The sequence below is a fragment of the Malus domestica genome, chromosome 07, assembly GCF_042453785.1.
Source record: "Malus domestica chromosome 07, GDT2T_hap1".
Lineage (NCBI taxonomy): Eukaryota > Viridiplantae > Streptophyta > Magnoliopsida > Rosales > Rosaceae > Malus > Malus domestica.
In genome coordinates, this window is record NC_091667.1 from 12096185 (window position 1) to 12157132 (window position 60948).

The following is a 60948-nucleotide window of genomic DNA, read 5'->3' on the forward strand; positions in this document are numbered from 1 at the left end:
CTGCGAGAAAGTCCACTATATTACCATACACAAACAACTGACATCACGCCGCGTGTTTGTTGCGCCTTTTTTTTTTTTTTTTTTTTTTTTTGTGTATGGAAATTAGGTTGTCCTGTAGTATTGTCGGAGAAATATTCAGAACAAAGAAAAGCGCAGTAAAACAAATAAACGCAGAAAAAGAAAGGAGAAAACTTGAAATCCGGAAACGATGGATTCGCGCAGCAACAAAGAAGCAGTTCAAGCAACAAACGACGACGCTTCGGCCAGCAAACTGTGCGCTCCCTTAACCTTTCAACTTTCTGCCTTTTTCGAATTAATCCGTTCCATTTTTTTATTTATTTTGCAATTTCGCATATATTTTCGGTCAAATTTTGCGTATATTGTACTGCACGATATGATTTTTGCCTTGTTGAACTAAATATGCCTTTTTCCGTTAATTTCTGTTTGGTTGCCGAGAAAATAGAGAGGAAAATTCAATTTTGTGTCAAGTATGAGTGTGAAACTGTCGGTCCTATGTTGAAATGCACAGTGCTAATTTTGAACTGACTGTATTGCTGCGTAAAGGTCGTGCGTGAAGAAAGGGTACATGAAAGACGATTATGTCCATTTGTTTGTGAGAAGACCTGTCAGAAGATCTCCGATTATTAACCGCGGTATGATTTAGATTTAGCTGCTCCATCAAAGATTAGAGTTGAAAGTTCATGAGGATGTTAAGTACTGCTTCACATTAGTGACTTTTGATTTCTTTGCTTCCTTGTTTTTGCATTAAACCAGGGTACTTTGCTCGTTGGGCTGCTCTGCGGAAGCTTCTGAATCAGTTTCTTGATACCGAAGGAAATGCATGTGAAAAGGGTCATTTGAAGAAGCAGATATTATCACTTGGAGCTGGCTTTGATACAACATATTTTCAGCTGCAGGTACCTTTTTCTTAGGAGCCGCAACTACTATTGTCCTGTTTAGCTTTTTGGTTGTGAAATAGGATGGAACCCTTTTAAGTTAGTTTCAGGAATCAGGATAAATAAAGTGTGGTTTTTTTTTCCGTACAATAGTTTTGCGTTGTGTGATTCTTTTTGTGATCTTCTCTTTGTTTCCATTCATGAGTAAATAGCAGTGTACATATTTATGGGATTGTTCACATTTTTGTGTGGTCTTTTGGTTGACAGGATGAGGGGAAGGCACCACATTTGTATGTTGAGCTGGATTTTAAGGAGGTATGAATTGTGAAATATTCATTACTATTGCATTGATTATGTTGGCTAGACACTGATTTTCCTTTTGAGTATGCAAACATTCTTGTGTTTAATGACTGTATAGTTTGTGGACAAACTCAAGCTAGCCGACCCCTTTTCATGTCAGGCCAAGAGTTAATATTCTGCTTCGTCTACTATATAGAAATGTTGTCTTCAGTTTTTTGTTTTTACTTGCATCTTTATCACACCAAGAATTTCAAATTTTTTTTTTTGTTTGCTAGGTAACTAGTAAGAAGGCCACACTTATTGAAACGTGCAGTCATTTGAGGGACAAAATTAGTGCTACAGCATCAATCTCTCGAGGTAGATACTCCTGTGTTGCTGATGTTATTTATGACTGGTTTCCGTTTAATTGACCACGTGTGTCTTTGGTGTGCTCTCTTAGATATCTTATGTGCCTATATGATTTGAAAGTTGCAATCTTCTCTGATGCACTTGGAAAACTTTTAAGGCTGATTTCCCTTTATCTTGTGATTGGAACTTTGATTCATATCTTTAGGAATGTCATTTGTTTTTCTTGTGTACACAATTGAAATATTCAAACTGTTGTCGGGACACAATTATAGCATTTTTACTTTGCAGAGAGTGGAGAAGTGCTCAGTGACCACTACAAGCTGCTTCCTGTTGATTTGCGTGACATACCAAAATTAGACGATGTTATAACTTTAGCTGGTATGGATCCAAGGTATGTTCTTACAGTCACTACAATACGTTGTTAATGCTTTCAATCAGTCTTTGCCTTTAGTCTTTCTGGATTATTGACATCCTGTGGTTTAAGTTTCTCTTGAGTTAGCGATTAAATGGTTTATTCTAATATTATTATCAGCCTTCCAACTTTTATAATTGCAGAATGTGTTTTGATATACCTGGATCCAGATTCAAGTCGTTCCATAGTTAGATGGACATCAAAAACATTTTCAACGGCGATATTTTTCTTGTATGAGCAGATTCATCCAGATGATGCTTTTGGGCAGCAGATGATCCGAAATTTGGAGGTCTGTTTTACTTTCTTCCAGTTCCGGTTGTTTGTCCTTATTTATTTAGTAATTCAGTCTATTCTTTTAACTTCAACTCACTATGCAGCTTTTCACTTTGTGTCTTTTTATTGCCTTTTCCGTTTCTTTCTAAATAAATAAAATTAATTAAAAAAAATTGAACCCTTACATATCTTCACCATTTTATTACTTCACTTTTTAATTAATTAGTGATAGATAAAAACTGTAATGTTTAAAAGAATTATCGGAAGCACAGGTGTTGGAAGAGTACTCATACGAAAGATCTCCTGATCAAATTGCCATTAAATGTGCCAAAACCACATTTCAAAACTCAGGTTCTCTAATATGCATGACAATTTTATCTCAGCATTTGCCCGAGAACAGGGCAGAATAGATAAGTTCAGTTATTGATTGGGAATATGTTTTGGGGCGTTGCTCATGTAACTGAAATATGTTTTGTAAGTTCCAAGTTCTTTCAATTATAAAGGCCCCGTTAAACAAAGGAAGATTCAGTGTGATAAACCACAATCTACAATCAGCATGCTATGATGATTTTGTGCTTACCTCCTCAACTTTTATGCTTGTTGTGTTCTTTTAGAGTCTGCTGAGTCTTGTATTTTAATACTCTGTAAATATTAGAAGAGGTGAAGCTGTTTTACTAGGCACCTGAACAACACTATTATTTGGGAGGCAATGTCATTGTGCCTCACGTTGTGTTTATGGCCAGGGAGGAATAATAGGACATATGAGGTTATGTTTTGTTTCACAGCTGACGTCTATTTCCTTTCTTCTCTCTTTCAGTTGCGGTGCCTTTTAATTGTTTTTCTTTGTATTCCTTGTAGGATTTTATGTTTTGTCTACAGTCTAGATTAGGTAGACTAGCTTGTTGATTTGGTTATCCTGTGTGTACCGCACATAGAGTGGGACTGAATTTTAAATAAAATCTCTTGTTTTGAAAAGAAAAAAATAAATAAATCAATTCAAATTTCAAACACATATTTATCAACTTTGAAGATTGTCTAGGATACACACGCCTACACCTTTTTGGTCTGGAATTGTCACTATTTCTCTTTCATGCTTATTTGATCTCTCTATTCCTTTAGGTTAAACTATGTTGCTCAGCACCATCTCATGTTATCTGGAATAAATTTAATGTACAAATAGTATTGTTATTGTGTTTATATTTTCAGAGTCGAGGCTGTTCACTCTTGGGCATACATGATACACCAACATTACAGGCAAAGGAAAACCTTTTTGTTGAACAAGGATGGCAGGTAGATGTTGTAAATTATATTTAGTGCCTTTTGGCATTAAGCTATCATATTTTGGATATATTGCCTGAGATGTATATGATGATGCACCAGAAATTCTTTATTCTCTTGGGTATGGGCACATCACAGAATTTACACTGGTGATTGACTCCTTTAAATTATGGTTGAGCAGTCATCTAGCGTGAATTAGATCCTTGGAAAGGAGGAAATAGATTTGAACAAATAATAACAGAACAACTTTATGGTTCTGAAGATTTTATTCACATGCACAAAAAAAATGAAGTTGAACATCGTAGTAACCTTCCAAATTCAAGTTTAATGTTTTAGGTTGCTTTTATTTGCATCCTGTCCATCGTTGTTTCTATTTCACTTTATTAATCTTCATCCTATATTTATCTTACATTTTTGTAATGTGATTTTTTTTTAATGTGAGGTTTCAGAGGGCTGTTGCCTGGGACATGCTTAAAGTATACAGTGATTTTGTTGAAGCTCAAGAAAGACGCAGGTATGTCTATATATGTATCTTGGAAAACTGTTAGTTGTTTGCTTGTCTTTGCAATGAGATGCTTTACTTTTTATCTTTCTTGTTTCCTTTTTGTTGCATATGAAGAACAATCATTCTGTAATTGAAAAAGAATCCCAATTAAAGAACCAGTGAACCAGGCGTCCACTGAGGGTTAATAAAATACTACAGAGGCAATGAACCCAAAATACAACCAAAGATCAGAATAACTATCAAATACAGCGACACAGCCAGTTCCTACATGAGAGGAAAATATTCACCTTGCCAATTACCAAGACACGTTTCTTTGTCATTCCCACCACATAACTATTACCAGAAAACTTGGATTAGTATTTATCAAATTCTTCCCCTTATATTAATGTCTTTGAGTTCTGCAAACCTGTAAAACTGTCTGGCTTTCAGAATTGTTTGATAGCCATTTTATCGTGCTTCAATTTCAAGAAAACCGGTTAAGGGACCTGCTTGAAACAAATTTATATAGTCCAAGCTAACCATGAAGTTTTAGTACTCAAATTTGGGGTTCACTTTCTAACTAATTGATTTTTTACCGGCTTAGAAAGCCATATCCTAGTTTAATTTTTACCAGCTTAGGAAAGGGTCGAATAACTGCCTTATCAGAATCTTACTTTACAGAAAATTAGATTCCACTGGACTTTTCTCTGGAAGTCTTTTCCCTGATTTTAAGCTTTTTCTTGTTCTTGTTGGTTTTGGTATTTCTATTCCTATTATCTGTTTTAAAGTTCCCTTGATTTATCTGGTTGTACTACTAGTGATATTGTGGTACCACCTCTGCTTTTCGAGGTTCTAAAGCTTCTAGTTTCTAGGATATAAAGCGCCTCAGCTTTGGTTTTTGTTTCTGTTTCTCTGTCCATGCATTTGTTCTTTTTATCTGCTCTTTGTCAGCTAACTTGCTATTGTTTCTGAATTATTCTTGGGGTATGTGTTGTCTTGTTGATTAGGATTGAACGATTGGAATTGTTTGATGAATTTGAAGAATGGCATATGATGCAGGCAAGTCACCCCATCATTTACTTTTGTTAAAGGAAACAGAATTGTTAGAACTCGCTTTTGGTAAAAGTAATTTGACAGAGGTTACTTAAGTTGGTCGCCTCCCTGTATTTGTGTATGTGCTTGCTTGCGCACGTGTGAGTTTCCACGTTCAGGCACATGATTCATGGGACCGCTGTTAGTCCAGTGACCCGAGTTATGTAGGGCCAGAAGCACCCACTGGTCCTTCTGGTAGGTTGGATCGTCTCACCTGTACTACCCTATTAGAAAATGCCGATGTGATATGCGATCATCTCCGTCTCTCTCCTCTATTCAGGGGACAGTGAAGGATTTTTTGTCAAATGTTCATTGATATTTTCATTAATGATTCGCTTAGTATTGTCCCAATCTTCTGATTTTCAGGAGCACTACTGCGTGGCTTATGCAATCAATGATGCACTGGTATGTCCATATGCGACCGAAATCCTGCACATTTTTTTCGTAGTTATATATTGTCATGCGAGACCGACCCAAATAACTCGAATAATATTTTGGAATATGGACAAATATAAGAGCAAAATTCTTATTTAACCTACTTGATGGTGAACAAGAACTTAGCTGTGGTCAAAATTATAACGTTTTCACTTCTCTTTCCTCATATGTTTCAGGGTCTGTTTGGTGACTTCGGTTTTCTTAACCACCGCCACCAGCAGCCGCAGCCACACGTGATCAACCCCTCCTCATCAGCATCACCATGAAAACACGAGACTAGACCACACCACCATGCCGTTGCTGTTACCAAGTTTGCTTAAACAATGCATCAGACAATCACATCCGACTGCGCGTGCCGGCCCTTCTCCGTGGTGGGTCTGTCAGGTCCAACAAAGGGTCTCTCAAGGCTCTGGAATCTCAACTATCAGTTACTCTCTCAGCTACAATATCCAAAACGATGATCAGCCATCCATTTCTCAGCGTGTGTATTGTTTTGACTCAAAGAAAATAGATCCTTTTCTGCTCCTCTTTTTTTGGTCAATTTTTTGTTCCTCTTTGTGCTAGCTGTTTGGCAAAGAAACTTGGTGGGGTCCACCGTAACACCTAAAAGTATGTAATCTGATTGGCCTGTGGGGCAAAAGGCGCATGTGAGGGGAATAGGATCCTGTCCGTATCCTCTTTGTGATATATCGGAAATTATTTTATCGTGTTCGTTCATTTGTCATTTTGTGGATAGAAATTTTTTTAATTTTTTTTAATTAAAATTGACACAAACATTATTTAACGAAAACTAGCCGTATAATGTATAATGAACAAACAAAATGAAATGATTCCTAGAATTCTTACAAAAAAACATCCGGAGAGGATCCTCATATCCTCATCCCATGTGAGGGGGGAGAAAAGCATAAGGATTTGGATTGGTTGGTTCTTTTTTCCCATTGCATATCTCTTTTTTCTTCGCTTATCCTCTTCCTTTTTGCCCTTTTTATTTTCTTGTTTTCTTGCTCCTGATATGACCAATATGTTCATTGGCTTGGAAGGTAGTGAAAATTCGATGTCTCATTTTCGTGTGGTCTTTTATGTAATTTTCATTTTAAAAAAAATAGAGAAGAAAGGTAAAACGTGAGATATTATAAGCTATGATATTTTGAGCTCGTTTAGTACATATGATTGAATTGAAATGGTTAAACTACTAAACTAAAGCTAGTTTGACGGGGAAATTATAAAGTTATGATCTCCTAGAGGATAGAAGGTAGATTACTTGTGAAGAAAACTTGTACATTCTCATCCTCTTTAAAATGGTCGGATTATAGGGAAAGAATTTCCTTCATAGCCAGTCATCTTCTAATCCTCTCCAAATGAAGAATCATTCACTTCTGCTTTTAGTATAGTTTTGAAATTAAGGAGTTTTCAATTCCAATTCAATCATGTGTACCAAACGGGCCATAGTTTTAAACGTAATGCAATTAGTTTATGGTACATGGAAGAAGAGAAACTCCCATGTCCGGTACTTAGGGCGTGTTTACTTACTTCTTTGGGTATGTAAATAATATGGTAATGATACAAGGTAGTTTTTCAGGTACGGGATAAACAATTTTCCTTTAGTAATGATGCACAGTTGAAATTGGGTATAGCATACCTAATTTCAACGTCAGATCCACTTATTTTCTTTATTCCTGATGTTTTAAAAAACACAGGATGTGTTAGGAATGAGAAGGATAGACACTTTGCATACTCTTCTTGGTCAGTATACATGTCGTTGGTCTTCTCCCTTACTCTTTATCTCTTTCCTCACTCAATATGTCGCATCATGTTTGGTGTTTGAATAGTGGATCATTTCTTGATTTACGTGCGCTCACTTGGAGTATGGTGTTTTTTACATGATAACTGATAGGATCATTTCTGCTCTTTTTTTTTTTCGTTTGGTTTTAGTTATTGACATGATTGATTGTTTTAAGGTGTATAATCACCATATAAAGCTTAAACAATAGGATTCCAATCCCGTGTTGATCAATTTTAGGTTCTAAGTCTCAGAACCTGCTCTAAAAGATGATTTATATCCTAGATAATCAACCATGTCAATACATGGAATCATAGTTGAACAAAATATGACCGAAGTGTTCATCATACTTATTTTAGTTTCGTCTTTACAAAGAAAGAAAAAATAGTGTAATGATTTTTGCACATTCTTTATCTTTTGTCGTTGAATTGAACAGAGTAAACAATAAATAGATGTTGGAATTAAAGGAGCCGTCCATAAGGTGAAAAGAAGTGTAGAAATTACTTCCCGACAAAGATTAAGTGTTTTAGAATTGTAAATTATACTTTCTATCCAACAAGAGAAAACTCCATTTTCCTTGGTTCATCGTGATTTTGGTCCCACTGCCTTAAAAAGTTGGAAATAAAAATTGAAATGCTTTTGATAATCCAGTGCAATGTGGAAATGTCACAGGACTACAGAGAGGATCCCACTTTCTTCAGCAACACGGCAACAGTTGCTATTTTCCTTTCAGGTTTTAGCACCCATCTTAGAATATTTTATGAATTGTCACACCCAAATTTAGGAAGAAATCCTTTTTATGTCCTTTTAACCAAACAAAGGGACCAATTATTTATTTATTATTTTTATTTTTCAATCTTTGAAAGTCCTGCTCTGGCCTTTGTTTATTGTGTTCGGGGGATTTGGATCCCTCTGGATCCTCATTGTAGCCCTCTCCAATCGAATGTTGGTCAGAGAACTCGTTTTAGTTTTCTGGTCTTCCAAAAAATTAATATTTTAATGAACAATACAGGTCATATTTGCTTCCATCTCCAACCGAGGGCCAAAGGACCATAGAGCTCGTTTTAGTCCTGTCACAAAAAAATTGTCTCCAACCGAGGGCAAAAGAGCCATAAGGCCAAACATAATTTATTATTTAAATTTAAAAACTACAACAACTTAAATTTAAAAACTACAACTTATATTTAAAAACTACAACTTAAATTTAATATCCATAATCAACATCATCTTCATCATCAGCCATTATAGGAGTATAGTCAAAGGTAAACAACTGTCGTCGGGTCATAATTTCTTTTCTTTTTTCCTATCAAAATAGGCATTACTCATTGGAGTGTAATTCAAAGTGTTCATTTCCATATTCTTATCATCCATCCCTTCTTGTATTTGTTTGGCCCGTTCTTCATGCCTATTCCTTTCTTCCACCTCAAGGGCAGTTTGCTCCGCCATTAATCGCAATGAGGCCGCCACTTCCTATTGAGCGGCGTAATCATCATTTGCCTTGCCATTTTCCTTCAACCTTCGTTCCTTGTGTTGTCTCATAGCCCTAGGTATGGAATCTTCACCTGAAGACGAATTTTCTACATTTGTTTGTTAAATGGTAGGAGATCCATCTTCATCCATATTTGCAGCTGAGGATGCAGTTCCGAACACCGGCGTAGGACCTATTCTATGTTGAGGTGGATCTTCAAATAACACCCACCCTTTACAAATTTCCCAACAACTGTGAAACTAAAAGGGTTTCGAGCTGCCATCCATATACAATTCCTCCGCTTGGCGTACCTAAAAAATATAATTACAAAAATTAAAGGAAATTAATTTATGAAATTAAATGTAATATAATTAAATGTATTTACAAAAATTAAGGGAAAGTAATTCATGAAATTAAATGTAATATAATTAAATATTTAAAATAAATTATGAAAACACTTACTTCGTCGTAGTAGTTAGCGCCGCTTTCATGTATACATGCGGCTGCTAACAGTGCTTGATGCCATTTGTTCAAATTTGGGTGAAGATGTTTCTTCCATCTTGAAGAACAAATCTCGTGGTTTCAGACATACTCTAAGTATTTTTTGGACACAAAAGTCCAAACACCTTCACTTGTTTGAGAACTCCCCCTCACACTATCTTTCGACACCCATCTATAAGCCCTGCAAAGAGCTTCATCTTCTTTTTGGGTCCAAGCCCTACCTTTTATTGCATACGAGGCCATTTGAAAATTATTGAAATAATTGAAGGAAATATTTTTGAAAGAGGTAAGAAAATATGAGAATTGAAATGGTGTAGGAATGGTGAAAATTTTGTGAGGAATAGTGAATGAATGGTTTAGGTATTTATAGGAACTGACATCAGCTAGCCGTTGGATTAAAAAATTTGTTTAAGAATTCCTATCATTCAACAGCAATTCTTAAATTCCTGGCCTAGCCCAGGGCTGGTCGGTTGGCCCCATGACCCTTTCAAATTTCGTGGGGCCCACGAGCCCTCTAGCCTAGCCCTCGGTTTTTGAGCTATTTTCGGCCCAACCAATCTAGCCAGAGGGTAAAAAATAGCCCAACCGATCTGGCCAGAGGGGATGGCCCAACCAATCTGGCCAGAGGGTAAAAAATACCCCGAAATGACACGAAAACCGTCTCCAACCGAGGGCTAAATCAAATGGCTCGTGGACTCCACCGGGCCAAAAAAGGAGAAAAGGACAAACCGGGTGGCCCAACCCAGCGAGCCCCGGGCCGAGCCAAATTTTTGAATCCCAACGGCTAGCTGACGTCAGCTAGCCGTTATATTTGATTTTTTTTTTTACAAATTTAAAAAAAAAAATTAAAATTCTATTTTTTATTCCTATAACTTTCTAAGCCATTAAACAATACTAAATAACATTAAACAATATTAAACAACATTAAACAACATAAATAAAAAATATTTAACAACATGAAATTATTGAGGTAGTTTAATTTAAGTAACCGTATTAATTCAATTAAAATAATAAATTATGTTTGGCCCTATGACCCTTTAGACCCCTAGGTTGGAGATGGTTTTTTATCACAAGGCTATGTTTGGCCTATGACGCTTTGGCCCCTCAGTTGGAGATGGTAAGAAAAATAGTCCAACATTGTTCATTAAAATATTAATTTCTTAGAAGGTTATAGGGCTAAAGAGAGCGTCTGGCCCTCCTTCTATTGGAGATGGCCTTAGGAATCAAATGTTCGCAACCGCTCACTACATCTCTTGCGACCACAAATTATTTGAATTTTCAATTATATCTACATGACATAATGATTTGTAACAGCAAAATGTGTGATGAGCAGCTACAATGACTTATCCTTATAATCCTCACCGTGAGAATTCAGAAAGGATTCAGCCACCAACCAACTGTTTTCAAAAAGGTATGAGAAGATCTTGAAAGTACTTGTTTTCTATTTATAATATAAAAGCATGACTGTTTGGAATTGGATTCTCTACACGCTTACACCATCTGTCTCTCCAAGCTTATATGTTGTGTGTTTTTTTATGCATGGGAGGAAAGTGAACATGAATAACCAACTGTATGTATTTTTACAATTAATGAGAAAGACGGTTTAAATTTAGGATATTTTTTAACATTGAAAAGAGCAAACAAAAATGATATAGTATTACAGTATAGTGATATTATTTTTCATTTGTAAGTGAGAGGTTTTATATTCGATTATCGTCAAAGACAAATTTGAACCACATTATTACGAGTTCATTATAAGACTTAGCCCACTCCCTCATCCCCTTATTGTAGATAATATCATTTGTTACAAATAAACACACTATAAGTAGTAGGATTGGGTTAGTTTAATCTAAACCCTATATTGGTACTAAATGGTCATGGCCGATTGGTTAAGAATCTCACTATAATCCAACCATATGTAATTTTATGGGACAACTAATCCTACCAAAACAACTAGATGATCAAAACATTGCGACCAAGACTCCCGCATGAGAACCTTGAAGCCAGGGGCTTGGGTTGGGGACTCTGGTGAGTAGGATATACTCGATTTGCGAGTCCCGATGCCCAAACACTGACTAGGGCATCCTAGATCGTGCTGGTGGATCAGACCCGACCCAAACTCCTAGCAATCATGACACGACCTAGGAATGTTAACCATAAGTTGCGCCAAACTAATTGGGTTTAGAAATTAGAGTTATCATCTCAATCCAATTCAACCCTAACTCTAATCCTATTCAATCTTGTCCAATCCTACCTGTCAAACGTGGTCAAAATCTCGAATATGAGGAAATAAAAAGAGTCAAGGTGCCTGGGGTTAAGTTCCTTAAATACCTCGTCAAGTCCTTAACATATGGATCGTAATGGGGGACAACTTTATTTATAGGAATTTTCGCTCTCAGCCTTTTTTTAATTTGAAAAATAGTGTACGAGACTAACTAACATTGCATTCTATTAATATAAATAATGATGACGATACATGGCTAATGATTGACTCATTACGTGACATTGTCCAATTCTCCCTTATCTTCAAATATGTATATAAAGGGAACTTTAATGAAAATCATCTGTTACTGTTCACTTTAACGAAAAATCATATTTTTACACTAAAAAGTTAATCTTGGTACTATTCACTTTACCCTTTATTTTGTCCTTATCATTAAAACTCAAAGTTTTCAAGTCTTTGTTATTAATTTTCCTTAAAAAAAATGTATGAGAAAAGGAAAGTGGAAAGATCACCTCTCCTATTAGAAAGAAATACGAACTTGGGGAAATAAGCTTTTTCGAACAGACTATTTGACCAATTAATTTACTCTACAAAATATAACTCCTGTTTTTTTTTCCTTTTTTTTTCTGAAAATTTAGTGTCAGACCAAATTACAATATAATTTGAACTGTTTAGATTTAAAATAAAAATAAAAATACATGAAATAAAGATGAAGAATATCTTGAAAGGATACCTCTGTAAATTTTTTTGAAGAATCAGATACTCGAACTTCAGGCCGAAAAAATATACTCTCATTCACCAAAATAACCCAGCAGAGTGAGAGAGTATCCAGTGACAGAGTGACTGGGTTCACCCTTTCAACCTCTCTGAGCTTATCTTTTCTTCTCTCTTCTTCTTTTTTGTTTAAAAAAAATTTATAATAATTGTTTTTTTTGTTATACAAATAATAATAATAATTGCTATTTAATACTACAGTCTAGTTATATTCTTTTACACTGATAACTGAGAGATTTTAGCTTCGATTCTCGTTAAAGACAAGTTTGAACGATACTATTGCTAGTCCATTGTGATGTTTAGCTCACTCCCCCACTCTTTTAATGTAGATACTACTGTTTTTTTTTATTTTTTTTTTAAGAAAATTGCTAGAACCCCTTTCACAATGAGGGGTACCCAAGAAGAAAAGAGAACCTTTCACACCTTTAAGTTTAAAATTTACCAGCAAAGGTCTTAAATCCAAATACACTTTCCTCCTAAAAAATTGTTCTCAAAGAAAAAGAAGGCATATGTGCATGCAGTTGCATGTGGTGTTGATGGATGGTTGGGTCCAGTGACGGAAGCCATGAGATACACAAAGTTATACGCAAGAAATCTCTCTCTCTCTCATCTTTATCCTTCTCTTTTGTGTAAAAGGTTCCCCTTATTGGGGTAATAGTATGTATTCTTCTCTGCCATTTAAATACTTTGCTAAAGAGTATGAGGTAATTGAGTGTGTAACCACCATAGTGATTAGGAAAAAAATCATGATGAAATGAATGGCCAAAATTTGAAAAAAAAGAAAAAAAAAGAAAAGAGAGAGAGAGTAAAACCCAAGATTTGAAAAAAATCATGATGAAATGAATGGCCAAAATAGAGGGAAAGAATGAGATGATGATTGTGTGGTTGATTTGTGTACATGTTGTTGCAAGTGCACTTAACAATTAATTGGGTAAATCATCTACTACTCATGGTAGCTTCTTCCTTCTATGTTAATAATATTCAACACTCTCTAAGCCCTTTTGCAATTAGGTGGTGTGATGATTAGGGCATTCAATTATCCCTTAAGATTGTATGGTTAGAATACGAAAAACCTAACCTGATGAAGATCCAGCAGCTATGGTAGTCGTGGAACCGAGAAGAAGAAGTCTTTTGTAAACTCCTAGCCTTATGACAATGCTCTATGTGAAGCCTCAGAGCTCGTTTGAATGTGTTTTTAGAATGACTGAAAGCGCTTTTAGAGAAAATGTTTTTTGATTCCAAAAGCACTAGTTATGTGCTTCTTATAGGAAGCACTTTAAGTGCTTTTCTAGAATTTACTTGCATTTTAACTAATGATTGGTTCAAAAAACATTTTAACCAAAAATGCTTTCAGTCATTTTAAAAGCACATCCAAACGAACTCTTAATTGTCGTATATTCTATGGTTTACATCGGCCGGTATTTATACAAGCTATAGGCTAGGGTTTCCATCCATAAAGGAAACCTAAACTCACTTTCTTAGCCTTCAAGTAAAGTATCATAATCACATTCAATTAAGGAAATCCATCAATCCTACTTACATTATAAGACACTCTAATTAGGATTGATTTTTTAAGAGATCAAATCACAATCGACTTATTATCTAATTATTCATTCTTATTACATGTAGTAGACCATATAAAAGTTTATTTATATTGGATAAATCCAACACATTCATCTAATGTTTTTCTTTATCGTATTAATTGACTTCTATTATTGCAAGATTTAATCAGAGTTAGGCTTATTGTCATTCCGTCATAACCGTTACATTTATTAGTAAGTTCTTCCTTTTACTGTCGAGGTTTTATCATGTGAGGATCACATATGCATAAACATATCAAATCAAAAAATAAATTACATAAAAGTGGGATTAGTACTACGGTCTGGTAATATTCCTTTTCACTTATAAGTGAGAGGTCTTTGGTTCAAATCTCATGGATTGTGAATTCGATACCAAATTAGGTTGCCCATTGTGTGGCTTAGCCGAACTCTCCCCTCTCCTTAGTGTAAAATATATTGTTGTACTAAAAAAATGTGTGAAAAAATGTGGCCAACTACATTTTAAACAATTTGGAGGTATTTTTAAAATAGCTAGAAAGTCATTTCATTCTAAGGTGTTTTAATTGTAACAGTTTATATTTACGTGAAATTGATGAAGTAACACATGTGAGACCTATTTCCAGGTTGATGTATTAACCACACTTTCATAATTTAGACCAAAATGCGTTATCTGTTGTCATTTTTGTTTTATACAAAGAACAATTTAGGAGAAGTCGAAGCTCCATAACGAGTTGTTTTTTGTCTATGTCGTGTACATGTGGCTCACATTATAGGAGAAGTCAAATCTCCACCACAATAAAAATGTTTCAATTATAAACTGAAATAGTTAAATCATTATTAAAGGGGGAGTTCGATAAAGCCACATTATAGGCAGTCTAATTTGGTGTCGAATTCACCATCCACAAGATTCAAATTTAAGATCTCTCACTTCCAAGTGAATAAGAATACCACCACACTTACTCTAACTTAGAAGAAAAGAAAAGACTTGGTGGTAAATATGTAAAAACACAATAATGCCCATTAGTATTGTTTTAAGCAAGGTTCTAAAAGACGTTAGGCACTAGTCGGGCAACGTGTTGGGTCCTAGTGGCTAGACGGACTAAACGGATTTAAGTAAATATATTATATTTTGTGTATACAAGTGTCTTTTTATACTTAAAATATGTACAATTTCATCATAAATTACAAAGTAGGATGATATATATATATTATGAAATATTGGAACATAATGAAAACATGAGAAACAAACATATAATGTGTGTTCATTTAAGTATACAACAAGTCCCTAATAATTTATTGTAAAAAATAAAATGCAAAATGAAAGTTATCTATTTTCTGTCTAAGTGAGTCGCAACCTAGCTGAGTGCATAGGCGAGTCTGGGCGGGCGCCTCAGCAGGTCTAAGCGCCATTTCTTAATTTTCAAATGTCTAGGCATTAATCGGGACTGTGATCAGTATCCTAGTACCTAGGCAGGACCTAGATGGCATTAGGCGGAAATTTTTAGAACAATAATTTTAAGCCACAAATTATTTTCGATATTAGGATTGGGTCAACCAATATCTTGTGCATTGAAGGAGAGTTCAATAAATAGAAAATTAGAAAGGGGTATTGACTTTGGTTGGAGAAGAAATTTGTTTTATTTGAAGAGAAAAATTGTCTAAGCCTATGCTACAAAATAAAATGACTATTAACTTATGCCGAGTTATAAAATTAGGATAGTGCTATTCATATACACATTTTTATTTTTCACACATTTTTTTTAATTTTTGACAGTCAGATCTAATAAATTGAAGAAGACTAGTAATCAAACATTAATAAAAATGTGTAAAAAATAAAAATAAATGCGTAAATAATACTCTTTCAAATTATTATTTAACGTAAACCAAATTGAATACAAATAAATAGAATTTGTTTCTTAAGACTATCTCCAATCTTTGGGCTAAAAGCCAAATTTTTTAGCCCGGAAAATTTGGCTTTTAGTCTAGAAACATCTTTTCTACTCCAACCCTTCTAGACTAAAATTTTAGCCCGGAATTATTAAAGAATGAACTTAGGCTAATTTAAAAAAAAAAAAATATGTAGATTATTGTAAATTAATTTTATGAACATTTTAATCTAAAAAAATTTAAATTCCGATAAACATTTGGCATTTCGCCCGGGGGGAAAGCTGGGGAGGGTATTTGGTCCAGAAATAACATTTGGCATTTAGCCTAAAATTTTAACATGGGTTGAAAAGTGTTTGGGGGCTAATTTAGCTTTTAGCACAAGTTTGGAGATGGTCTAATATAATTACGTACGAAAATCCAACACCTAGCCAGCTGAGCGCGCGCACAGATACACACTACTGACACTATGACTCAATTGGACTCATTAGTCAATCAAAAGGGGCCCACATAATTCGGTGAAGGTCCACCCCCGTCTTTCGTCTTCCAACCCCCGAAGACTCCACCAACAGCCGACCTTTTTCAACACTCCCATTAAATTAACTCCACAATTGAAAATTTGAAAGCATGAAATTAAATTAACTATTTAACTGGGCTTCTCATTTTATTATGTGACCGATTTATGCATCGTGGTTAGAATTGTTAATATAATAAATCATTCTATAAAAAATTTATCTCTGCATTAATAAAATATGAAATTATTTAGTTATCAAATTATATAAAAGCAAATAGACTGATTCAGTATAAATATTTTGAATCATCTATCTACTATCTACTGTTGATTGACTAAACGATTTTAATTTTGTTTGATTCTTTTTAAAAATGATATGTACAAAGTGATTATAATATAAACTATTCTGATTATAAACATGGAATACAGTTAATCAAACACAAAATTAATTAAGGAGGAACTCCTCAATTTTAAGGAACCAAGCTCCACTCTCAAATTAATCAACTAAACCAAACAAACATTACCATAACTAAAATTAAAACCAGATTAATTAACTCGAAACAAAAATAAAATCTTCTACTGTATTGCAACTAAAATTTTAAATTTTACTATATATGCTAGACATAAAAATCAGATTTTTTTTTAACATTAAAGAAGGTCTAGTTAATTAATTTTTCTTGTAAGCACATTAAGTTGTAAATTGTCTTGGTGATTAAGATCTTCCTCTTCAACCGGATATGTTTTGGGTTAAAAAAAATTAGTTTCTTGCAACAACAAAATCATTAGATACAAGTTAGTGTGCAGTCCTAATTTAGTTAAGAATGTGATTGTGTAAATCATATAAGGATCATATAACATCTTTCAGATAGTGTCCTAGTTCAGTTGTAATACTTAAAAGGTAAGAAGTTTACCTTCCCTAAAAATAAAAGCAGAATAGGATAATTCTCTCTTTTCTCTCTTGCCGCCCCAAAAAAGAAAACAAAATCGCGTGTTATAACTGAACCCTTAATTTAATTTAATTCGTTAAAAGAGACGCACTTTCCAATATTATTTTCTTACCTTAAATAGAACTGGAGGCCTTAATTTTGATCAATGGATTAAACAATGTCATTGGTATTTATGGTACTATAGACTAAAATTTGAGGGCATATAAATTTAAATGTTGTGCGAAAAATAACATATATTATAAGTGCAAAGTTTATATAGTACGGCTTTCTTAGAGATGAAGAATATGATAAATATAGAAGGAAAATTTGGTTGCTTGATGTCGAAAGATTTTTTCATCGAGGCCAAACTTAACTCCTTGATCTCAATATCATGTCAACCCTTTAATATTTAAACAAAAATTTACATAAACAGAATGATTCAAATTTACAGTTTAACAACATTTATAAATAAAGTTACCAAAGAATATTTGTCATTAGTTATCTTCCAACCTAGTTAACGTTACAACGTTACATTACTTATACCACTTACTCTTTTGTTATTTTCTTCAAAAAGGGGACCAGTTGGTGGCTTTACCACAATAGTACACCCTTCCGAGGATTGGGAAGACTCACAAAGACATTTCAACTTCCTTTGACCACTATCTTATGATTCACCAGCATTAAAAATCGAACCTAGACATGCAGGGTATACACATAAATAAAAGATAAAACAAACTCCAAATAAGTCCGACACAGAAACATTTTTTGGTTAGATTTATTTCCCAACCCTTTTCAATACATTTTACTCTTTTGCAATAAAAGAACAAGAACAAAAACAATACTTTTTGTTTTGTAAAAATAGAATTAAGAAAATACCCACTTTACTCTTTCCATAGAAAAGTAAACAAATAAAAAAGTAATGTGTTAAATAAAAAATAATAAGAAAAAGAAAAAGAAAACTACCCCAACAGGCAACAGTTCAAAGCCTATAACTTGTCATCCCCCTTCCTCTCAGCTCGAACCAGGCTTCATCACTCCCGCTTCGGTTTGATTTTCTTCTCTAAATATTTATTAAATTATTATTACTATTATTCTTAGCTTTATGGGGTGTACGGCGTCGAAATTGGACAACGAGGACACTGTGAGGCGGTGCAAGGAGCGGCGCCGCCTCATGAAAGACGCCGTCTACGCTCGCCACCACTTGGCCGCTGCCCACGCCGACTACTGCCGTTCCCTCCGCCTTACCGGCTCTGCCCTCGTCTCCTTCGCCGCCTTCGAGCCTCTCTCTATCTCCCAACAAACCCCTGCCGTCTTCCTCCACCAAGTCCCCCCTCCCACCACCAACCACATCCCTCCACGTGCCCCCTCCCCCGCTCCCTCCTCCCTCCACCCGCCACCACCTCCTCCGCCTCTCTCTCCCACCATCAACAGCTCCAACCTCCCCCACATCCTTTCCTCCTCCTCCGCCCACTCCTCTCGCCAACATCGCCGCCGCCGCCAGCCGCCGCCGAAGCTTCCTCACATACTGTCGGAATCGAGTCTTCCTTCTTCCCCTGGAAGTCAGAAGTCAAATTGCAGCAACCCTTTTGGGTTTCCGTCGGCTTTCCAGGCGGAGTCGAACTACTCAAGGACGCCGTCGCAGGCCTCCTCCATGTGGAACTGGGAAAATTTCTACCCTCCATCGCCGCCGGACTCTGAGTTCTTCGAGCAACGCCAAAAAAGCCAAACGCAATCCCGCCAGCACCAAAAATCGCCCCACCACCTCGACCCGGAACATTCCGACGAGAACGATTCAGAGACGGAAGCGATAGAGCCGGAGCCGCTCGAGACCGAAACCGAAAGATCGGAGTACGATTTCTTCCTCAACCATCGAAACCCAAAAGCCCAGAATGCCCATCATCAAAATAGGCACGAGTACGCTCAGTCGGAGAAGTACGCGCCGTCGCAGAAGTACGCCCATTCCGAGAAATACGCTCAGTCGGAGAAGTACGCGCCGTCGCAGAAGTACGCCCATTCCGAGAAATACGCTCAATCGGAGAGGGAGGAGGTGCAGTGCAGTGAGTGGGACGACCACGACCACGACCACTACAGCACGACGAGCTCCTCTGACGAAGGGGACGACGAGAGGGAGTCGAGATCCGAGATGGGTACCCGGTCGACTTTCGAGCCGGAATCGGTTCGGGCCGAGTCGGTGGCCGGTTCGGGCCGGGTTCCGGTGGCTCAGGCGATGCCACGGTATGCACCAAGCACGAGCAAGTCGGAGAGGTCGGAGGGGTCGGAGGGCGGGAGCACTTACCGGAGCAGTGAGATCTCCAATATGAAGATGGTGGTGAGGCACAAGGATTTGAAGGAGATTGTGGAGGCGATTAAGGAGAATTTCGACAGGGCCGCAACCGCCGGCGACCAAGTTTCCGAGATGCTCGAGACCAGCCGGGCCCAGCTCGACCGGAGCTTCCGGCAGCTAAAGAGTATGTCCTCCTTTTAACTTTGAATTGGGGGTGTTTGGTTCCCGGGAAAATGTGTGGGAAAATAAATCGAATCTTTGGGAATGTGATCAAAACGCAAACGATTTATTCAAATTTCATGGAAATTTTTAAATTTTAAGGGGCATTAAATTTCGGATTCAATTGGAATTAACACTGATTTCGTTCCAATTATTTCTTGCAGAGACAGTGTACCACTCCAGTAGTGTGCTGAGCAGTTTGAGCTCTACTTGGAGTTCAAAACCGCCGCTGGCGGTCAAGTACCGCCTGGATGCTGGCTCGCTCAACAGCGAGCCCGGCGGTTCAAAGAGCCTCTGCTCCACCTTCGAACGGCTCTTGGCCTGGGAGAAGAAGCTCTATGAGGAAGTCAAGGTATTCATTAACTTTTACTCAATTTTTTTACCCAATTGTAATTTTTGTTGGTTAATTAAGATTAATTTAGAGTAATTAAGCAAATCTGGTTGGGTTTAATCTTAAGACTAAAGGGTGGGTAGCCATCAGTGACAGTGGGTTGTACTGCTGGATTGATGCTCTGACCCACCACAGTTTTTATTATGGACCCGGCTTCTCTTACCTCCCATTTCTCATTCACTTTCTATCACTTTTTATTTGGTGTGTTCATAGTTAAATCATGTTAATATTTTATATTAATTTTTTTTATAAAAATAATAAGATAAAAAATAATAATAATATAAAATATTAACGTGGTTTAATTGTGACCGTACAAATAAGTGGGAGGGGATGAGAGTCTATGGGAAAGGGAAGAGCAGAGAAAGCCAGGTCGTTTTAGTATAACGTCTAAAAAAACCTGCATTGACGAAAATGCCCATGGTCGGTGCTTGGGCACAAAGTTCAGGCCTTTTTCCGGTGCATCTTTTCATGATTTGGATTTTGGACGGTTGTTTTTCCCCCCAATAGTAGCTTTTCCTTTAAAATGCTGGTGAAAATGACTGATGATATGCCCTTGACAGCCTGTAAAAATAATATGGACAACCCCGCATTTGTCCTGTAAAGTGTAATCCGTATTTGTAGGCTACTAGCTAGACTCCTCTGATATTTTTGGTCGGCAAATGTTGACACCTTAACGAATGTGGCTTCATATTCTTAGGAAGCGCTTTCGATGTTTGTGTATAATATATATCTACTACATTCCTCGTCGTTTATAAAGTTTTTGCTCCGAATCCACTTTCCGCCTTTCCTTTTTTATTAAACAAGGCCTTGCACGGGAAAATTTATGCATTTTTTGTTCTTCTCTTTTCGACATTGGTTAAACTTTAGTTCGTATGGATTTACTTTTTCTTTTTGGTACACTTGAATGGTTTCGATAATTCATGCATTTTATTTCAAATATAACGGAATCTTGCCGTAGTTGTAATACTGTGGAAACGTAGTACATTCCAGAGTTGAGTGCCAAAATCGGAGTTGCAGAGATGATTGGCTTGACGGTCATGTGCCTAAAGTTGGCTTTATTGGGAAATAAGTTTCTATTGTTGTATTTATGTGGAAGCCATGTGGTTTCAAATTGGAAAGTGCTGATGCAGGCAACTTATTGTTATTGAATATCAGGCCAGAGAAGGTGTCAAGATTGAGCACGAGAAGAAGCTGTCCGCACTGCAACATCAAGAGTACAAGGGGGAGGACGAAACCAAAGTAGACAAGACCAAGGCGTCGATAAAGAGGCTGCAATCACTAATCATTGTCACATCTCAGGCCGTCTCTACCACCTCCACCGCCATCATTGATCTTAGAGACTCCGATCTCGTGCCTCAACTTGTTGAACTGTGCCACGGGTAAGTCTCATCTTTTTTTTTTTCTTTTTTTTCTTTTTTGATTAAATGAATAAGAAAAATCTTTTTTTCTTGTGGAAAAATATATTTGGGGTACTTTTCTGTTCGTTATAAATTTCTGTTGGTGAAGTTAAATTTAGCACATGTGAAAAATGCAAGGCCTTTTAACTTGGTAGCTGGAGGTGTGTTATGAGCGACTCCTCTGCTGTGCCACTTGCTTCTTTCCCCCTCTGGAACCACATGTTCCATGTTGTCCTGGATTGTCCAATCCAATCTAATCCGGTCTCTGGCCACCTCTTAAAACTAGGCAGTGGCCCCAAAATTTCTTCTCCGGTGGCTACTTTTCCTCTTGTCTGTAAACCCTTTTGGTAACAGTTATTGTAGATGGAGGGTTTGGTGGATTGGACTTTAACTATGACATGTCCCACCATTGTCTGTTTCTGGATCCACTTCCCGATCTGATTAGCTAACAAGGTCACTAACATCGTTAAGTTTTCAAATTCTTATTGCTTATAAATCGGTGTCATTATTGAGAAGCGATACTCTCTCATCACCAATTCACCGTGTGGCAAGCTCTTACCGGACATGCGGTTCACTTTTTGAACACGTGTCAAGTGCCACTGGGGCTATGATTTGGTTGCAATAGAGCATTTCTCATCGTTATGAGAAGTGACAGTTGAATAATCATCATGTTTGTGGGATCAATTTTGAAGATAATAATTACCAACATAAATTACCAAAAGGTCCTACACCAATTTACCTTTCTTGCTTGAGGTGGACATACTTTGTCCGAAAGGAGTGAATGAGATGGAGGGTAGGTAAGACTTGTGTGTTATCTTCTCTGCTACTGCTCAGACTTGTATAGATTTTTGTTTCCAGTAATAATATTGATCAAAAAATCGGATTAGCGTATTATATTCCGTCATATACATGGAACTGTAGAACAATAGTTAAATTCTTCTGATGGCCCTGCTTTATCGAATAATCTGTAGATCCACTTATCATATGAGTAGGGTTTATCTGAACGGTGATTTGAATTTGAAATGTCTATATATATGCGTGATATACCGAATGCAGGTTCATGTACATGTGGAGATCAATGCACCAGTACCATGAAGTCCAGAACGACATTGTACAACAGGTCAGGGGACTTGTGAACCGATCAGCGAAGGGTGACTCAACTTCGGAACTACATCGGCAGGCAACACGTGACCTTGAATCAGCTGTCTCTGCCTGGCACTCCAGTTTCTGCCGTTTAATAAAGTTCAAACGGGACTTTATCCGGTCTGTTCATGGTTGGTTCAAGCTCACCCTTCTTCCTGTAAACAACGACATGACTTTCAATGTGCACAATGAATCTTCTGATGTATATTCCTTCTGTGATGAGTGGAAGCTTGCACTTGAGCGCGTCCCTGACACAGTAGCTTCTGAGGCTATCAATAGCTTTATCAATGTTGTCCACGTAATCTCTGTGAAACAGAGTGAAGAGCTCAAGATCAAAAAACGCACTGAAACTGCGTCAAAGGAGCTTGAGAAAAAGGCTTCTTCTCTCCGAAACATTGAAAAGAAATTCTACCACTCCTACTCCATGGTTGGTATTGGGCTTCCTGACTCAGGGCCTGAAAATGGGCAGGTTTTGGATGCGCGAGATCCTCTTGCTGAGAAGAAATCTGAACTTACAACCTGCCAGAGGCGGGTTGAAGATGAGATGATGAGGCATACAAAGGCGGTGGAGGTGACAAGAGCCATGACTCTAAACAATCTTCAAACAGGCTTGCCAGGAGTATTTCAGGCACTGACCAGCTTTGCTGGCCTATTCACAGAGGCACTTGAGTCGGTTTGTACACGTTCCTACGCCATCAAATAGACGGAAAACGTAGTTTCGGTGCCCGTGATTTTGCGGTAATTAAGTCGGAGTTTATCAGAGCTTGGAATTTTTTGTCAGGGTGCTCATATTGTTGGTAGTATTCTTTTGGGGGGTTTACAACATGTAAATATGTGGAATTTTGTGGTTTGCAAATCCTTTTGTTTTGGAGGAAGGAAAAGTATCTATGTACAGGGAAGTGCTTAAGATTGTTGTTAACCTTTCTATTCGAGCTGAGCTGAGCTTCTTTGCAGTTTTCGGCATACAAATAAATATTCGTGCTTTGCTTCTTTTGTTTACCTTTCTACATCATTAACCGAGAAATTCGCATTTACCTTTTTTTGAGTTCTAAACTAACTAGCTATTAGTCTAGTAGTACGACACCGTCTTGAGGATTATGGTAACTATATGCAACCTTGAGCCTCTAGTTGCTACTATCATATCACATACACTGACTAAAATAAAAACAAAAAATGGACTAGTATGTAGCATTATATTTCCTCAAATAAATAAATAAATAAATGAATTTCTTCTCAAACCTAATATGGCATTGGTCATCCCTTCTCCATTACTTTTATTATTATTTTTCTTTTTGATACAACAATATTGGGCTAAGCCTCATAATGTTTCGTCAGTAATTAAGTGTCGAAATCGCCATTGCAGAAGTTGAACATAAAACCTCCGACTTACATGTGTAGAAGAATATCACTAGACCATGGACTACTGGTTACTTTCATATTGACCAACAGCAGTTCTTGGTTATAAACTGTGTAAAGATTCAATCAGTTGCCAATTCAGACGGTTGACTAACCTGACTGCAAATTAGGATCTACTAAAATTTTAAATTTTATTTCACATTTTCCACTTGAGCAATAACCAACAACGCCGGTGAGATTCTCCTCCGACGACCATCACCGGGGCCAAACTCTGGCCAACCACCACCAAAAATAGAATAATGTGATATGAGTGGAATTTAAATCTTCAACAACTCCGGTGAGATCTTCCCAACAGTTTTTCGAATCCTGCATTTAAGTAACGATTCAGTGTGAATATGCATGTCAACCTTGCATGTGACATCTAGAGGAGGGTTTGCAGATACTGATACTCACCATGTTGGAGGCATTGATACTGATACTGCTGGCTTAATATCGCATACGTTTGTTGGTTTATGGAGTATGGTATAGAATTAGATACTAGGCAGCCCTTTAAGCATCGGTTTCGAATGAGTTCAGTTCAGGGATTATTCTTATTCTTCTTAATGATTGATGTGTTAGCAGCTGTAAGTTTTGTTTAATAAATGAGTCCTTTTTGAGAGGTCTGGGATTCTGGTGTAGTACTATAGGTTTGTTTTTAGTTGGCGGATATCATATCCAACTTTCATAGATCTTTCAGTTGTTATAAAAGTTTTTTTCTTGTGAAAAAAAGTTGAGCATAAGGTTTGCATTGTAAGAATATTGGACAGTTGGACTTTGCTAAAAGCTAAATTTTATATTGAAAAAGCCCAATATGTCAGCCCAATAGCCTAAAAGTCCTAAATTATTTTAGGATTCCCGATTTGTTCCGAAATCCTGAAACTATTTCGGGATTTCTGAAAATTTAGTTTGAGATCGATCTTGAAATTAGGATTCCTGTAAACTTCGGTTTAGAAATCGAAACAAGGATTTTGGTTCGGTATCCCATACCGAACCAGCCCTACTTTCACCTTGGAAACTCAACGAGGGAGTAGTTTGGACGGAGAACATCTATATTGTACCGCAGCAGCATGGGAAAATCAGCAATCATCTCACCTAAAAACTCCGTGATGTATGGCAAGTGATCGAAAATATTTCATACTAACCTCGAGCTTTTTCACAATGTTGCATCCTAGGAGCTCTGGTCGCAAAGCTATAACCTTTCCAATATCCGTCTCACTAACTCAACCTTTGGTCATCAAGAATATGACCTGCGTTATATTCCACTAACATGTTAAAAGGTGAATATTAGATGTTAATCCTTCGATTAAAAACTGAAACTGGATATTAAGAGCCCGTTTGATACCTAGTTTTTTTTATTAAATCCCAACCTTGTAAAAATGAAGTTGAGTTTAGAAATGTCCCAAAGTGTGATTTGACTAAAGATCTCAACGAGGGAGCAAAGTGAATTAAGAAGTGACATAAAGCTATCAAGTAAATGATGTACTCGAATTCAGTTCCATAGAGTTTACAAGTTTAATTAATTGGTCATGTTTACTTTTATTTTAATATGGGTAGTTATAAAAGGCTTATTATATTAACATCCCGCAAATTGTTAAATAAACCTCACATACTTAATACATCCCACATTTGCTTTTTCACTTAAAAATTATCTCAATATACATCTTATATTTTCTACATACACCCCACATTTCTCAAATCTTATAACACTCATTTTTAATTTTCATGGACTGAATCTAAACATTTGAACGTTTCGTTTGCCGAATGATTTCAAATCATCTGAGAGCCATTGATATTTAATATTATATGAACATATGCAACTCAATTTCATGAGTGTGGCTGTCTAACATTCAATTGAAATAGATTCCTATAGTTGCTACCCATTTTCTCAAGGGTGGCCGCATAAAATGTTGCCTTTCTTAATCGCTAAACTTTTCTCTTGGGGATGATAAGGTGGGTTTTCCCAGACATATGTTGTCATTCATATATTGAAGAACTAGGTCTCCATCTTTTTTTTTTTTTTTTTTTTTTTATCAAAAAGAACTAAGTCTCCATCTTTCTAATACAAATAACATAAAAGAAGCAACAAATTTGATGGGGATTGGCACCAAATGATTCCATTAGACCTTCAAAATTACCTTCTCTCAATACATGTGGAAGGTATATCGATTTCGTGTTCCATTAATCAAAAATAATGTTTCTCAGTCAACATGTCTATAATTTTATTAGTTAGGGTTTTGTTCAACAATGGAGGGTGAGAGGGGTTTTGATAGTTGAAGAAAAGAAATAATACGCTAAAGGTGATTTGTGGTGTATTTAAAATTTAAAAAAAAAAATTTACTAGTTTTGTGTGAAATATAATTACGGGCGGTCCTCTTGTGAATCGCCTTCAGCATTCGTTGGCCCATTACCCAACTAACCCAACCCTAAACCCTAAACCATTTCTTCAGTCTCCCCTCACGCATCGTTCGTGGCGTCTCAAGCTCACCCAGAGGAAGCTTTAGCTCCACACTCCAGAAAAATCAGGTTTGCCTTCTCACTCAATAATATTAATAAATAATAAAGCCTTAAATCTTCTTCTGATATTTTTCAATTTTAATATGTTTTGGTTTCTGGGTATTGCTCTTTTATTTATTTAACTATTTCCTGTTGGGAATTCATGATCGCTGACTGGTGTTTATGTGGTAATTAGATTATATGAATCTCCATTTCTTGACTGTTTGTAACTGGGTTTCTGTTGTCGAAGTTTCAATTTCACTCTTGAAATAGTTCCCCAATTTTTGTTGGAATTTAAGGCGATCTGAAGCCTTTTCGTAGAAGAAATGGCACAAAACCGAGTGCAATGACGTTCTAGGATTCATATAGCCGACCCCACATAGTGGGATAAGGTTTTGTTGTTGTTGTGGTGTTATTTTTTGAGCGTATGCAAACCCAATTTTTGGAAAAATTACTCTTCGATATGCAACTTACGTATAAACAGATATAAGGTGAGGGTTCTCATTGATGTCAGTGAACTGAAATGATTTGGTTTCAAAGCTCGAGTATTCTGTGGTGATTTTCTTTCAGGGTTTTGCCCATCTTTCCGGAAAAGAAGACGATGAATTTTGCAACATCAATATGCAGTAGGTTGGGTCTGAAGAACATTGTTACGAATGCTCCCGTATACAGCAGTGCTTCTGGTACGAGTTCAGTATCACTGAATGAGTTGTGCTAGAATGTAGCATGATTATGTTGTGTTTCTGCTTCTAAGTCCTGATGTTTTGCTTGATGTGACTAATCTTAGATCTCACGGCAGAAGGATTGAGTTTGACCTTTAGGCGCTGGGCTACTAAAAAATCTGCTGGATCCACCAAAAATGGTCGAGATTCAAATCCCAAATTTCTTGGAGTGAAGAAATTTGGCGGAGAGGTGAGAGGCTGTTGTGTGTAAAAAAACATAATGGACAGTTCGTTATTGCTTGTCTAATTCTTTGGGTTGGAATGACTGTAATGTTGTTATTCTGTTTATGTTGCAGAGAGTGATACCTGGAAACATCATAGTTCGCCAAAGAGGCACCCGTTTTCATCCTGGAAATTATGTTGGTTTAGGGAAGGATCACACCCTTTTTGCTCTGAAAGAAGGCTCTGTTAAGTTTGAACACCACAAGCTCAGCGGACGCAAGTGGGTGCATATTGTGCCAAAGGAAGGTCACGTGCTTCACCCCGTCTATGCAAATGGTGCGACTGCGCCATCGACAGCGTAGTTGAAGACGGTTTCAGATCCTTGTGAGCTTGTTATTAGATCATTTTAGGTTCAAACCTTTCCCCGGGTTGGTTAGAATAAGAAAAGCGATACCCCAAAACATATGAAATACATCATTTTTGACAGTCGAACGAGACAGAATTGTTTCCAATGAATGCTGTACCCGCCTTTAAACCAATATATTCAACCAGACGTAAGCACACATCAACGAGCCTTCCGATCGCAATCAACGACCTTTTCTGATCGCAGTTGTTAGCGCCGAACATCGCTACTCAATCATTCAGTAAAGAATCAACATCGGTCACAATGTTTCATCTTTCGGATTAAATTCCGGTTCAGATGAACTTGTATACTTATAATGTGCATAGTACTTACACTGCGATATAAACACGTAACACAGACTGTCCCTTCCAACACTTGTACTTGCATTTCCTGCAACTCGAAAAAACAACGTGCAACAGAAACAGAATGACAGAGTCTCAATACATAGCAATTGTATTAGCAAATAATGAGATCCCTGTGCAAAACACTAAAACTGGTAGCATTCCGATAACTTTTGAAAGGGGGCCGTCAACGAACCAGCTCAAGTCTATCGCTGTATAAGTTTACTAAACAGTTTTCCCCATTAAAACAGGGATTTTCTTTCTATAGAACACAGTGAATGCGGCATACTCTTTCGGGATTTAAATGATGGGTACGAATACAAGATAGCACAATAACCCTGCGATCCAAACTAAAAGAACTCAAAGTCTAGATATTGACCCCCGGACTTCACGTCTGCCCCAACCATTCTTTTACTGTTGCTTCCGACACCAACAGGCTCAACTGCGCTATATTTCACTGGCACTTCAGTTTCCATCGGTCTTGGTACTTCTGGTGGTGTGCTGCATCGTATTAGAGCCCAATTTACACCTTCGAAGAAGGGATGCTGTTTGATCTCAGTTGCACCCCTTTTCACCCCAAGCCGGTGCTGTGGCTCTTTCACCAGCAAACCCCGAATTAGGTCGCGGCTTGCATAACTAGTTGCGGGGGAATCTGGGAATTTAAGTTGCTGCCCCACCACATTGAACAGTGTAGCACGGTTTCCTGAACCTTTAAAAGGGGTTTTGCCATACAGTAATTCATGCAAGAATATACCAAACGTCCACCAATCAACTGCACTACCATGGCCTTCTCCCTTAATAATTTCAGGGGCTAGGTATTCATGGGTTCCAACAAAAGACATGGACCGAGCTTGAGTAGGCTCGGCAACAAGCTCTGGAAGTGCATTGGTGGCAAACCCTGGCTCAGCTCGAGGCTTTCGGCTCTTCTTGCTTTTCTGAGGGAAGAACCTTGGGATAAAACAAGAAGGCTGAATGCATACTGATGACGGCTCGATACATGCAGGCTGGACGCAGAACGCACCTGCTCCTCGTTTGGAGGGATCCGAATCATATGAAGTTCTTATCAGGGTCGGTGAAACAGAGCATCTCAGTGAAAGATCAAAGTCAGAGAGCATTATGTGGCCATCGTCACGAACAAGCACATTTTCAGGTTTTAAGTCCCTGTAGACAACTCCAAGCATGTGTAGATACTCTAGTGCCAACAGAACCTCCGCAGCATAGAATCTACAAGAACAAAGATAGACTAGTACATTACTGCCTGTCTACTATCTATAATACATATAAAAACAGAACAACATTCTCAAATATGATAAATTATACTGCATCCAATCTGCGTATTATTGAACTGCGTAATCCATGTTTCATTTAAAGATGGTAGATGAAGTAACTGTAGGCCATATATGGAATGAGAATTTTGATTTGTGATTGCATTTCAAATATATGGACTTGCGATCGCATATTGGGGATCCTATGCATTTAAAAGTCCCCGCTAGGAAAGGGGGGCAAAAGGTAACGTTTGGTTGAATGCTCCAACTTCCAAATCATTGAGTCGAGTATTTCTAGATTGGATGGATCAAGGTTGTACAAAAACATGTCAATGAGGGCATAGGGTATTTTCTTATACATTGACAAAAGGTCCAAGCCAATCATGAAGAGCAATACGTTCAATGATGTTGTGTTCATTTCTTGTTTACGTTATAATTGTTTATACTTCATTCATTATTCTACATACTCTTTAGATTCAAAAAGGCTTCCAATCCAAGCATAAACAGCCAAACCTACAATGATTTCAATATGTTATTCAGCCTTTTAGTCAATTATATTTTATAGTAGAAAATTTGTTAACTTTTACACAGTATTTGGATTCAAACACGAAGTAAATGAGGAGTATGACCTTGTTAGTTATAGGAAACAAAAATGTCAGTAACAAGAGAGACAAGTAAAAGACAGTGGACAAGATGTCCTAGAGTTCCAATAACCCCCACCATGTCGCAACTCTGTGGTATAGAAGTTTACTATTTTTCATTTCTTATTTACTGTCGGTGAGAATGGAGATTGATGATTTCATGCAAAATACAGAAAAGCACTGTTAAAAGCATGATAACCATCAAAGATATGAAACTATCTCTAAATCTAAATCTCCATTGAACAAACATTTACAAGCCATTAAGAAGCATAACAAAAAGACATTTGTGCCAGAAAAAACTAGATCAATTGCAATTAACAATTTCCATGTTGGAAAACTCCAAAAGAGGCAACATCATAAACACAAAAAGATAGAGATCTCCACAAAAAAAAAAGAAATATTAACAATGATATAGATAGGAGGCTACCTTCTTGATGAAAATAAGGAACAGTAAAGTATAAAAAAAATGCATCAAAAATTAAAGCCATACCTCGCAGCATACTCAGAGAAGTGTTTTCCAGGTTGTCGTTGCCTCAGAGTGTGCAGATCACCACCTGGACAATATTCCATGACCAAACAGCAGAACCTGTCGGTCTCAAAATGTGTATATAAAGTTGGAAGGAATGGATGGTCCAGCAGTTGCAAAATCTCCCGTTCTGTCTGAGCCCTAGTCAACTTCTTCCTGCTTGCAAGGGATGCCTTGTCCATTACTTTCATTGCGAAATAACAGCGGGTTCCACTTAGTTCTGAAAGATAGACACTACCAATATCACCACAACCAAGCCGTTTGAGTAATCTAAAATGGCTCATACCCAAAATCCCATCCCGAACTCGAATAGCAAGAATCGCCTTCCACCTAGGATCATTTCCTTTATGGGGCTTATTAGCACTCCCAGTAAGGTTGCTCCAGTTGCTGTCATCACTAACGCCACTACTATCACTTGCTCGACTAACACTAGTTTTTGCACTCTCAAGTGAATCCCCTCTAACACTCCCTTTGGTACTTTCACCATTTCTCTCAAAACTAAGCATGCCATCACTAGTGATTGCGTCACTCCTATATGTACTAGCGCAGCTATTGGCAATACTCATAGCAGTGACAACACAAGCACTACCGATGCTACTAAGTGGACTTACATTACCACTCGGAGGCAAAGAAGCATCCCAAACACACTCCTTCTCCTCGGAATCTGGAGGAATGAGTGAATTATCTGTATTCTGTGATGCACGCTGAACCGCAAATGGTGGAGACAGTGCACCTATGTCGTTGGGTTCTTCAAGCAAGCTTTCAGAAGGGGAAAGAACAGTTGGACTTGGTTTCTTAGCAGGAACCCATGGGGAAAGATCTTCTAGAAAAGGGCCTTTCATAGATAAGCTCTTCATCAAGCATCCAGCGTCGGACTTATTCTGACCAATCGGTACATACACTGGTTTCATTAGATCCATATCAACAGGTTCTGGAGGGTGACTAACCCCGGCGAAAAAACTAGGACCACCTTCATCAAATGAATCTATACTTCCCTTGAATGTGAGAGAGCCAGACAAAAGTTCTTCCTCTTCTGGCAAAGAGACCTTTCCTTTCCTTGTTCTTAAAGGTATAGGCAAGTCAGAATCTTGAGACTCCCGTGCATTAAATCTCCCATCTTTTACCATAACAGAATGCACATTTGACAACTCAGCCATTTGCCTTGCCAATGCAATTTCTTCTCTCACCAAGCCTAAGCGCCCATTGGATAACTGACCCCTGTCTCTAGTAGAAGCAACATCTTCTCTTGCCAAACCAGAGCGCACGTTTGACAAGTGATCCACTCCTCTTGTTGAGGCTGAACGTGAATAAATCACCTCAACTCCCACGGGAAACTTTTTAGGAAGCACCTTTGATTCCGAAACCCTCTCCATGCCTGGTCCATTGGATAACTGACCCCTGTCTCTAGTAGAAGCAACATCTTCTCTTGCCAAACCAGAGTGCACGTTTGACAAGTGATCCACTCCTCTTGTTGAGGCAGAACGTGAATAAATCACCTCAACTCCCACGGGAAACGTTTTAGGAAGCACCTTTGATTCCGAAACCCTCTCCATGCCTGGTCCATCGGATAACTGACCCCTGTCTCTAGTAGAAGCAACATCTTCTCTTGCCAAACCAGAGTGCACGTTTGACAAGTGATCCACTCCTCTTGTTGAGGCCGAACGTGAATAAATCACCTCAACTCCCAGGGGAAACTTTTTAGGAAGCACCTTTGATTCCGAAACCCTCTCCATGCCTGATAACCACGTATCTCATAGAAAATTCTTGGAACGAATAATCTGCAAAGTAAATCTAGATTTAGCTTACACGAATTCTTCGCATATACAGTCAGATCTTAATGTGTAAGCAGTCCAAAAACAATACTTCCATTCCATTCCATTCCATCTTTATCAGAAATTGCAATGAAAAGCATGCGAACTTCTTTTACTTCTTTTACGAAAGAGCTAATACAAAGAATATTCAATGAAAAAATAAGGATCCATTTACAATGCCAGATGCTGGTGTTTGATTTCTTCTTCTATATATTCAATAAAACGGAAATAAGATATTAACTAGCCCAAATTTGAACACAAAACTAATACAAGTTGAATTTGAATAAAGCAGACAAGTTGGGAATGTGAATTAAAAAAGCCATTCAATCATGAAACCCCAATTGCCAAAATTTTCCATAACCCCCACCTCCTCAAATTCCTAACTTCACTCCCACTCAACCACAATTACACCAAAAGTACACCTTTACATATATCAAGTTAAACACAAATTACACACAAAGTGTATAGAAGCAACAAAATTTATACCAAAAAAAAAAAAAACCCCCACAAGCTCAACACAGCAAACCTTCATTTCCAATAAACCAAACAAATATTTTTGGAAAGAAAAAGGGAGACAGAGAATGTGGAATCCGTAGATAGTGAGAGCAGAGAGAGGAGCAGAATTACATTCAAAATTCCAAATGCAGAAGAATCGCAATGGCAAACGCACCAGAGCAAAACGAAGTCGAACATTTACACCTGCGGATGCCGGAAGGCCCTGTGACCAACAACAACGAAAATTGCAAGGGTTAAGCTATTATTCAAATGCCGAGGTTTTTCTCTTCCTTCACTTTTTCTCCTTTATTTTTGCAATTTCGGGGAGCCAAAGCGAGACCAGAGATCTCTCTCTCTCTAACTTTTCTCTCTCTAGAGATGTTTCTCTCTCTCTCTCTCTCTCTCTCTCTCTCTCTCTGGTCTCTGTGATCTATGTGATTATGGTGATTGTAATTAAACAGCTTTTGCTTTTTTGTAGGTGGGCTGCGCGCACTTTAGTTGTAAGCTGCTGACTGAGGAGCGAGAGAGTCTAGAGTGCTAGAGAGAGAGTGTGGGGTGGGGCCGGCCTCGCAGAGGAGAGTGGGACCCGCGCGTGTTCCTTCTTTAAACTACACTTCTTTTTCAGAGATGGACCAGATGGCGACTCTTGCTCTCTCTCTCTCCCCGTCTTCTCGCGCCTCTCACATCGCATCGCACTGCCAGAATCCTCGCTCGTCAGTCTCTTTGGCTCTGAAAATGACCACACGCTTTTTCCTGCGCGTGCATTGTTGGGGTTTCGTATTTGGATAAATGTATATATATATATATATATATATATATATATATATATATTTTTTTTTTTTTAAATAATACTAAGAAGACTGAATTTTTAGGTGTAAATGTTAAAGATACCAAATTTGTATACAAAATTTGCAAACTAAATGATATGTCACTAATATGAATGAGCACGTTTATCAACACTTAATTAATAATCCAATCACGTACTTTCATGTAATTTAGTTTACAAAATTTTGTCTACACGTTTAGTTTTTCTAGCATTATCCAATTTGTAAAATAAATTTTATAAACCAAATAATGTGGTTGTTGATGATTGGATTATTACTCACGTGTTGATGAACGTGCTTATTTTTTATTGGTCACATAATTTGGTTTAAAATTTTGGACTCTCTAACATTATCATTTTTTTTCAATCAAAATGGTCCCTTAGGTTGGGGAAACTCCTCAATTTGATCACTGAGATTTGAAATTGATAGAATTGGTTCCTAAGTTTGTCCATCATCAATTATTTTAATCATTCTGTGATAAATCTCTATTAAATAGGAATATAATTGATCCTTATTTAATAGAACTTTTATGGAATGACCAAAATGATTTATGGTGAACAAACTTATGGACCACTACTATTGATTTCAAATTCCAAAGACCAGAGTGAAAAATTATACCAATCTCAAGGAACATTTTGACTAAAAAATCGTTTTCTTTTTTTGATGAATTTGGGAGTGGTGCAAATACAATCATGCTATGATTTCTCTCTTCTTATTATTTGGATTATTTGCATGGTGAAATGGTTTTGGATGATTTGTATGGTGATATGGCTTTATGCGTGTACCAAATCCAATCATACTTGAGTGATTAAGGAGACAACAGCTTCATGGAAAACTATATTACATTAAAAATGGAAAAATAATACAAATATATTGGGTAATCAATTAAAAAACGCTAGCCGTCGAAAAAGGAAAGAGAAGATTGCGTGATCATCGATATTTTTACACTATAGGGGAGGGGAAGTTCAACTAAGCCACACAATAAGCATTGTAATTTGGTATCAAATTCGCCATCTACGATATTCGAACCTAAGACCTCTCACTTCTAAGCGAAAATGAATATCACTGACCGTAATTGTTAGATTAAAAAAGAAAACAAGGAATTTTTGCTCCAAAATGTCATGGATTACCTTTTTTAAAAATATTATTTATTGACTTATTTATCTTCAATAAATGTTGTATTTCTGAAATAGGATTCTTTGGGCATCAAGTATTTTATTTTTTCTATATTTTTGTACTCACTGACAATTATATATTTTTGTACTCGCTGACAATTTTAACTATGTAGAGACGTGTTTTATTATGATGAAATCAAGAAAAATTATAACTTATTACAATACAAAGTTAATTCTAATACATAACTGGTCCCAAGTTGGGACCAGAATCTTTTATAACTTTTTTAATAACTTTTTATAACTATTATTATGTGTATTTCAAATATATAATGTCAGGTAGTTTTTGAATAAAAGTTTTCATATGTAATGAGGTTATGCGAGTTACCGTGCTTGGATTTGGTTAGGATAGAAGATGCCAAGATGGTGAGTCCAAAGTAGAAAAAGGGCAAACGACAACGTTTGGAAAAAAAACAGAAGTAAGATACAAAACCCATCTTCATTTTGACTTGACCGTTCTATTTACCACCACAAAATATTTTACCCCGGCGAATAATTAAACCTAGCTAATAGTGGCTCTTATACCTAATAATTATTATTTTTCACCATAGTTTAGCTCGTCTAGTTAGGGCTGTGTTCGGTTTAAAACGGTTCGGTTTTTTGCCAAAATCAAAACCGAACCGAAATTTCAGTTCGGTTCGGTTCAATTTTTTTTTGGTTTTTTTCGTTTCGATTTTTTTTTCGGTTTTGTTTTGACCCGGTTCGGCTTTTATTTTTTATTTTTTATTCAATAGCAAAAAAATCCCTGAGATTTCAGAGCTCCATGATGAAATAGAAAGTGCTCAGGACTGGATAGGCAACCCATCTGTCTAAAAGAGTTCTACCAATGATTCACACCACTAAGATTTCACTACCAATCAAGCACACTCATACACACCAAGTCGCATGTTTTCAATGCCGAGTCGGATTCCTTACTCAAATAATTCCCAGAGCTTCAAGCTAGTACAGTACCATTCCTAATTCCTAAAGCTCAGTTATTCAATACAAACTACAACAATTCTATTCCGAATCCGAATGCATTACTATCCAAAACGAAATTGAAACCGATGAAATCCAGTACCCCTAACCAAACAAACCTTAAATTCTCCCAATAACAAAAAAAAAAAGCTCACCTTAAACGAAGCCTTAAGCCTCCCAAACGAATCATCCCGATTCTTATTCTCCACCATCACCATCCTCTCATACTCCTCCTCCTCGACCGTACCGCTCTGCTTCTTCTTCACCTCATCCGATTTTTTCTCCAACGCTGCCTGCTCCTCCTTTTAGAGCTCATTCTCCTCCAGTTCCGCCAATCGGCGGGCCTCGGCCTTCCGCATGGCAGCCTCTGCCAGCTTCTCGGCTTCTTCCTCGCGTATCTTGGCCACGCGGGATTTGCTGCCCTCCACCTCATGCCAGTACTACTCGTCCTTCTCGCGAGCCTCGCGCTCCTTGCGCTCGACTTCGGTGGAGCTCTTTATAGAGATACTCTTCGGGGTAGAACGATGCCATTTTAGAATAGGATTATTAATTAATAAAATAATTACAAAACGACGTCGTTTTGAATAACTTCGATTCGGTTTGGTTCGATTTTTTCAATTTGGTTTAGTTTTTTCTTTTGGTTCGGTTTTTTTGGTTTGGTTTTCAGTTTTTTTCGGTTTTCGATTTTTTGAACCCACCCCTACGTCTAGTTCTCCAAAGAGCTCCGTCTAGGGTTTAGAGTGGTACTCCGATGTCCTTCACAGTCGTTTCTCCCGATCTTCAGAAGGTCTCGAAACGACCCCGGTTCGTATATAGATCCACCCCTCTACGTATGCATATAAAAACAATGTACTCATGATTCATTCATAATACACAATGTACGCATAATACTTTAAAAAACAATGCAATTCTACTTAAGCAAACAATGAAATCAAGCACGGGTACATACAAAAAAAAATTACAAGAAAATGGGCATATACCAAAAAACATAAATAAATATAATGGGAGAAAATTCAAGGGTACATTATAAACACAAAGACAAATAAAGAATTTTCAATAAAACTTTTGGGTTCGTGGCAAATGATATCCAAGAACTCCTCTCTAGTTTTCAGGATAGTTCACTCGAGTATATTCAATGGAATTGCAATGTAGTGGCTCATCACCCAGTTAAGTCCAGTTTAATTTTCAATGAGCCAAAAGTTTGGCTTGAGGAACCCCTTAAAATTATATGAGGTGTCCTCTATCAAGATTTGTATCCTATTTGAGTTTTATTCGAAATAAATATCGTTTCTATTAAAAAAAATATATTCAAATAAAAATAGTGACGTGGACAAAAGTCAAGACTTTGATTAAAAACTGAAAATTAATAAAATTTCAGTCAATAAATTTTGGTGGTTAGCTAGTAATGGATTTTAATTTTTTTTTTTTTTTATTATTTAGAAAAATATTTTGAGTTGTCGGGTTAACTTGATGGTTTGTTCCTCCCACAAGAATTAACTGGCTTCCTACAATTTTTCTATTATGTACATTCGAAGGCACATATTTACATATTATAAGTCATTTTCTGTCATATATGCTTATCAGTTTATGTCCAACGTGATGCAGCCGCTACCATGATATGTCACATTCATATGATTCATGCAGAATTGAAGGACTTCATTTCTATGTTTTTATCTGTGTCAAATGAAAAAGACATTTCAGACACGCCAAGAGAGTTTCTCTTTTTATGCCAACGACAATCTTAATCTCGAATATATAATAATACATTTTTTAACTTCCATTTAGTACTATGGTTTACTGTTATTCATGTTCACTTGTAAACAATAGTGTAAATATTCATCCATAGTGTAAACATAGTGTAAATATTCATTCTTAATGTAGATACTATAGTTTGTTAAAAAAAAAAAATTATATATATATATACACACAGATTGCTTAAGGGAAGGGATCCCCATTTTTTTGAAAAAAATGGGGATTAGGTGTGGGGCCCACTCCACATCGAATTTTAACGATCTGAACCGTCTATTTTGTTAGTCTCGATTCATAGATCATCCTTGCAAAAATTCAATTCAATCCGAAACCCATGTGGCATGCCTAGCGAAAGCGAATTAATTGAGCCATTTTCCATGAAATTGTTTTGGTGAAAACAAAAAATAAATAAATAAATAAACATTTTGAAATGTATGATGATATTTTTGAAGTGATTGAAACAAGTAATTAACATCATATTAACTAATAAATCACTTAAATGTTGAGTGAACTACCAATATAATGATGGTTTATTTTAGACTAGATGAAATCGTGATTTATTTTGGTTAATAATTGACGTGATGTATTATTACTGAAGAAAAGGATCAAATTCATCACAAAGACATGAAGTGCGGCGCCATTGTGAACTCCAATAGTCATACTATGGCCTCACTAGTCACTACAACTTTTGTACAAGTTTGACCACATTTTACGAAGATGTATTGATTAAGAATATTCTTTCCAAATCTCCATCTAGTTGATTAAGAATATTCTTTCTTGCATCCGAAGTCACAGCTTCAAATTCACCCGCTCGTATACAGTTTTTTTTTTTTTTTTTAATTCAATGCAAGTCGAATATATAGTAGTGAGTAAATTGTAGCTATAATATCTTAATTTTAACTCAATTTGAGCAATGGTTCCTCAACTTAAAATCCATTACCATTGGTCATCAACTCATCAAAACGTGTAGCTATGGTCCCTCAATTAAAAATTCATTACCATTGGTCTCTCAACTTTAATTCAACTAGAGAAATGATCCCTTAATTTTAACACAATTGTAGCAATGATCCTTCCAACATAACTCATTTTGACAAAAATTTTTATGTAGTTGACGAAAATGATCATAATTACACACTTTAATGAGTTAAGGGATCCTAATTATATAAATGGTAATTCCAACATAACTTATTTTGACAAAATTTTGATGAAATTGATGAAAATGACTATAGCTACACATTTTGATAAGTTGATGGATTAATGGTAATGGATTTTTAGTTGAGGGACCATTGCTTCAATTTGATTAAAGTTGAGGGACCATTGCTACAATTTACTCTATATTAGTATAGCTGAAGAATTCTTACTAGAACATAGCGTTTTCATTAATTGTTTTTAGTGAGTATTAGCCTAGTTTCCCCGCTCGTTTTACTTTTTCTTTTTTTCTTAGTATTATTAATAAAATCTAGTAGAGGAGGGATGTGTGAGGGGTTTCTGGGTGCAACAGTCATTTCTCCTTCGGAAGAGGGTTGGTGTCTCGTATACAACTGTTAACGAAGAGTTAATCTCACATAATCCGTCTCTATAAAATAAATAAATTAAACATTCACCTACCAAATCTTACGAACATAAGGTAAAATGTGAATGCATGATGTGGATCATACATTAGAAAAATGATGTAAACAAATTTTTTATTAGAAAATGATGTAGCAAAAATATGAATGGATGATGTGTATCATGATTGGAAAGCTTTTTTGTGGTTTGGTGGTGACGATGAATTGATTGAGCTTGGCAAGTTGTCATGTGGAGCACCAATCCCATAAATTTCATACATTAGTGATCTAAATGATTAGCTCTCAATCCTTTACTACTTAAATTAAACAAATGCTAAAGTTTCATACAAAACAAAACACTAATCCAAAAAGAAGTGTATTGTAATCTTATGTGGGGCTTACATTTGTTCCTTGCTTTTTGAAAAGTTGGGAAATTAGAGGTTTGAAAGTGTGGTTTTGGGCATTGGTATTAGGAAAAGGGGAAGGGAGGCATTCAAAGTGGGTTCTTTCATGATTCCCCATTCTCTCTCGGTCTTTGGTGGACCAAACACTTTTTCTCACTTGAGCCAATTTTCTTCGGTGTTTTATTTTTCATTTAAAAGGAGGACAATCGGTGGAAAACTACGATTATTTATCTTTTCTGAGAGCTAGGAATACCTAGTAAGTGATTAAGTTAAGATAATATTAGTAATATTGGTAGTGGACTTGCATGGACCTATAAAGTTTTTTATGGTATCAGAGCAGACTATTCCTTCAATATGTCATGAGCCCGATGTACTAGGCTCAAATTTGCCTCCTTAAGTTAAATTTTCAAAATGTTGGGTTGGCTTCAGCTTAGGGATATTGAATGAGTAGGCTTTAAGAAGTTGCATTGGTCCTGAATGATGACCGAGCTCCCAAAAAGTTATGTTAGCTCCGGAATAATGAATTGGTCAGTTCCTACTTCCTAATGTCAAAATGGGTTTCCCTGGCCTGTGTGAGGCCACTGGTGAGGGGCCGTGTTGGATAATAATTTCTCACATCGGTCGTATGATAAAAGAATACATAATTAATATATGAGATTTTCCACCCCTAATATCACCTAGTCATTTTGTGATAGAACCCAACACCTAGTAATAGGTAGTTAAGTTGGAGAATATTGGTGATATTGGTTGTAAACCTGCATGAGCCTATAATGTTTATCATTATATTGGACAACCTTCGAAATCTGTCGGAGTTGGGAGAATTGGTCGAAAAATTGGCTATTTCGCACAAAGTGCTCCCATATCCACCCTGTAGTCCTATCTTTTCACCCACATTTTAATAAAAAAATCAATGATCATTTTATCCTCTTATAAAATGACATATAAAGATAGAGGAGAATAAAAAGCCTTCTCTGTCCACTGATTCCAACCACCGTGCAATATATCTCAATTACTAAAAATATCTTTTCTTCATTTTCAATTTTTTCAGTCGTTCTATTTTTTAATTCAATTGTATATTCACACGTGAATAATCAAATTAAGCTGAATCAAGATAATTGAATACATCACGAGACTACGAGCTACGACCCGGTGCCCCATGGTTATGAAGAAATGGATTTGGAATCACAAAGCTTTACGTATTCGTCGAGTTGTCATAATCCACATCCCACATGCATCCAATGCCTTCTGCCACAACATTCGTTGGACGTAGCCGCTTTCTCCACCGAATTTAGCTTGGCTTCGATGCTATGATTGGTTGAGCATTGTTGCTGCTGCTGCTGCATCGCCTCCATGGTTGGCTGTGGAGATGGTTTGAATGGTGGTGGTACTTCAGAAAGGGTGGTCGCAGCAAGTGGAAGCCATGCTAATGAGGGGTGTCAAGCGTAAGGGTGATGCGATGGGTGGGAAGAGAGTATAGTTTTCTTTTGGATAACAGGTTTGAGGTCTATTACAACCTCATACAACATCTTTAAAACATTTCACTTTCATACCTCACGTACTATTTTATTTCAAAATAATATCTCCGTTAGATTTTTCATCCATTGGTCTGCTAAATGCTAACGTGACTGCCACATTTGTGCTGATGTGGCGAATTTTTTTTTATACATTAAAAATATTATAATATTAACCCCATTAAAAAATAAAAAACCCAAACTCAGAAATCCTTTCTTGAGTCTCTCTCATATCTCTCACTCTTTCACTCTCTATCTCTCTCTCCCCAACAGGACACCCACACACGCACCCATCTACACACTCACACCACCACCACCATGGACTCTCTCTCTACTCTCCCTCGTCTTTGTGGAGCTAGGTGAAGCCCAGAAACCGAGAACTAGCTCCGGCGAACCCGGTGAGTTTCGAGCTAGATCCTAGCCGACTCTGGCCATCCCATGACCAATCTAAGGTACAAAACCCTTCCCCTTGACTCTATGCTCTTTTTCGCATGTAGATCGTAGGGAAAAGCCGACAGAATGAGGGAGAAGAGTGACATGAAAGAGTGAGAGAGTCCACAGTGGTAGTGGTGTGTCATCGGTGGTGTGGGTGTGTCGATGGGTGTGTGCGTGGGTGTACTGTTGGGGAGAGAGTCTGAGAGAGAGATAGAGAGTGAAAGAGTGAGAGATCCGAGAGAGACTCGAGAAAGGATTTCTAGTTTTTTTTAATAGGTTAATATTATAATACTTTTAATGTATAAAAAATTATTTTTTTTGCCACGTGGCAGCCATAGCAGCACAAATATGGCAGCCACGTCAGCATTTAACAGACTAATGGATGGAAAATCTAACGGAAGTATTATTTTGAAATAAAATAGTAAGTGAGGTGTGAAAGTGAAATGTTTTAAAGATGTTGTATAGAGTTATAATACCTCAAATCTAAAAAGGTAATTATGTAATTTACCATTTTCTTTTTCACTTTTAAAGAGGGCGAATTATAGGGTGAGTCACTTGAGTGGAGAGATATGACAATAGAATGGCATGTAACAGTTTTTGCAAAAGACAAATAAAAAATGGTGATTTGCTGGAAAGACAAAAACGCCCGTATGGACTTGCGCTCAAATCCATCGTCCTTCTCGCTGAGGAAGCAGGAAAAGCATGGTGATCTTCAATCCGTGTCAATGGTCTAGGTGGAGCTATGGCATCTTGCCCTACTGCTGACCTAATCGAAAACCACGATGAATGGACCAAGTGGGAAGAGTGACGGCGGGCTTTTGCCGTAGGGTCTGTGGAGATGGGTCGTGTTGGATAATGATCAACAATTAATTACAAAGTTATATATATATATATATATATATATACAGGGAGCTTAAGGGGAGGGATCCCCATTTTTTTTTTTCAAAAAAAATGGGGACACGCTCCCTACCGTTAGATTGACTTTAATGAAATTGTGTGGTTGAGATTAAAACACAGGCCATAGAATCTCAACCACATGATTTCATTTAAGTCAAATCCAACGGTCGGGAGCGTGTCCCCATTTTTTTTTAAAAATGGGGATCCCTCCCCTTAAGCAATTCCTATATATATATATATATATTTATTTATATGCTAATAAAGAATAAATTCAACTCAATAATTTGACAGATTTTGAATAAAGGATATTAATATCAAACAAATAAAAATAGTGATCAAGGCTTGTGTACCACAATGTCTTTGAAACATAATTTTGTCCATACTCGGTGCTTGTAGTTCGATAGACGTTTGCTTCATTGGGATCCAATAATCAAACTTGAACTCCAGCACTAGAAAACTTGGTTTCTGGCGAATATGTTTGTTGTACTCTCAGCAAGAATATTTTGGTATTTCAGAAGAAAACTGTTTTTTTCTATGTGTCATGCAGATGAATGTATATATAATGCATATATGCCTATTCGCAACAAGTACGAATATAAGATGCATCTTTGGGAGGCATCATCTCAGATGAGCCCACTAGCCCAATAACAAAATATTAAACTGGGTATGCTGCCATCTTACTCCATAAAGAATGCTAATAATTTGATTACTCTTTCTCAAACACATACAGGAAAATTTGGAATTACTATTCGGTTTAGTGACATCTAATTTTTACTTTATATAAAAAAATACTGGCTTAGAAAGTTGAATACTTCAATGAATCACATTTTTTATATAACGATATTGGAGTAAGCAATTGTTAGTATTGAGCTCGATATTTATAAGAGTCGAATATAAAATATCATAAAATGGAAAAGAATATCACTAAACGCTAATGATAATCATAAACTCTAATTATTGATTAAAAATATCATAATGGTTTTTTGTCCGACCTTAAGCCCTATATGCTAAAGCCCAAAGGACCCAAAACCTTGTTGCCCATAGATCGAATATACCACTTTCAATGGACCCATATGCCCATTCTATAGCGTGAGATCGTCGAAGTCCTGAACCAAATGGGTACCAACCAACTCCAATGGACACCTACTAGTAGGGATGTGTATCACGTGCACTGCACGTGACACAGTCTTTTTCAAACCCAACAGAATTATTCAATTGCTCATTCATTGCGAAAGTTTTTTAATGTGGCCATCACGTACGTAGTGTCATCAAGTAATATATTATAATTGCATATCACTTTTACAACAGTGAGGGGAAGGAAAAATACTTATTTATTTTGATGCGGATTAGATTTTCACCGATTTTATTCCTTTGTCACAGCCTGTCCCGAACTTTTAATGTCGGGGACGTAAAACGACGGATTTACCCTTAGCGGGTATTAAGGTATGTGTGTGACATTATTTGGTTTAACCTTATATTAGTTTTGGAGAAAAATAATTAAAAGGAGTTGGATTATAATTTTGGTTTTTGTTAATTTTGGTTAGGGATTTAGATGATGGATGGTGAGGATTGAATGTGGACCATCTAAACCCCTTACCCTCTCTCTTTCCCGTAACTCTCTCTCTTTCTCCTCCCTCACGACACTCTCTCTCTCTCTCTCTCTCTCACACCCATATCGTACGGCCACACCCAAAACCATTCAAAACTTCACGGATCGAAGCTATTGAGGTAAGATTCTTCATCCTTTCGTCGTCCTGAGTTGAATGGTACTAATTTTAGAGGGTGAAACCTTCGATATCACGTGAAACCCGAACCCTCATTTTTTGTCACTGTTCATGCACAAGTGAAATGTTGTGTTTCAGGGAATTCTAAGCTTATAGTGAGCTTAGTGAGGTCCCAAGGAAGCTCGGAGTGCTTCGTTTGAAGGATTTGGACGTCGGGATCACGAGGTTTGATTTTGGCCGGTTTTGCTTGGATTTTTCCGGTGAGATTTAGTTGTTTTTGGAGCTTAAAAGTAGTGTATCGTGATTCTACATGTTTAGGGCTTCATTTTGGTATAAAATACGAAGAAAATGGTTGAGAAACGAAGGAGAACAAGACATTTGAAGTTTGGCCGGAAACCGGCCACCGGAAAAACCAGTCCGCGCGAGCTGAGGTTAGGGATGATGCGCGTGGGGGCGCGTGTCCCCATGCCTGTCCCGGCGCGTGCGGCCTCCAAAAATTTATCTAAAAATTTCTCAACGTCCGTGACGTCGAGTAGGTCGATGTGGTATATTCATATACCCAAATTGAGCATCGTATGAAAAGTTATTTCGAATTGTTGGTTATGTGTTTAAATTAACGTTTTTATAGTTGTTTCGCATATAGGTGACACCTATCCCGAGGACGAGCGCATCCAGGGACGTCACAGGGGTTACGACCCATCGGCTTATCAGTTAGTGGGCAGTTTTGTTTTCGTATTACCTATATACTATTGTTTTTCCCAGAAAATGCGTTTATTTGAAATTTATGATTTAAATTGCCATGCATGCAATTGTTGAGATATTTGGGTTGATAATTGATGCATATATACGTAAATTGACGCGGTGGATGGACATGTGAGTTTTTATATTATTCAGACGATGTACTTATGTGAATGGCATTGAAAGCTCATAAACTGCACCTTTGGTATTAGTGCTTATAGTATTCACCACACCGCACGCTCGCCTTGGATCCAAGTAGGTGGATGTCGTACAGACCACTAGAGGTGGTTCCGACATGCCAGTCGTACAAACCATTAGAGGGGTTCCGACTGGTGAGTGACCTTAGATTATGCGCGCAGATGATTGATGAGAGAATCACTAGAGCGTATTATATTCACCATTTTAGTCGTACAGACTACTATACGTAGTTCCGACTTATGTGCAGTGTAGTGCCGTACAGGTCACAGTTGGTGACTCCGGCAGGGCCGTACAGGTCACAGTTGGTGACTCCGGCTGGATGGGATATTGAGCTATAGAATCAGCCGTACAGGACCACTATAGGGTCTCCGGTTGATTTATTATTTCACCTGATTTATATTGATGCATTCTTATTATATTTTGGCACGGCATGGCATATTCTTTCTGAGATGTTATATTGTTAGATGATGAGCTGAGTTTTGATGATATGTGTATATATATATGTTTATATTCTATTTTCTGGGAAAGTATACAGGTTTTACGGAGAGAGGTTAGAAATGTTTTAAATGAAATGTTTTGGAAAATCTTTGGTTTTACTGACCCACTCACCTTTGTTTTGCGCCCCTCCAGGTTCTAGTTAGCAGTTGGTGGCTCTCGAGGTCTTTTTCGGCATTATGACAGACGTTCTGCATATAGGACTTACCTGCGGGTGTTGTATTTTTATTTTGGTCCTACTTGACTGCACTTAAACCTATGCTCTGAATTTGTGTGTTTTACTTTATAACTCCCTTTTCATGCTAGTAGGTTGTTCTGCTAGTGATTGCTTTAAATTCCTTCATATTTCTGTTGTATCTTGCTTCCGTGTCGCACTTTTGGCTACGTCACGCTCACGTAATGGCTAGCACGCCTTGATCATCTGGGTCGGGGTGTGTTAGTTTGGTATTAGAGCCTAGGTTGCAGTCTTGTATAATTGTTAACGCTTTAATGATCTTTTGATGTTTTCTGTCAGAATTATGCCGCCTCGTAGAGAGCGTAAGGAGTCTCGCCGTGCTCCTGAATCTAATTTCCCGGATATCACTCAGATAGGGGAAGCAATGGCCCAGGCTTTTCAGAATGTAATTCGTCCTCCTCCCCCACCTCAGGGGACACCCCTAGAGACCATGTACAATTTGAAACTGGATCGTTTTATGGGTAATGAAGGTCACGATGGGGCAGAGAAATGGCTAGATCATATTGAAAAGACATTTCAGGTGATGCAAAGTCAGGGGAACTTTCCGGCTGATAGGTGGGTTGAGACCACTACCTGGTTTTTGGGTCGAGAGCCAACAACTTGGTGGGAAAATCAGACTAGGTTCTTGTCACCTGAGACGGCTGCTGACTGGAAAGTATTCAAGGAGAACTTTATGAAGAGATTTGTCCCCCCAGAGTATATTGATCGCAAGAAACAGGAATTTACTCGATTGAAACAGAAGAATATGTCAGCTCATGAGTACTATAGAAAGTTTACTGATTTGTCTCGCTATGACCCTGATACAGCTGGTAATCAGGGAGAGATGCTTCGACGTTTCAAGTTGGGATCTAAAAAAAATGTGGCGAACTTTTGCCAGTGCACTTCCCTGCGCCGATTATCATGAGTTTTTCGAGATTTTGGTTAGGATGGAGGACTCCGATAATCTCCCCAGTGACAGTGAGGATGACGAGGACAAGAATGATGGTCAGAAGAAAGATGATAAAGGTAAATGTATCTCTATTCCGGGACCTCGCAAGACGCAGAATTTTAAGAAGAGTGGGGCGAGTTCGAGTTCTTATAGTGGTGGATATAGTATTACTGGCTCGATGAGAGGTGGTGGAAGATTTTCTGGTGGGCCCAGATTTCAGAAGCAAAGGGATTCTGGTGGTGCTGGTGGTTCTGGCGCTCCGTGGTGCCATCGTTGTAATTTTCGTCATCATGGTGAGTGCAGGAGATGTGGTGGTGCTTGTTATACTTGTGGGCAAATGGGACATCAGGCTTCTCACTGTCCCCAGGGTCAGCAGAGACCTCAGCAGACCACTATGCCACATTCAGCGCCGATTCAGCAGAGTTTTGGACCAGGCAGTTATGGCCAGTCGAGTCGTGGTGGTGCTTACCACTACCAGGGGGATGCTGCACCATATGCTTCCGGACCTTATCAGTATCCCTAGGAGCCTTATTCTCAGACAGGGTATTCTTAGGACTTTGTGGGTTATTCTTCTTATTCATCCATGCCAGCTGAAGGATCTCAGTGGCATCAAGAAGGTCAACCCCGTCAGGGGGAAGTTGCTACTGGTGGTGCAGGATCATCTAGGCAGCCTAGTCAGTCAGGCCAGGGACGTACTCCCCAGGGGCGAGGTAATCAAGGCAATAGAGGTTGTGGTGGACGACAGCAAGCTCAGGGGCGTGTTAATCACATCTCACTGCAAGAGGCTCAGAACCATCCAGACTTGATCATGGGTACGTTAAATGTTCTTGGTCATTTTGCTAGGGTTTTGATTGATTGTGGTGCTACGCATTCTGTGATTTCTCATACGTTTTCTCAAATGACTCAACCTCACCCTTCACTTCTAGGATTTGATTTAGAGTTTGCCATGCCTAGAGGAGATAAATGTTATGTTGATAGTGTGTACCTTGGGTGTCCAGTGATGGTAGAGGGCGTAGTTATGCCAGCTGATTTTATTCCGTTAGATATTGTGGATTTTGATGTGATTCTAGGGGCTGATTGGTTGCATTATAATCGTGCCCATATTGATTGTTATGGGAAATCAGTTACTTTTTATCGCCCTGGACTACCCGATGTTACTTTTGTGGGCGAAAGAGGTGGGGTGAGACATGGTGTTATCTCTGCCATAAGAGCAAGGAAATTATTATCGAAGGGTTGTCAGGGATATTTAGCACATGTGGTGTTAAATGATGTTGTTCCTACCAGTATAGAAGAAGTTGGTGTGGTCAGGCATTATCCTGATGTATTTCCTGATGATTTGCCAGGGTTGCCGCCAGACAGAGATGTGGAATTCTCTATTGATTTGCTTCTAGGTACGGACCCTATATCTCTAACTCCTTATAGAATGGCTCCTGCTGAGTTGAGAGAATTAAAGATTCAGTTGCAAGAATTACTTGATAAAGGTTTCATTCAACCTAGTTCGTCACCTTGGGGAGCTCCAGTATTATTTGTGAGGAAGAAAGATGGAACTCTGAGATTGTGTATTGATTATAGGCAATTGAACCGGGTAACGATTAAAAACCGTTATCCATTGCCTCGCATCGATGATTTGTTTGATCAGCTGAAAGGTGCGTGTGTATTCTCTAAGATTGATTTGAGATCTGGTTATTATCAGTTGAAGATTAAAGATGAAGATGTACCTAAGACGACTTTCCGAACCCGTTACGGACATTATGAATTTCTGGTTATGCCATTTGGGTTAACCAATGCACCTGCAGCTTTCATGAGGTTGATGAACGAGGTATTCCAACAATATCTTAATAAATTTGTTATTGTTTTTATTGATGATATTCTGGTATACTCTAAGTCTCAAACATATCATATCCGACATCTTAACCTGGTATTAAAGAAATTGAGGGAACATCAGTTGTATGCCAAGTTCAGTAAATGTCAGTTTTGGTTTACTGAAATGGCATTTTTGGGGCATGTTGAATCGGCTCAAGGAATTCAGGTAGACCCTCAAAAGATAGCAGTAGTGGAAAATTGGGAACAACCTCGAACCGTCACTGAGGTACGGAGTTTTCTTGGTTTGGCAGGTTATTACCGACGGTTTGTTCAGGATTTTTCTATGATTGCTTTGCCGTTAACGAAGTTGACCAAGAAGGATGTTAAATTTGAGTAGGATGAGAATTGTGAGCAGAGTTTCCAGCAATTGAAATATTGCCTCACTCATGCTCCATTATTGGTACTTCCTGATGATAGCGGTAATTTTGAGATTTATAGTGATGCTTCCTTGAATGGTTTGGGATGTGTTTTGATGCAGCATAATAGAGTGATTGCCTATGCTTCTCGGCAGTCGAAAAATCATGAAAGGAACTATCCTACTCACGATCTTGAATTGGCAGCCATTGTCTTTGCCTTGAAGATTTGGAGGCATTATCTATATGGTGAGAAGTGTAAGATCTTCACTGATCACAAGAGTCTCCAGTATCTATTTACTCAGCATGATCTTAACCTTCGTCAGCAAAGATGGATGGAATTATTAAGTGATTATGACTGTACTATTGAGTATCATCCGGGTCGTGCTAATGTGGTAGCTGATACACTAAGTAGGAAACCTCAGGGTAGACTCAATGCTTTATATGCTTGCCGTGTTCCTCTTCTTGCTGAATTGAGGGCAACTGGAGTAAGGTTGGAGTTGGAAGATCGGAGTGGAGCTTTTCTTGCCAGTTTTCAAGTCAGGCCAGTTTTGGTGGATTGTATACTCGAAGCTCAGATGGTGGATGAGGAAATTCAAGAAATGGTTCAATTAAGAAATGAAGGGAAAAAGAAAGACCTCAGGATTCGAGAATCAGATGGCATGCTTATGTAGGAAAGCAGAATGTATGTACCGAATAATGAGGAATTAAAGAAGGAAATTTTGGATGAAGCGCATTGTTCAGCTTATGCGATGCACCCAGGAGGAACTAAAATGTACCATACCATTCGACCATTTTATTATTGGCCGGGTATGAAGAGGGAAATTGCTGAGTATGTGAGTAGATGTATTATTTTCCAGCAAGTTAAAGCAGAAAGAAAGAAGCCTTTTGGGCGAATGCAGCCACTTCCCGTTCCCCAGTGGAAATGGGAAAATATAACCATGGATTTCGTGTATAAGCTTCCTCGTACCCGAAATGGATTCGATGGTATTTGGGTGATTGTGGATCGACTTACCAAGTCAGTGCATTTCATTCTTGTGAGGGAGAAATATCCACTGAATAAATTGGCTAAGTTATTCATCACGAAGATAGTGAAGTATCATGGAGTTCCAGTGAATATTATTTCTGATCGAGACCAAAGATTTACTTCTAAATTTTGGGTGGCTTTTCAGGAAGCTCTTGGTACGCAATTGCTTTATAACACTGCTTATCATCCTCAAACTGATGGGCAATCAGAGAGGACGATTCAGACGTTGGAGGATATGTTGAGATCTTCAGTGTTACAATTTGGTGATTCTTGGCATGATCGTCTGGACTTGATGGAATTTGCCTACAATAATAGTTTTCACTCGAGCATTGGTATGTCACCATTTGAGGCACTTTATGGTAGGGCGTGTCGTACGCCATTGTGTTGGTCTGAGGTTGGTGAAAGAGCGTTAGAAGGCCCAGAGATTGTGGATGAGACTACTCAAAATATTCAGGTGATTAAGTCTAACCTGAAAGCAGCCCAGGATCGACAGAAGAGTTTAGTAGATCGACATGCCACTGATCGAGTGTATAATGTGGGCGATTGGGTATTTTTGAAATTGTCACCTTGGAGAGGTGTGGTACGATTTGGAAAAAGAGGAAAGCTAAGTCCGAGATATATTGGACCCTATGTGATCACTGAAAGAATTGGTGAAGTTGCCTACCGGTTGGAGTTGCCTCCGGAGTTATCTAAGGTCCATAATGTGTTCCACGTGTCTATGCTTCGACATTATATTTCTGATCCTTCGCATGTGATCCCTCCCCAACCGCTAGAGATTAATCCGGATTTGACATATGATGAGGAACCTGTCACTATCTTGGATTGGAAGGATAAGGTTCTAAGGAACAAGACGGTGAGTTTGGTGAAGGTGTTGTGGAGGAACCATTCCGTAGAAGAAGCTACCTGGGAGACAGAAGATCGAATGAGAGAGATGTACCCAAGGTTGTTCTATGGGTATTAAGTGGTTTATTTAGTTATGGGAATTTCGGGGACGAAATTCTATAAGGAGGGGAGATTGTCACAGCCCGTCCCGAACTTTTAATGTCGGCGACGTAAAACGACGGATTTACTCTTAGCGGGTATTAAGGTATGTGTGTGACATTATTTGGTTTAACCTTATATTAGTTTTGGAGAAAAATAATTAAGAGGAGTTGGATTATAATTTTGGTTTTTGTTAATTTTGGTTAGGGATTTAGATGATGGATGGTGAGGATTGAATGTGGACCATCTAAACCCCTTACCCTCTCTCTTTCCCGTTACTCTCTCTCTCTCTCTCTCACACCCATATCGTACGGCCACATCCAAAACCATTCAAAACTTCACGGATCGAAGCTATTGAGGTAAGATTTTTCATCCTTTCGTCGTCCTGAGTTGAATGGTACTAATTTTAGAGGGTGAAACCTTCGATATCACGTGAAACCCAAACCCTCATTTTTTGTCACTGTTCATGCACACGTGAAATGTTGTGTTTAAGGGAATTCTAAGCTTATAGTGAGCTTAGTGAGGTCCCAAGGAAGCTCGGAGTGCTTCGTTTGAAGGATTTGGACGTCGGGATCACGAGGTTTGATTTTGGCCGGTTTTTCTTGGATTTTTCCGGTGAGATTTAGTTGTTTTTGGAGCTTAAAAGTAGTGTATCGTGATTCTACATGTTTGGGGCTTCATTTTGGTATAAAATACGAAGAAAATGGTTGAGAAACGAAGGAGAACAAGACATTTGAAGTTTGGCCAGAAACCGGCCGTCGGAAAAACCAATCCGGCGAGCCGAGGTTAGGGATGATGCGCGTGGGGGCGCGTGTCCCCGTGCCTGTCCCGGCGCGTGCGGCCTCCAAAAATTTATCTAAAAATTTCTCGACGTCCGTGACGTCGAGTAGATCGATGTGGTATATTCATATACCCAAATTGAGCATCGTATGAAAAGTTATTTCGAATTGTTGGTTATGTGTTTAAATTAACATTTTTATAGTTGTTTCGCATATAGGTGACACCTATCCCGAGGACGAGCGCATCCAGGGACGTCACGGGGGTTACGACCCATCGGCTTATCAGTGAGTGGGCAGTTTTGTTTTCGTATTACCTATATACTATTGTTTTTCCCAGAAAATGCGTTTATTTGAAATTTATGATTTAAATTGCCATGCATGCAATTGTTGAGATATTTGGGTTGATAATTGATGCATATATACGTAAATTGATGTGGTGGATGCACATGTGAGTTTTTATATTATTCAGACGATGTACGTATGTGAATGGCATTGAAAGCTCATAAACTGCACCTTTGGTATTAGTGCTTATAGTATTCACCACACCGCACGCTCGCTTTGGATCCAAGTAGGTGGATGTCGTACAGACCACTAGAGGTGGTTCCGACATGCCAGTCGTACATACCATTAGAGGGGTTCCGACTGGTGGGTGACCTTAGATTATGCGCGCAGATGATTGATGAGAGAAGCACTAGAGCGTATTATATTCACCATTTTAGTCGTACAGACTACTATACGTAGTTCCAACTTATGTGCAGTGTAGTGCCGTACAGGTCACAGTTGGTGACTCCGGCAGGGCCGTACAGGTCACAGTTGGTGGCTCCGGCTGGATGAGATATTGAGCTATAGAATCAGCCGTACAGGACCACTATAGGGTCTCCGATTGATTTATTATTTCACCTGATTTATATTGATGCATTCTTATTATATTTTGGCATGGCATGACATATTCTTTCTGAGATGTTATATTGTTAGATGATGAGCTGAGTTTTGATGATATGTGTATATATATATGTTTATATTCTATTTTCTGGGAAAGTATACAGGTTTTACGAAGAGGGGTTAGAAATGTTTTAAATGAAATGTTTTAGAAAATCTTTGGTTTTACTGACCCACTCACCTTTGTTTTGCGCCCCTCCAGGTTCTAGTTAGTAGTTGGTGGCTCTCGAGGTCTTTTTCGGCATTCTGACAGACGTTCTGCATGTAGAACTCACCTGCGGGTGTTGTATTTTTATTTTGGTCCTACTTGACTGCACTTAAACCTATGCTCTGAATTTGTGTGTTTTACTTTATAACTCCCTTTTCATGCTAGTAGGTTGTTCTGCTAGTGATTGCTTTAAATTCCTTCATATTTCTGTTGTATCTTGCTTCCGTGTCGCACTTTTGGCTACGTCACGCTCACGTGACGGCCAGCACGCCTTGATCCTCTGGGTCGGGGTGTGTCATCCTTACTAATACTATCGTTTGTCTAAAAAAAAAAAGTAATGTGTTATAATATAAGTAAGCGATTCATTTGATAGGTTATATAACTAGAGAGTTAATAAATTAATTCATGTGTTATAATATAAATAAATTGATAAGATTACATGACGATATGACAATCACACTGAAAAATTCTCATCTTCACATTTGCAATACCTTCTAGTCTTTTGGCCTTTGAATTAACTATTGTGACATACATTTAAGAATTCCAATGCTTCACGAGAATTACCAAATAGTCTACGATGAATCATGATTAAGTAACACCAGTACATCACTTAAGCTCTATTTTCACATGAATTATAAGGCATGAAACCTGCCCAACTTGAATTAGGGATCAGTTTTAAAGGAGTTAAACACCTAAAATGCAGAATTAGTCCAAAAAACAAGAAAATCATGAACAAAGCATAATGCATAACTGCATATATTATCCTTAATTACTATTTTCCCCTAACCCACATTTTTAAGAAAAAAACCAAAATTTGATAAATGCATAAAATGCATAGGAAGTGGTTAATATTTAGTCACATTACCCTCACTTATTATCTCACTCTTTTTATTGGTCGTCTTCTTCAATCTTCAAGTAATTAAGACCATCTCCAACCGAAGGCTGACCAGATGACTCGTTTTAGCTATCTGGCCCTCCAAGAAATTAATATGTTAATAAACAGTACAGAGCCATATTCCTTACCATTTCCAACTGAGGGCCAAATGACTTATTTTAGCCATGTCAAAAAATCGTCTCCAACCGAGAACCAAAGAGTTATAGTATGGAATGTGAAGAATTGAAATAAAATGAGGTAATATAGTATAAAATAGTGAAAAATATATAAGAAATGGTGTAGGAAAAATTTAGAAATTAAAAAAAAAAAGGCTGATGGGCATAAAAACAAAAAGTGGGCTGGGACCATAAAAAAAAAAAAAAAAAACTAAGCCCTAAACCCTAAATGGGTTGGGCAAAGGAAAAGAACAAATAAAAAGGGTTGGGTTAATGGAAAAGAACAAAAAAAATGGAAATTGGGCTAGTTAGCAGGCTCGCTGGCTGGCTGAAAGTGGCCAATTGGTTGGCCTTTTGGCCCTTTCAGATTATGTGGGTCCCACGAGCCTTCTAGCCTAGCCCTCGGTTAAAAATGGTTTTCGGGCATTTTTCAGCCCTCTAGCCCTCTGGACCCTTCGGTTGGAGATGACCTAAATCCCCGTCAATCCTTTCATCCCAAACCACCATCGTCCAAAACTAGGGATGGGCAACAGTTATGGCAGGTTGGTAACCGCGGTTATTTATTCATAACCGTTTATTCTCATACCCGTATAACCGTTTATCCGTTGGGTAATTACCTAAATGGTTATACTCATACCCATAACCGTTTATAAATGGTTAACCATACCCATAAACGCGTACCCATTTAACCATAACCGTTTAGTACCCGTTTACTCATTTATCATTTTTTAACCCGTTTATTTTTTCTTTTTTACCATTTACATTTTTTTCACCCGTCTACGTGTTTTTTTTTAACAACTTGAAAATTAAAAAAGAAAAATTTGTCATAATTTTTTTTTCTGACAATTAAACACCGTTATAGGTACATTCATAATACATTTCCGTATTTTAATTTTTTAAGTCTTTATATCATTCTAATAATTGAAATAATACTTTACAAACAATATTTTTAACTGTTATCAATGAAGGTAATATAAAATTTGCTAAGTATTATTGGGTTACAAAAATTGTTAAAAGACAATACTCTTGGGTTATTTAACTCAGAATGTAAAGTATTAACATAATATATATAATGAACCATAAAATTTAAAGTCGTTAAGGAAAACTATCTTATATTAGCTACAGAAACCATGCACTATAGTCAAAAGCATTGATCTAAGTTTTGTCCGATAGGGAACATGGTTTGTGTTAATTTTACATATATAAAATAAACGGGTAAACGGTTACCCATAACCGCCCATTTAAATTTTGCGGGTAAACGGTTATACCCATAACCGTTTATTTATCTAAACGGTTACTCATAATCGTAACCGTGAAATTTAAATGAGTAGGTAACCGTGGTTATCCATAACCGATGGGTATTTGCCCATCCCTACCCAAACCCAATTTAGCCTCTTGCTCGGGATTTTAACCCTCCCGACAGCTTCGACCGCCACTACTTCCTTCCTCTTGTCTATGGCATCCAGTCCTCTCCCATTGCGAAAATAGACGTCAAGTTCATCTTCTGCAACCTCACCAAACTCGAGGAACGAATATTTATCGCTCTAGAAACCCAACGATTCAACGACATCATCATCCTCAATTGTACCAAAAACAACAACAGTGGCAAAGCCTACACCAACTTCTCTTCACTCTCACACATCCTCCCGCACAAATACAACTACGTCATGAGGGCAGATGACGATGTTTTCATTAGGCTCGAGCCACTTGCCTTGTTGCGCAAGCCATTGCTAGGTTAGACCTGTACTACAAATTCGTAATTCCATGTGCTAGCATGAACCCGTTTGTGAACTACATGTTCGGGATAGGATTTGTGCTGCCCTGGGATTTGGTTGAATGGATTGGAGCTTGTCACACTCCGAGTATAAGTTGGTAGGAAAGTGGTTGAAGGTGGGAATACGAGCAAAAAATCAGTTCTCGAATAAGCCGGCAATGTACAACTATCCGGGAATCGATGGGAGGTATTTTCGTGAGTTTATTCCAGAAACTGTGGCCGTTCACCGGCTCAAGAGGTGGGATCAATGGTTGTGTGTGCATGAAACTTTTAATACCAAAGTAGCGCTCTAATTGTCACTACCGTACATGATGCAATTACTAATTAGGGAAGTAAGCGGAATTACTTTTAACTTTTAATAATTTTTTTACATGAACTTTGATAGCTACATTAAAATTGTTATGGACAAATTGCAAATTTTAAACGATTGCATGGGAGACCAAAACATAGGAATATGAATATCCAACTTTCCAATGCATTTGATCTACAGTAAGAACTTGTTTGACATTTTTTTTTACATAATTTACACCAGAGGGAATACGTTGGTATCAAACTCACTGTTCGCGCCCAAACATTTTACGGAAAGCTCTAGTGGATTGAAGGCCCATTGCTCTGTATGTTTGTACCACCTCATGCCAATCCCAATTATAATATATGTATTTATCTGAAAAAATAGTAGTTGGTTTTAAACAAGCTTTAATTAATAATCATGTCACGCCAAACAAGAAAATATAACTTACCAATTATTTTAAGGTTTTAAACAAGCTTTAATTAATCCCAATTATTTTAATTCATGAAATATCCCTCATACTCATTATAATGGTCAAAATAATTGGAGAACATTGTAAGTGAAATTCCTAAATTTCAGTCACCCAATTCAAGCTATTTCGTTTCTGTTTATCATTTGTAGCCAAGACAGAGTTGATGAACCATAAAGTCTGAATAAAAACGCCATTGAACAAGTCCTCTGTATCTTCACTACAAACACAAACTCACTTCAAAGTCTGCCATTGAAAAGCTGATTCTAAAGTCACCACTAACAAAAAAATGTACCCACGGTATACATGGCCTTCCTAAGTCCCATAGACTGCAAAGCTCTTCTGGTATTATGTTTGCATTCAAATGCATCAATATTTGTTGGAGTAGGTACTCTTCCTTCCTCTCACAGATTGTTTTTTTGTCTTCTTCTAGCTATTAAAAAATTAACACAAACGTTGATGTCGCTTAATCGTAATCGTTCAAATAGAAGGGGAGGGGAGATGAGGAAGACTAGGAGGAGATGGTTACCTGATTAGCTACTTTGTACCCAAACTGAAAAGTTGGTTTTCCAGTCCCCATATATGCGAACAACAAAATGTACCCAATGCAATAAGATTGTACCCACACTGGCATTTTAAGCCCCATAAAGGGGAAAAAACTTATTCAAGCATTTTTACAAACACATGTTGTACATACCAAAAATTTTCATAAACAAAAATTATATATATACTAAACGCCTAACTTTGTGGTTAATTCCCTTTGTGTCCTTTATACTGTTCATTCGCCAGTGTTCTTCCGTTTTTGCCCTTCTTTGTTTATGTGATCACTGTTTATTATACAGTGTGATTCCGTCTTTAGCCCTGCTTTAGTCTTTGGTATTTTACTTCATTTTTGGATTCTTCCTTCCCACACCGTTTCAGTCTCTCGACCCTCCTTTTCTCTGGATGCTTCCCACCGTTTCAGACCATCGACCCGTTTTTTCTCTGCCTGCCTCCTACTCTCCCCATCTCCCTCTTAGCCTTATCTCCCAATCTCCCAACTTATTTTCATTTTAAACTTAAATCTCATATGAATCTCCTTGGTCTCAAAGATCTTCTCTCCTCTGAACCCAGAAAAGCTTTAGCCATCCGACAACACCGGCAACCATAATCTAAGCGGTTCAGCAGTTAATAGGTATGCCTAATTTCGCATTTCATTATTGTTTGGTAGAATTCAAAGGAACCCAGATGGAGAGTTTTAATTTTTATTTGAATTGCATGTTATCCAGATGAAAATTTGAATTTGCGAGTTAGGGTTTTTCGATTTTTTTAATTTGGGATTTCAATTTTATTGCTTTTTCGCATATATGATAATGGCTATGGTTTTTCTAGCGAATTCTGATTATTTTACGATCTGGGTTTAATGATTTTAGATGGGGATCAAGTATAATGCGTGTGTAGAGGTTCTTCTTTTAATTGCTATGTGTGTAACAGCTTTGTTCAATTAGTTATCTAATTGTTGATTATCAGTTAGGGTTTTGAGGATCCAAATATCAATTCTTTGTAGGTTTGATTTGTCAAGAGTTTTGTTTTTGTTTTTTAAATGAAAGAAAAAGAATTTACTTTGTTTTGATGCTTCCTGTGTTTATTGCTTAGTTTGCAGTTATTTTTTCTTTGGTTTTCATCTACTGATCGGTTTTAGGGATCGGTGATTGGGCTAGCACTCTTCTCCACAGGTAGTTTTTAACTTTTTATATGTTTAAGTTTTTTTAATATAAATTTTGAGTGATGTTTCATTCTTAAGCCGTGGTTTTCTTTGCTTTGCAGTTTCAAGTTTCTATTTGCACAAAGAACTTTCAGACAGGGTATAACTTCTTCAGGTGTGTGCTCTGTATATTTCTCAAATTTAGATTTCTCAAATCGCTATTGTTTATTAGATTTTCTTTCGATCTGATTCCAATTGAGTTCGATTTCGAACTTAAATTTATATTCGATTTTGATTTACATATGTCCTAATTTCTTTGAAGAAATTTAGAAATGAAGGTATTCAAGTTGGAAACTTTGAGTTCAGATTTCTTCAAATTCAGTAGACCCATTTGTTGCCCCTCTCTCTCCTCTCTTTCTCTCTCTTAATCTCAATACTATTTCTCTCTCTTAAATTCAATATTATTTATTAATTGAAGTTGACGCATCTTTTGTACCTCTCGAATGCTGAGATTCAGATTAATGCCGGAAGGATTCCAATCTGGCAAAAGTCTAAACTACCTTTTATATTTTGACAGCAAGATCCCTTTGCTTATCAGCATTGTCAAACATGTTTATGATCCTTTCATTTATGTCTTAGACATATTTCTATACAATGAGTCCGTCTGTGGTTGATGAGCCAAATAAAAAAAATTAGTACTAGAGTGTGACATAGTTGTATTAATGGATCCCTAATTCTAATAAATTAAAGATTCTCAACCCTAATATGATTTAGGTGCTGTTTCAGATTTTGTGTTTCTCATTTTGGAAGTGATTAATAGATGCTCTGTAAAGGTTAGTCTTATACATCTCTAAATGTAACCCATCTACTCCATCCAGACCTCCTTAAATTAGAACTTTCCTGTTAGGTAGGTCAATTTCCCAAGGAAACATTTGATGCCTCTGGAGTTAGGTTGGTTCTCTTTTCCAAGCTTCAAATTTTAGTAATCATATCAAAAAATTGAGTTGGTTTTAAGTAACTATAGTTATGCTGTTTGCATTCTACTATGCGTACATACATACATATAGAGAAGTTTTGAAAACCAAAAAACGAACCAACATAACTGAAAAGGTCTGGTCCAATTAATTTCAAATATCCCAAGAATCCACATATCATTGCAAAACCAAATTCATCACTTTTCAAAAAAGCATGGCAAAGGGAGTTTGTAGGATTATCATCTTAATATAGGCCAATGAAATTTGAAGTTGGAATAATTTTGTGGATACACATAATATGTTGATTCATATTGGTTCTTCATTATGACCTGTGAGACATATATGCTTTAGAAATTTTAAATTTCCTGTTTTATTTTATCTTTGTTACATCAAGATTTTTTTGTTGGATTTGATGGTTAAGGTGAATTGAGTAATTAATCTATAATATCTCTTTTGATTTAATGGTTGTGAAAATATTATGATGTAGTGGTTATTATGATGGAAATGCATGTTAAAAAATTATGAATTTAACATGATTGAATTCCAACTTTCTTAAATTGATGGAATTATATACTCTTAATGTCAAACTTTCTTAACATCAGGTGATCAGTATGAATGGATTTGATATGGGAAGGTTAGCCTCTAAACTAAATCCCTTTCCCAAGTGATGTTATGTGACAAAATGTATACCACACTATGTCTTTAAAGGAAATGTTCATTAGTTTATACTCATAGCTGTTGTAATTACATGTTAGTTTTATACCCTTTTTTTTAAGAACTATGCATAGTAGTTGTTAAATATTATGACATTTGAAAATCCTTAATTCTATGATTGGGATATGATTACTGTGCGTTCACTTTATTTAATTACAATTTACAAGTGATGGAAAATTTAAAATTAATTTATGCCACAATTGTTAGGCACTATGTTTCACTAAAATTCAAGATGAAGGTGAAGGCGATATCTGTATCCTTCTACACATGCATTTTGGAAAGTTTGATGATTCGCCTATATTTCGCCAACTGGGATGTTCATTCTAAATTTTTACATTTATTGTCATTATCGTATGTTAACATTATGCCATAAAAAGCTGAAATCAATTTTTTTGTTTTGTTAGCTGATCTTATTGTCACAGGTTATAATTTCACATTTTTTTTCCTGAATTTACAAATTATGGTTTACAATGGTGTGATTTTTTTTATTTAGTTTTTCCTCGGTGCAGTTGATTTCTTTTTAAATAAATGCATTTAATGAAACATTTTTGGCATAATATAGACCAATGGTGTTTTTGCGCATAATTCAAAAAAGAGAGAGGTAATGCAGCAACTTGGTGTTCTAATTATGTTGGAACCCATGTCGTTAGAATTACTTGGAATTCCTTTGTACCAAAAAAGAAATTACTTGGGATGAAGAAAGTGACTACTTTTCTCTGCTTTTGTTGTTTATTCGTTGTTTTTTTATATTCGTTAGTTTTCATGAAGTTTTGATGTTTGCTTATTGATGTATGCTTTTTTGGATACATATACAAGGCTTGGAAGGAAGTGTATAGTCGACTACCCAAATGAGGAGACTAAGGCCATCTCCAACCGAAGGCTGGCCAGAGGGCTCGTTTGAGCCCTCTGGCCCTCCAAGATTCCCCAAGATATTAATATTTTAATGAACAGTACAGGGCCATATTTGCCTCCGTCTCCAACCGAGGGCCAGAGGGCCAAAGGGCTCGTTTTAGCCCTGTCACAAAAAACCGTCTCCAACCGAGGGCCAAAGGGCCATAGGGCCAAACATAATTTATTATTTAAAAACTACAATTTAATGTTGTATAAATGGCCTAGGAAGTTATACGAAAAAAATAGAATTGAAAAAAAATATGAAACAAATTTTGTGAAATAGAAGTTATAGGAAAAAAAATATGA

The 60948-nt window shown here is 37.4% G+C and overlaps 4 protein-coding genes and 2 long non-coding RNA genes across 10 annotated transcripts in view; 5 read left to right on the forward strand and 1 right to left on the reverse strand.

Moving 5' to 3' along the window:
• Nucleotides 1–6242, forward strand: part of LOC103447874 (leucine carboxyl methyltransferase 1 homolog) — a 6433-nt gene extending 191 nt beyond the window's left edge. The window contains exons 1-12 of one of the 3 annotated variants that reach the window (XM_008387079.4): nucleotides 1–273; nucleotides 565–653; nucleotides 775–917; nucleotides 1164–1211; nucleotides 1472–1553; nucleotides 1833–1935; nucleotides 2077–2245; nucleotides 3436–3519; nucleotides 3957–4021; nucleotides 4999–5050; nucleotides 5450–5488; nucleotides 5695–6242. The exon at nucleotides 1–273 is cut by the window's left edge and continues 191 nt beyond it. In XM_008387079.4, the coding sequence (XP_008385301.3) occupies nucleotides 209–273; nucleotides 565–653; nucleotides 775–917; nucleotides 1164–1211; nucleotides 1472–1553; nucleotides 1833–1935; nucleotides 2077–2245; nucleotides 3436–3519; nucleotides 3957–4021; nucleotides 4999–5050; nucleotides 5450–5488; nucleotides 5695–5784 (1029 nt within the window). In that variant the 5' untranslated portion in view covers nucleotides 1–208 and the 3' untranslated portion in view covers nucleotides 5785–6242. Of the gene's footprint in view, nucleotides 274–564; nucleotides 654–774; nucleotides 918–1163; nucleotides 1212–1471; nucleotides 1554–1832; nucleotides 1936–2076; nucleotides 2246–3435; nucleotides 3520–3956; nucleotides 4022–4126; nucleotides 5051–5449; nucleotides 5489–5694 lie in introns of all 3 variants that reach the window. The other 2 variants (XM_070824677.1, XR_011582735.1) reach the window with 2 other exon arrangements.
• An 11751-nt stretch (nucleotides 6243–17993) lies between these two features.
• Nucleotides 17994–23569, forward strand: BZIP1 (uncharacterized LOC103447875). Of its 2 annotated transcripts, XM_070824268.1 has the most exons (5): nucleotides 17994–19131; nucleotides 19186–19613; nucleotides 19813–20000; nucleotides 21195–21418; nucleotides 22493–23569. In XM_070824268.1, exons 1-5 carry the CDS (start codon nucleotides 18248–18250, stop codon nucleotides 23280–23282), a joined length of 2514 nt encoding a protein of 837 aa, XP_070680369.1. In that variant the 5' UTR covers nucleotides 17994–18247; the 3' UTR covers nucleotides 23283–23569.
• Nucleotides 23570–26356: 2787 nt separating this feature from the next.
• On the forward strand, nucleotides 26357–27914 carry LOC108174663 (uncharacterized). The gene is made up of 4 exons (XM_017335895.3): nucleotides 26357–26497; nucleotides 27038–27150; nucleotides 27255–27379; nucleotides 27486–27914. Exons 2-4 carry the CDS (start codon nucleotides 27069–27071, stop codon nucleotides 27711–27713), a joined length of 435 nt encoding a protein of 144 aa, XP_017191384.3. The 5' UTR covers nucleotides 26357–26497; nucleotides 27038–27068; the 3' UTR covers nucleotides 27714–27914.
• Nucleotides 27915–28114: 200 nt separating this feature from the next.
• Nucleotides 28115–33298, reverse strand: LOC103447876 (serine/threonine-protein kinase D6PK-like). Of its 2 annotated transcripts, none has more exons than XM_008387082.4 (3): nucleotides 32966–33298; nucleotides 30492–32305; nucleotides 28115–29319 (listed from the first exon to the last, which is right to left on the reverse strand). In XM_008387082.4, exons 2-3 carry the CDS (start codon nucleotides 32258–32260, stop codon nucleotides 28446–28448), a joined length of 2643 nt encoding a protein of 880 aa, XP_008385304.1. In that variant the 5' UTR covers nucleotides 32261–32305; nucleotides 32966–33298; the 3' UTR covers nucleotides 28115–28445. The 2 variants fall into 2 exon arrangements, with proteins under 2 accessions (XP_008385304.1, XP_008385305.1); XM_008387083.4 differs by having other exon boundaries at nucleotides 33009–33278.
• A 14005-nt stretch (nucleotides 33299–47303) lies between these two features.
• Nucleotides 47304–52829, forward strand: LOC139197507 (uncharacterized). Its single transcript, XR_011582955.1, has 3 exons — nucleotides 47304–47459; nucleotides 51869–51935; nucleotides 52792–52829. It is a non-coding gene; the product is annotated as an uncharacterized lncRNA (long non-coding RNA).
• Nucleotides 52830–58015: 5186 nt separating this feature from the next.
• On the forward strand, nucleotides 58016–60063 carry LOC114825774 (uncharacterized). The gene is made up of 4 exons (XR_003774568.2): nucleotides 58016–58094; nucleotides 58186–58238; nucleotides 59640–59671; nucleotides 59959–60063. It is a non-coding gene; the product is annotated as an uncharacterized lncRNA (long non-coding RNA).
• The last annotated feature ends 885 nt before the right edge of the window (nucleotides 60064–60948 follow it).

Excerpts from the sequence above, each read along its gene's own strand:
- BZIP1 (XM_070824268.1), top strand. The coding sequence starts at position 18,248 with ATGGGGTGTACGGCGTCGAAATTGGACAACGAGGACACTGTGAGGCGG. Across the intron at positions 19,132-19,185 it reads AAATACGCTCAGTCGGAGAA|GGAGGAGGTGCAGTGCAGTG; the intron begins GTACGCGCCGTC and ends TCAATCGGAGAG. Across the intron at positions 21,419-22,492 it reads CTTGTTGAACTGTGCCACGG|GTTCATGTACATGTGGAGAT; the intron begins GTAAGTCTCATC and ends TACCGAATGCAG.
- LOC108174663 (XM_017335895.3), top strand. The coding sequence starts at position 27,069 with ATGAATTTTGCAACATCAATATGCAGTAGGTTGGGTCTGAAGAACATT. Across the intron at positions 27,151-27,254 it reads CGTATACAGCAGTGCTTCTG|ATCTCACGGCAGAAGGATTG; the intron begins GTACGAGTTCAG and ends GACTAATCTTAG. Across the intron at positions 27,380-27,485 it reads TGAAGAAATTTGGCGGAGAG|AGAGTGATACCTGGAAACAT; the intron begins GTGAGAGGCTGT and ends TTTATGTTGCAG.
- LOC103447876 (XM_008387082.4), bottom strand. The coding sequence starts at position 32,260 with ATGGAGAGGGTTTCGGAATCAAAGGTGCTTCCTAAAAAGTTTCCCCTG. Across the intron at positions 29,320-30,491 it reads TTCTCTGAGTATGCTGCGAG|ATTCTATGCTGCGGAGGTTC; the intron begins GTATGGCTTTAA and ends TTGTTCTTGTAG.